Source organism: Emys orbicularis, chromosome 1 (genome assembly GCF_028017835.1).
Source record: "Emys orbicularis isolate rEmyOrb1 chromosome 1, rEmyOrb1.hap1, whole genome shotgun sequence".
Classification (NCBI taxonomy): Eukaryota; Metazoa; Chordata; order Testudines; family Emydidae; genus Emys; species Emys orbicularis.
The window spans coordinates 114,034,602-114,106,137 of record NC_088683.1 but is presented as its reverse complement, the minus strand read 5'-3'; the positions used below and the strand labels follow the sequence as shown (position 1 = coordinate 114,106,137).

At 49.3% G+C, this 71,536-nt stretch overlaps 1 protein-coding gene across 1 annotated transcript; it reads right to left on the bottom strand.

The window, feature by feature from the left end:
- Positions 1 to 29,057: 29,057 nt before the first annotated feature.
- IQSEC3 (IQ motif and Sec7 domain ArfGEF 3) lies at positions 29,058 to 54,947 on the bottom strand. The gene is made up of 12 exons (XM_065418077.1): positions 54,192 to 54,947; positions 53,860 to 54,119; positions 49,334 to 49,495; positions 38,673 to 38,795; positions 37,368 to 37,534; positions 36,177 to 36,316; positions 35,179 to 35,304; positions 33,491 to 33,590; positions 30,700 to 30,861; positions 29,903 to 29,995; positions 29,216 to 29,259; positions 29,058 to 29,132 (listed from the first exon to the last, which is right to left on the bottom strand). Exons 1-12 carry the CDS (start codon positions 54,945 to 54,947, stop codon positions 29,058 to 29,060), a joined length of 2,208 nt encoding a protein of 735 aa, XP_065274149.1.
- Positions 54,948 to 71,536: the final 16,589 nt, after the last annotated feature.

Below are 71,536 nucleotides of genomic sequence, written 5' to 3'. Positions count from 1 at the left end.
CAAATCTAGAACAGTAACTTTCCCCTAGTAACTTTCTCCACCTTCTGAAATAAAATATTGTCTCCAATACATTCCAAGAACCTGTTGGATAATCATGCCAAGGTCTGATGGAAGAGAAGCTCCTATGTCCTACAATATTTTTAGGCAGTAACCCCAACACTTGGTCCAGGGATCACCCCACATACACTTCATTCCTTTGTCAGGGCTTCCATCTTGTCCTACCTTTATGACACAGTTTGCAAGGTTGGTTTTTTTTTTTTTTTTGAGTCCCATTAATCTAAAACTTGCTTATGCTTGTGTGAAAATGACATCTGTGCAAAGGCCCGGCACTTGGACCTGTGCATCACTTAAGACCCACTTAAGCACTCAAAATATAGGCCAAGATTTTCAAGAGTTTCTAGTGATTTTGGGTACCTCAATTCTTGGGTGGCCAACTTAAGACCTTATTTTTCAGGAAGTGCTGAGCACCCAAGCTCTGGAAATCAGGCTACTTTAAGGTGCGTCAAGTCACAAATGGAGGCGCCCGACATCATTAATGATTCCCGAAAATCTTGGACAAAGGCCTTCCCTCATGGCCCTTTTCAACAGGAGTGAATGTCAGCATTTGTCATGAGAATTGCTTTTGACGGGTTGTAATTACAAATGTTGACCCTCTGGAGTCTGAGGTAGGGGGAGGAATTCAAAAGGACAAAAGTCCCTGAGAACTCAGGAAATGTGTAAGTCTCCACTTCTATTTGTCTGGTTCTGGTAACACAACCATGTTGTGACACTTCTCTGGTTTACAGTATTGCATGTGGAATGCACATAACATCATTCAAATGCAGCAGCACTGGACCAGCCAGTGAGTTTCTGCATACAGGCACTTAATAAAATATACTGAGTGAGAATTAATCACTTGTTCACTTCCCTTCTTTACTCCTTGTTTCTTCCTTCTCTTCTCTTTTACTCTAACCTTCTCTTCCTCTTCCTCATATTCTCTTCTCTCTCTTTCTCCTTCCTCCCTCTTTTGTGGCCTCATCACTGCAAAATCTGAACTCTCTCTTTCTCTTTCTTCTCTTGATTTCTCTCTCTCATTCTCCTCTCCTATTCTTTCACTTCCACTTCCCGCCATGTCCCGGAAATACCATTCATGTGCAGCTCTTGCCTTAGTCTTGGCACTTTCTGATCATTTACTTTTGCTTTCAAGCTTCTGGTGCCAGTGCAATAGGCATCTGTGGAGGTTAATTGCAGTTGTGATCATTCCACTTCTCCTCCCCCCACCCCTCCTCCCTTGTCTCCTTTCTTCCCACACTCTCTGTTAATTAGTGGCTCATCCAAGCTGAGGGTCCAATTCTGCAAGGGCACCGAGCACTTCTGACAGTTGCAGAGAAACCCTCAGCTCCCAGTGGAAGTTGCGTGTGCTCAGCACCCCTTTGGAATTGCTCAGCGTCTAACTCAGAAGTAACTCAAAAATAGCTTCTCCTCTTGCCTGCCCCAGAATGAGTTGCTCCAAGCAATCATTTTTGATGGTATAAAAAAAAATTATTTCTCCAAACCACGTTGCACCAGTTTCTCTTAGGGTTGTTGGAGTCACTCGCTATCACTGTTCTGGAAGCTTTGATTGCCCTTCCTGATCTTGCACCTTTCAGCATTTACCAGTACTGTTTTGCTCTGCAACCATGGTTGCTTTTGTAGTCTTACAAGCTGGAATTTATACCTTGTACAGGTCTGGTTTATAGATGGACTTCCTTATCCAGAATTTCCTTTTCAACAATCTATGTAGCCTTTTATACTATATATAGCGCTACTCCCAACCTCCCCCTAACGTAGGTTTCCTGTCTAGTTTAAAGCCAGGAGTTGTGACACCCCAATGATTACTCTTGTCCCGCTACATCTTGGTAATACCACTCATATGCTGCTCTTGTCCTAGTTTTGGCCCTTTTTGCTTTCAAGCTTCTGGTACCAGTGTAATAGGCATCTGAGGAGTTTGGTTGTAGTTGTGATCATCTTTAGGATCTGCTTTTGGCTGAAACGCTCTTCCCTTGATGGACTGTTCCTAGTGATCACGCCCCTCTGAACCTCTGAGCCACAGGAGAGGACACTTCTATGGTGAAGGTCGTGGGACCTCCTCCCTTATTCCCCAGAGCATGTAACACAAGCAGGCTGCACCGCCTCCCTAAGTGCTAGCTTTACCTACAAGCTAATGAGTTTTCTCTGATCTCAGTGCTCCCCAGCACCTGCCAGCTCCCCCCTGGCACTTAGTTGAAATAATCCTCCATGAAACCTCTTAATTCTAAGATGCTATTTAGAGAGGTGTGGGCAAAGCTTCTCTGAAATCCTATTTTTCCTGAGGACTGCAAACAAATAAAGAAAATTCCATTGCAGCCTGGCTCTCAGCAGCAGCATGCAGAGTTGGGGATGAGCAGACAGCTGCACAAGTACAGCTTTCTCCAAGAAATGGGCACAGCCCCCAAGGAGTGGAAAGGTCTCCCACAAGTCTGTTCTCATCTATTCATTCCAACAGATGGCACTGATTGTATAAAATGTATGTAACATTTACAAGGTACAAAAGCTGTATGGCGTGAACCTAGACACTGTAGGCTTCGGCTAGACTATTGCAGGATTGTGATGTAGTCTGTAGTACTTGAAATCTGTATTAAAAGATGTGTTTGGAAAGGTCTCACCGTGCATCGTGTGTGTGTTGTGAAATCATAGCCATGCATATTGTGTATGCCAGAGGTATTTCATATCAATGTACGAGGTATTCGGACAAATTATATTTGTAGCAAGAGAGAGAATTACTGTATATGGTTCCTCCAGGCCTCCATGTGAGAAAGAGTTTGAGGAGCCATCTCTGAGATGGTGTGAGTTTGGACAACATCCACAGCACTGCAGAATTCATTCCTTACTCCTTGGCACTGGATCCTACACTACGGAGCGGCAGGAGTAGGGTGACCAGACGTCCTGATAAAATCGGGACTGTCCCGATATTTAGGTGTTTGTCCTGATATTTCGCTCCGCCAGGTTTGTTTGTTTTTTGCTCCGCCGGCAGCACTCGGCCTTTTTTTTTTTTTTTGCTCCGCCGGCGGACCTCCCCCCGCCCCCAATGTGTCCCGATATTTTCTTCCTCTCATCTGGTCACCCTAGGCAGGAGTGTGAACTCTGTTGTTAGCCTACTGGTATGTGACACCTCTAGCACTCAGAGGCTGGGGATGTGAATCCGGGAATTGGGGCTCTAAGTAGACCTTATAGCACTGAGAGGCAGGGAGAATTATTCCTGGTGCTAGTGCACTTGTGTGTAGATCTTGCAGCCATCAGAGGCTTGAAGGATGAATTCTGGTCAGAAGTGGACTGGCTCCAGTTGTCTGGGTGCTGAACGCATCCTGGTTTGTCTGCTAAACGGCCTATATCTTCGTCTGTCCCTGGGAGCCAAGGGCCATTTGAAATTATGATCCCTCATGAACCAATAGGAACATAAAGTAATGAATGCATTGGAAAGCTAGTATTCCAATTTCATATAGCCTTGGTGATTAACAAACTACTGGACCTCAAAAATCACATCAGCCAGATTCCCTTCTTGCCTTTCCCCTACTCTCCAGTTCCAATCAGATTTAAATGGCTGCTATTTTGAGACCAGGCCTTGAGGCCCAAAAGCACCAGTCACCAGCATGTCATACTGGCAGTTAAGGAGGGTGGCTCTCTGCACTGTGAAGGAGGCCTGTCTATTGTGGCCTGTGCTTGTACCATAGCATCCTGGCCTGTCTGCCTTCGTTATGGTGTTGGTACCGTGGGTGCTGCTGTTATTTCGCTCAGCTGGTAGGAGTGTTAATCTTAGTCCTAGTTCTGTGGTAGCAAATGCTGGGGCTGGAGGCCAGATCCAGCCTACTTGCCATGGGTGTCCTGCCCTCCAGACAGATTTTAAAATTATATCCACGTGGAGCTGTGTGTCTGATCTGTGCTCGTACTTACTGACATTGCATATGGCAACTAGTAACGGCACACCACCATGGGTCAAATGAGCAGTGGGCAGAATAAGCAGTGATGCTCCCAAGTGACTCCTTTCCCTCTGAATGATGTGCAATGGAAGAGCAACTTGACTGATTCAGAGGCACACTACGTGCTCAGTTATACAGGGATTGCTCCTTGCTAGTGTTGCCAAGGGCACAAGTCAATTCCAAAGGGGGAGGGCCATGGCCCACCTTCTTTTGCTGGCCAGCCACTCACAGGAGCATACACTGCACCTTCCCAAGGGGTGGGCAATGATGGCTCTCCTCCCCAGGAGGTATAGGAAGCACTGTACTCCTCCATTGGGCCAGGGTGGCTCTGCAGCACCTCCATCACAGCCTTGTGTTGAGGAGGCACAATCATCCCCAGAAGCCCTGCTGGGCTGCTCACCCCCATACTCACACAATACTGTGGGCAAGTAGTACAAAGAACGTGGTGAATTGAGTCAGACCAGCCCTTTTGGTGATGCTGGCACTGAGCCAGAGATCTGATGTCAGTCTCAGAACCAACGTGTGGGTGCTGCAGGAATGCGGAATGAGGTGGCAATTGAACCCTGCTCCCAAGCTGATTTAGACTGCACTTGGCTGACACACCTGCATTATGGGGATGGTGCAGCACCCTCAAGACAGTGATATGCCCCTCCCCCTAAATCCAGAGCCTGCCACCACCACCAGCACCCAACAGCAGTGGGAGGCAGAGCATGTGCCTCGGTGCGGGGGGGGATGATACTGTAATGTCTGAGTGTTCCGACTGCTGGGTTTTGGAGGCACATTTGTGTGGCTTACACACCTCTGCTTCCCCAGGTTCTGTGTAGGTGTGGGGAATGATCCGGGCCCTGAAGAGAACATATGTCCCACCTCTGTCTGTGAGGCCAAAAGAGCAGTTCTGGTTGCGATGGGAGACTTAAGATGTTTTCCTAAGAGGGACTGGAATTGTTATTGTGGTAATTCACGAAGGGGAGCTATTTGTAAGCCCTATGGCCAGAAGCTCCCAAGGGGAAAGAGCTCTCTACTCCCCCTGTTGGTGAAAAGGAAAAAGTGCTGCCATAGAGAGCATCATTTGCATATGCTACCTTCCCACAATCCTCTGGTGACACTTGGAGAGTCACCATAACTGTATATGAACTTGGATTCCTGGGGGATATTGGGCTCCCAGACCCTTTTCAAAGATCAAAAGGGTTCTTACCTGGTGTCAAAGAGCTTGTGTCTCAGGTAGCAGAATTCTACTTAAGGAATCTACATGCTCTTGGTTCATCCCCCAGGGTAATGTGAGAAGTGGTGCAGAAAAGCTGTATGGATTTTGGTGAGGCCTCACCTTCCCAACACTTTAATAAAGCTGAATCACTGAAGCTGGGTTTGGGGGTAGCATCTCCAAGCAGGACCAAGCAAGCATATCCCTTGGGATGGGTGATAGATCTGCAAAGAGGCACTTGGAGTACTGCTATTTGCTGACCTAAATGGTGAGTGGTGTTTTGTGGTTGGTGCAGTCAAGGAACATTGAATGTGGAATATTCTCACTGGTGGATGGGAAGGGAATTAGGTAGACTACTGCCAAAGTTACTTTGAAGGTGGTGGCAGGGTGTGTGTTTTACTCTTTATTTGCATATCTATTATGTTGCTGTGTTTTCCCCAAGTTTGATTGTGTTCCCTTTCCCAAAATAAAGATTCCCTTGTTTGTGCACAATCTTGGAGGGCTTGTGAGTGGGGAAGTTTTACCTGCTAAGGGCACCCAGGGAGGATGTGTTTAATTTTCCCAGGCTTCTGGGTGGGGACTTGAGCTAGTTTAATTATTTAGCAAGAATGACCCTAGATATTTTGAACCTGGCCCTTTTTGCTGCCATTAACCACCTGGCAGAAGAGTTACGTATTAAGTAACCTCACTTGAGGGGAAACTGACTTGAGCCAAAAAGGATTTATAAAAACATCCCAGACAGATGGGTCCTGCCCAGTGATTTACAAAGGCCAGAGACCAGCAGGGCCACCCAGAGGATTCAGGGGGCCTGGGGTCTTCGGCAGCGGGGGGCCCCGCCACCGAATTGCCGCCGAAGACCCGACACTTCGGCGGCAGGTTCCGGGGAGGAAGGACCCCCCGCCACCGAATTGCCGCCGAAGACCCAGAGCGGAAGAAGCTCTGGGGGCCCGGGCCCCACGAGAGTTTTCCGGGGGCCCCGGAGCGAGTGAAGGACCCCGCTCCAGGGGCCCTGAAAAACTCTCTTGGGGGCCCCTGCGGGGCCCGGGGCCTGGGGCAAATTGCCCCACTTGCCCCCCTCTCTGGGCGGCCCTGGAGACCAGATTTCCCTGGTGCACAGATCTGTGTAGATAAGCACATGACCATATCTGCCATGATGACCTGTTCATAGTCAGTAGCTGATGGCCTGTAGCAGAAGAGCTGAACCTGGTCACAAGAGTCAAGATGGAACTAGAACTGAAGAAGGAAGCCAAGAGTTCTGCTAAGCACCCACCTGTCCATCCATCATCCATGGTATCCTGCCAGCCAAGAACTGCCCATGTCTGGAGAGTCCCCAGTTGAGTTTAGTACATGCTGTGTAGCTATCTGACAGCTGTGACATCAACGTAAATGGGTCTTGACAATCCCACTACATATCATGACTCCTCATGTAAGCAGGGGCTGAATGAGCTCTCCCCGGACAGCTAATTGGAAGCAAAACTGTTCAAAATTCTTGGCGAAGCGAAACACAAATTCAGTTTGGTTTGAACTGAACATTTTGTTCTGCCTGAAATGAGATGCTTTGTTTTGCTTTTGTGCTTTTTTAAAATGATTTTACTTCTGAAAATAAAATTAAAGGTGATTTCTTACCAATGTCATTTTGAATCAAAAATTCAAAATGTTTCATTGTGATTCTTTTTTTTTTTTTTTTAACTGAAAAGACCGGGTGAAATCGACACAAAGTCGCAAAATGTTTGTGTTGCCGAGTCTGCATTTTTAGCAGAAAAAAGTTTTGGTCAAAATACGTTGCCTAGCTCTAGTGAAGAGCATTGGCAGGACAGGCCGGGCAGTAACTGTCCCTCCGCCTAGGGCCACAGCAGCAATTCCTCCTCTCCATGACACTTTGTTCTCTGTCCTTACTCAGGTTCCTGGACTCAGAAGACCAGGCCTGGGAGGGAGTGTGCTTTCTCCTCCATAGCGCTCTCCTGCACTTCACAGTCAGCATTTAGCACAACCTGGGCTCGGTGCCAGCAGAGCCCTTCCAAACTGCTGCTGCCGCTTTCATTTGTGCCTCCCTCTTGCTGCACACGCAAAAGCTGACATGCCTTTAAAAATAACTCGGACGCATTTGCAGCTCGAAGGAGCTGGAGATTCTCACAGAGGCTGAACTAAAGCCCGCTCCAACTCCAGCGCAAGGAGAAGAAAAGCCCTGCAGATACATATGCTTACGCACACAGAGCGCTGTTGTTGTGCACCCTGTCTCCTCCCACACACACAGTGTGCCAGTGCACGAATGGCATCTCCTTCTCCATGGCTTGGCCGAGGGGTGGCAGCAGCAGCTTTTTCATCTCTGGTTTCCACACCATGAATATTTATTTCAGCAGCAGCATCTCAGTGTGTGTGAGAGGAGGCAAGGGGAGTGATGGGGGGCCAGGAGCAGAGTGGCTCCTGACGGCGGGAGATGCCTCTGAGAGTTTATCAGGCAGTCACATTGCATGGCCATACAAATCGCTGCTTCTGCCTCGCATTCAGTTTTAGTGACAGAGGATGCTGGCAGGAGAATTGAGGGAGCTTTCCAGCTTCAAATCGTTCGGTTTAACTGGCTCCTGCCTGAACTGGGTGGCTATGGGTAAAGGCCCAGCCCTGCCTGGCCTGAGATCAGAGGGGTCAAAGTCCCCAGAAGAGCTGATGGCTGTAATGTAGCCATTAGCACAACCACCTCACATGGGAAAAGGCCTCTGGTGGCCAGAACCTGTTTGGTCCTAGGCCTTGGAAAGGGAAGACAGAGAGAAGATTTGCAAAAATATCTCCGCATTGCTACCATCAGTTACACTCCAGCACTGAGGAATTGAAAAGGTGTCTAAGTCGATCTGCGACTGCTAGAAGCAAATATCTCCAACGGCTGGTAATGGGACACTAGATGCGGAGGGCTCTGAGTTACTACACAGAATTCCTTCCCAGATGTCTGCCTGGTAGGTCTTGCCCACATGCTCAAGGTCAAAGTGAGCACCATATTTGGGGTTGGGAAGGAATTTTCCCCAGGTCAGATTGGCAGAGACCCTTGGGGGGTTTCACCTTCCTCTGCAGCTTGGGGCACGGGTCACTTGCAGGTTTAAACTAGTGTAAATGGTAGATTCTCTGTAACATGAAGTCTTTAAACCATGATTTGAGGACGCCAGTAACTCAGCCAGAGGTTAGGGGTTTGATACAGGAGTGGGTGGGTGAGGTTCTGTGGCCTGCACTGTGCAGGAGGTCAGACTAGAAGATTGTGATGGTCCTTTCTGGCCTTAAAATCGATGAGTCTATTAAAAACTACCTTTGGCATCCCCCACATCGAGCTGGGGCTAAGTGCAGCTTAGCTGGACCCAGGAATCGGGGTGTACAGAGTTTGATTTAGCGACAATTCAGATTGGACACAATAACAATCTGCAAACCAGTGAAGAGGGTTTTACCCTATGCGGGATGGGAATTCTTTAGGTTGGTGCAAAAGCTATGGCAAGAATCAATGGGATGGAGGTGGGAAAGGAGACGTTTGCTGACAGAGAGTGCTGTTAGGCTGGGGAGCAGTTTCCCAAGGGAAGTGGTTGAAGCCCCATTACTTATTTAAAACTAAATTGGACACTTTACAAACACACGTGAGGACTAATCCTCTCCCCCCGGCGGCCGGGGGCAGGGCGCCGGAGGGGAGGGCGGCCGGAGCCCTGGGAGGAGGGCGGCGAGCCCCGGCGGGGGCTCGGCTCTCCCCCCGGCGGCCAGAGTGCCGGGGGCAGGGCGGCGAGAGGGCGGCGAGCCCCGGCTGGGGCTCGGCTCTCCCCCCGGCTGGGGCTCGGCTCTCCCCCCGGCGGCGAGAGCGCAGGGCGGCGAGCCCCAGCAGGGGCTCGCCGCTCTCCCCCCGGCTGCCGGGGGGAGGGCGCGGGGGGGGGAGGGCGGCCAGTGCGCTGGGGGGAGGGCGGCGAGCCCGGCTGTGGTCCCGCTCTCCCCGGCGGCCCGAGCGCCGCACCGCCCCCCTCCAGGTGCCGCCCCAAGCACCAGCTTGGTTGCCTGGTGCCTGGAGCCGGCCCTGCTCGTGGAATAGGGGACAAGGTCTCCATGTATGTCCCTGGCCTGTACTCAGGGGTTAATCTCTGCCTGTAGTGCGGGGTTGGGAGGGAATCCTCTCTCTGTCTATTGAGGTGTTTCTATGGCCCCCATCACCTGGGTATTTGAGCACCTCCCGAGCATTCAACAACAGAAACAGCAATAACAGCTGCTCTGGGTTGCTTCCTTCCCAGCCTGTAGGGGAAATAGCTTGGTTTGTTTTAGAAATGTATTTGTGTATGCGTGTGACAGACAGACACACAGAGAGAAGCCATGTCTGTCACCATATCTGTGCCCTGCCTGCACCTCCGCGAGGAGATTAGGGTTGATAATCTGAGATTTGTATTTTAAAACAAAGCTGCTTTTGAGCTCTGCCTAGAAAACCTCTGTGCTCCCTGGCACGCCGTGCCTTTCTAGCAGTGCCAGAGATGTTCTAACAGCTACAACCATGTTCCATCATTGCTGCCCAAGCAGGGATGGCGGTGGATTAGCAAAGATGGCCTGGCAGTGGCAGACTGGCAGTGACGGAGGCAGCAGAGCAGGGATGTTCCATCTGCAAAATTCCCACAGCAGTGAAGCTGCTCAAACGATAACGTTCCTGCTTTGACCAGCCCAGCCCAGCCAGCACAGTGATACCCCAGTAGAGAGACACCATCAGCAGTGTGGTAGCAGCCACTTTACAACAGTGACAATGATGTTCTCGCAGTGCAAGCAGCTTCTTAGGAGCAGCCGCACCAGTCACAGGCTGTACCCCACCACCTGTACATGCGATGTTCACAGCCAAACAGCTCTGGATATGTAGTTTTGCTCAGACCCTAACCACTCTGTATGTGCCCTTCATGACTTGCACCCTCAGAGCTGCGTATGTGCTCTTTGCAGCATACCTTAACTATGATATGTAGAGTTCACAGCTCACACCCCAACATTTGGGTACCTGGGATTCACCTGGGAAGGTGGATACGTGAGGTTCGCAATTCACGCCCTAACAGACAGGTGGGTGGTATGTAGCACACCCCTAAGAGCTGTATGTGGGTAGCCACCACAGATCACACCCAACCAGCTGATATATGGACTCTGATTCTGCTGGGATAGTTCATTAAGAATAAAACCCCAAGTACCTCTCTATTTTAGTGCATTATGAGCATAGTTTGGACTGAATGGGCCCTTCAGCCTCTTGAGAGGTGAGACACATTCATTCTCTTCCCCTCTTTTCACAGTGATGCTAACCATTGAAAAATGAAACAAAAACAAAAGACACAAAAACAAACTTTCAAGTAATGTTAAGGGCTTTGCTGAAGCTGACAGGCTAGACAGGAATGTCACTCCCACAGCCAGTACCTCTAGTGTGGTATCACTGATGTTCTACTGGGGTCTTCCATTACCCACAATGGAACTTCATTAGTTTGGGACAACATTGTAGGGTTTGGACTGTGTTATCTCCTATGTTACTGGGAGCCCTTAAATCAAGGCACTGAGACTTGACAATGAGGTACCTAACTAAGCGCTTTTTCTTTCATCATGTCTGCGCTGCCTGTGTACCTGGGTTCAGTGTGAAACTTGTGATGGATTCCCTCGGGCAAATCATTTCTTTTTTGTTTGTTCCAAAGTCCTGGTTCGGAAGGAAGAGGGAGGGACCTTACAGAAAGGTTAGGCAAAAATAGACTATCGCGAGTTGAGACTATTGCTGCTTGCCTCAAACATCTTCATTATTGCTGGAATGTTGCTGATGGAATGTCACTGCTACCCTACCACAGCTGGAACATCAGTGCTACACTGCCTCCGTCGCTGCCACACCACCTCCATCACTGCCAGAATGTTACTGCTACACTGCCTCCATCGCTGCCACACCACCTCCATCACTGCCAGAACGTTACTGCTACACCGCCTCCGTCGCTGCCACACCACCTCCATCACTGCCAGAACGTTACTGCTACACCGCCTCCGTCGCTGCCACACAACCTCCATCACTGCCAGAACGTTACTGCTACACCGCCTCCATCGCTGCCACACCACCTCCATCACTGCCAGAACGTTACTGCTACACCGCCTCCGTCGCTGCCACACCACCTCCATCACTTCCAGAACGTTACTGCTACACTGCCTCCGTCGCTGCCACACCACCTCCATCACTGCCACACCACCTCCATCACTGCCAGAACGTTACTGCTACACCGCCTCCATCGCTGCCACACCACCTCCATCACTGCCCGAACGTTACTGCTACACCACCTCCGTCGCTGCCACACCACCTCCATCACCGCCAGAACGTTACTGCTACATCGCCTCCATCATTACTACGCTGCCTGGGTCACTGCTGGTATGTCGCTGCCACACTGCCTCTGTCGCTGCCACACCACCTCCATCACTGCGAGAACGTTACTGCTACATCCCCTCTGTCGTTGCTACACTGCCTGGGCCACTGCCGGAATGTCACTGCCACCCTGCCTCCGTCATTGCTACACCATCTCCGTCACTGCCAGAACGTCACTGCTAGGACACCAGTGACGGAATACTGTTGTAGCTATTACAACATCTCTGTCGCTGCTAGAAAGTCATTGCTGTCCTGTGAGAACATCAGCATTGAGGTTTTCTGTGCAGAGCTCGAAAGCAGCTTTGTTTTTAAAAGCTGAATATTGGTTATAACTCTTATTTTTCTCATATATACTATCCTCTCACCAGCAACTGACTTGTCCAAACCCACCTCTGCTGTCTTTGGTTGGCCAGATCTGCAGCCCTGTGCAACCTAGCACGTTTTAAGCTTTACCACTGGGCCTGGCTATAGCAGGGGATGGAGGTCTCTGAGCAATGAGTGATATGACAAGACGTGACTGTGTCAAGTGCTTTTTGAAAAGGAAGTAATGCCACTTCAGCATTCACAGGGCCTGCTGCTCCTCTCCATTTACACTGGTTTTATAGACATGTGTCACCATTGATCATGATGGAGTTAATCCTGATTTGCACTGCTACCAATGAGATCAGAATCAGGCCCATTGTCTCAACCTTCTGCTGATCCACGCCTAAGCACAAAATGTGGTGCTATCAGTGCTCCACGAGGCAGGAATTGCTCCTGAGATACTAAGAGCCAAATTCTACCCACCTCAAAATACTCCTGCAGTGTCACCGACATTACAAGCTCTCATGGGTTTCAGTGCTGGCAGAATTTGCCCAGGAGAGATAATTCTATCCTCTTGTGTTCAGAATTTTTCACCGTGTACATAACAAACCGGTACAAAAAGTAAAAACTGCTATTTTTAACTGGCATCTCTTCTATATTTCCCTCTGCTAATTATTATGCCAGCAGTTGTTACTCGGGCAAGTTGACAGATGGCCTGGGTTTTCTCTCTGAACAATCTATTTATTAAGGGCTCTTGGCCCTGCCTTGTTTCGCTTGCACGTTTCCTTCCTGGCCACATGTCTCAAGCTGCTGGGTGCGTTGTTCTTTTCCCTGTGCCTGCCAGAGAACGGGTTTCTGTGTGCAGAGTCAGGTGGGTGAGTTTCAGATCCAGGCTTGTCTCCTTATGGAAGGGAATATCGTTTTTTCAGAATCATGTGGCCCTTAGTAGGGCAAAACCAAAAAACGGGGATGAAGCAGCAGCAGCAATGTTTGAGATGAAAAGAACTTTGCCAAATGCAGGACCCAATGGGCCAGATCCTCAGCTCTTGTAAATCTGACATAGCTCCATTAAAGTCACAGCTAAGCTCGTTTACACTACCTGAGGATCTGGCCCTCAGAAGTTTACTGACACCGTGCACATAGTTCTGAGCTTGTTTACAATGGGATAAATTAGACGTCTCAATGGAAATCAGTGGAGTGACACCAATGTACATGAAAGGAGACAAATCCAGTATATTTATTAAGTTTGATTCTCCTCTTCCTGACACAGGTGTAAACCATCAGCAACTCCACTGGAGTCTATGAAGTTACACTGGTGTAAAATCATGTAAGTAAGAGGAGATTGAAGCCCATTAAATGTAAAAAATCCCTCCTGTTTCAATGCACTGTATTAATGATTCAGGACCTGTAAAAGGTTAAGGCACCAAAAGGTATATTCACTCAGCTGTGTTGCACATTGGAGATGTTTTACTGTACGCAATTGACAAGCTACTGACCAGGTCCCCAGCTGGTGTGAATTTGTTGTTGTTCTATTGAGGTCAATGAAGCTGAAAAACAAGAACAGCAAATTCTACATTGAGTGACCAGATCCTCAGCCAATGTGAATTGGCCCAGCTGTATTGACTCTATTAACTGAGGATTCAGTCCCCTAAGTACAGCTTGGCCAGATCACCACTGGGTATGGAACCTTGCACTTCCTGACTCTTTCTACTCGTTATTTTTAACATCATGTTAACACTCTGCTTTGGATTTTGTTTCCTAGGGTGCGTTTTTAGTTGTTTGTTTATAAGATACAAATTCCTTGGATTTCATCCTGTTGGCACTGAACTGGTCCTAACTAGGCTGTGATGTTCCTAACCAAGTGTAAGTACTGGACCGAGGCTGGGAACAAATTCCCATCTTGGCTAGTGCTGTTATTTGGCTGGAGTTAGTTTTCTGCAAGCCAAGGTTAACAGGGCAGCCGCAGCCCTGCTTTCATTGTGATGGCTCTGTCTTCAGAAAGGAACCTTTTGAAAATGAAGAGTTTAGAATGTGCAGAATAATGTAGAATGCAGCAAAAATCGCGGAGAGCCCCTAAAATGGCAGGATCTGTGGTATTGTTGTTTTCCACACGCTTGTGCTTTCCTTCTTGCCTGAATATTGGACAATTTTTTTGGAGGACTCTGTCGTGTGTCTTTCACTCACATGTTTACAATCTACTGTCCCAACTGTCCCAACAGCAGTTCCTATCCTGCCAGAGCCTTTTGGCCTGGCCAGAAAAGAGAGGCACAAAATTACAGAATGGTCAGAACTTGATTAGGCTCTTTAAAAATCTTAGCAGATGCCCACTGAGCATGCTCAGCAGTCCGTTTTTCACTTGTTTATCATTATTTGTTACTCCACTTCCATTCACCCCCCCGCTCCAGGTGCTGGGCCTCATTGAGTATTATGCCCCTGTCATATTTCAAGTTTCAGTTTTTGGCTTTATATTAAATTACTATTATTTTTTATTTTTTTTATTTCATTTATTATTAATGTACATTGGGGAAATATTTTCCCACTTTCCTATCATTCAAAACAATTTTGCTCAAACTTAAAAAAAAAATTAACTTTGAAGAAGCGTCCGAGTTTGGTCATTTTTCATGCCATTCCAAAAGGGAATCTGTCAGGCTTGGTCTACACTAACCCCCCAAGTCGAACTAAGGTACGCAAATTCAGCTACGTGAATAACGTAGCTGAATTCGACATACCTTAGTTCGAACTTACCGCGGTTCAGACGCGGTCCACACGCGGCAGGCAGGCTCCCCGTCGACTCTGCGGTACTCCTCTCGCTGAGCTGGAGTACCGCAGTCGACGGCGAGCACTTCCTGGTTCGACTTATCGCGTCCAGACCAGACGCGATAAGTCGAACCCAGAACTTCGATCCCCAGCCGCCAAACTAGCGGCTGGGTGTAGACCAGCCCTCAGAAAGTTACAAAGATAAGAATATAGGAGTATCAGGGAAACTGTTTTGTGTTCCTGCATATTTCAGAACCCAGCCGTGGGCTAAATGCATTTTTTTCAACATCATTTGAACACATCAGGGCCCTACGGTGTGCTGAAAAGAATAAGGCGAAAAGCCCAGCATTCTCAAACCAACAAGCAGCACATACCAGCCCAAGCTACGTGCATAGGTAGACACACCCAGGCAGCGTGCAAGAATACAAACATCCCATTGGTGTGGATATAGGGAGAGCCACCCAGGCAGTGTGAATATTCACTACAAGCCAAATCCTGAGGGGTGCTGAGCACATACTGCGCCATTGCTACTCCCACTTGATGTCAACAAGTGGAGGCTTAAGGACCCATATCTCCCATTGAAGCCAATGGTGTTTGAGAAATCTTTGTGCGGTGCCTTGTAGGCAGTGCTCATCATCTTGCTTAATAGCTCTCAGGACGACTTGGCCCAGGAAGTGAGTTTATGGTTTGTCCTATTGTTGAGAAGCATTATTGCTTTAATAAACAGTTCAACGTATGTTTTCACTGGGTGGCTCCTGAGTTCCATCATGTGGTTGAACAAGGTATGTGTACACTGAGAGCCTTCATCAACCAACTGGACTCTTCCTCTCCAAAGCAGCTCTTGCACCTTATGTATTAGTGTGGTGCCTGGTGTACTGTACTGCTATAGAAAGAGTTGTCACACACGGCACTTGAAATATCTTAAAAGAATTCCGGTTCTCTTCTAAAGGCCCCACTTTGGGGCCTGCTCCACAACTCATTAAAGTCGATGGAAAAACACCCAGTGACTTAAATGGGCTTTGGAACAGGCCCGAGAGAAGAAATGCCTAGAAAACCAAATGAATACTAATCCGTTGTGAAATGAAGTGATACAAATATTAAAGTCACAGTTGGTGTCCATGTTCCTTGCTGATGCCAGGGTGTAATGAAAACAATTTACTATCCCCAGCCTGCAGACTGTTTGGATCCCAGGATGTATGTGTGACATGTATACACAGGTCACATTTCCCATCACCAGAAAACTTGGAGGAAAATACATCCTCATGTCATGCAGTCAAGCTTAGTTTATTCTCAATATTTACAGGTAGGTAGATCTACAGATTAGACTGCCTATATAAATCTGTGCATCCATATACACACATAGACGCTTCGTACAGTGTAAGATAAGCCCTTATACATAGACATGGACACAGCATTGTCCAGGGATCAGAGGACCTGGGTTCTAGTCTAGGCTCTACCCAGACATAGGACGAGTCATTTAACTCCTCTGTGACTCAGTTAGCCTATTTGTAAAATGGGGATAGTGATACTTTTTCTTCATTTACGAAGTGCTTTGGACAAAAATGCTATGTCACTTTCACATGTTATTAAACACACTCATTTCTAAGCTGCCATATTGGCTGCCCTCTGTGATAATGCTTCCTTCCAGGGGTGAGGAAACAAAGAGGGTCACCAGAGGCACTGCAGCTGCCAATCAATTTTGTCTGTCCTCGTGAATGAAATCTGGAAATGTCCTAGCAGAGATCAGCCAGCACAAATCACCATCTACCACACCTGCCAACTCTGGAGGAGCTTACAGGTTTTAAGACCTTACCATGGGTCTACAGGGAGAGCCCATTAGTCTGTGGGTAAAGCCTCCCTCTGATTGGTTGCCCTTCCCCATCCTCCCACCTCCTCAGAAGGGGCAGCCAATCAGAGCTTTATCGCTCCCCGCAGGAGCAGCAGAAGTTTTTGAGTAGGGAAGGTGAGAGGACCGGACACCATTTTCACCAGAGGGGAGGGGTGGGGAGGAGGAGAGAGCAGAAAGAACCCAACCCCTCAGGGCAGGAACCAACCTGCTCACGCCTCTCCTCTTATGAATAATATGTCCACTTCTCTCTGCTCCTCCCTCCCCATCTACAGTAGTTATGGGCCTCATTGCTGTGGTACTTGAGCACCTTCTTCTTCGGTGCTTAGCCGAATGGTCAGCCATAGTGATCGTTCGCCATTTGAGCTGCTCCTGTGCAGCCGCAAGGGATTGACGGCCCGAGAGTCCAGCATTGGAGCAGACTTGATGGACACAAGAGCGAACGATTGGCCCAAAGAATACCTTGTCCTACTGGCAGGAGATGGAGGCGCAGTAACGCAAACCTTTTCCTGGATCTGCCCGTACTGGCTTCACGCTATGCGGCCCGAGCCACTGAGTCTTTCTCAGTGACTTCCTTCACCTCGGGTAGGTAGGTGCTGCTGCTGCCCTGCATCTTTGCCGCTTGAGCACCACCCCTCATTAATATATTTATTCTCCCAGCCTCCCTGTGAAGAAGGGAAGGGCTAACATCCCCATTTTACAGACCCTCAAAGGGATTTAGGCTCCTGAAATCAATGGAAGCTAGGAGCTTAAATACCTTTGAGGCTCTGGGCCAGCAAGGCTAAGCAACTTGCCTGAGGTAACACAGGAAGTCTGTAGTAGAGCAGGAAATTGAACCCAGGTCTTCCTAATCAGTGGACCATCCTCCCTCTCCTCCTCTTTATTCCCGTACTCCCAGGTCTGGGTGGTGAGAGACCAAGAAGTCTCTGGTGGAGCTTCAGCCTGGGCTTGGAACTGGGGTGATGAAGAAGAGCCCCCCAGGGTGCAGGAGGGGCAGAGGTGTGCTCGGGAACAAGGGGTAGATATGGGGATGAGGGATGCAAAATTAACTGATATGGGGCTGGAGGCGCATGCAGAATTAATTAATTGGTGCTGGATGCCCCTGAACAATCATGAAGCTCCTTATGCAGCTAGGTGTGATTTTATCACCAGATTTTGGCAGCTATGATCTATCCAATGCCCACCATTCTTCACTCATCGTCCATGACTTCAGTAACTCAGACAGAGGTTGTGGGTCTACTGCAGGAGTGGATGGGTGAGGTTCTATGGCCTGCAATGTGCAGGAGATCAGACTAGATGATCACGATGGTCCCTTCTGACCTTAAAGTCTCTGAGGCCTGCTGGACTGACGCTACTTATCCAAGAGAGCTATTGAGAAAGCAAAGGACTGGAACTATGGGGAATGGAATATTTTAAATCCTGTTACATTTTTCACAGCAAGTGGCAGGTGAGTGCTTGTGTTATCCATGAAATAATTATGTTAAGAGCCCACCCAGCCAAGTGGCACATAGAAACTTCTGTAGTGTGAATGCACAGAAGTATGTATGGGAAGCCCTTTGGGCGCTAATGAATTCCCAAGGGGATGAGAGTTATTCCTGTCTCTGGTGCTGGGTGGGTCTTGGGTTGTCAGAATGTCTTTGGCTACTGAGTTTGAAGCTTTGTCAGCGGAAGATTGGAGATGAAGAGGTGAAAGATACTGAGAAAAAAAGACCAGCATAACACCAGAGGGTAGAAAAGTGTGAATTGTATATCAATATGGGTCTGTCCTATATCTATCCATCTATCTATCCATCTATCATATCACTTATAGAATGCCCAACCACTGTCATAGCTACAGTCCAAATGTGTGTGTTTTTTTTAATTTTTTTTTTTTTAACAGGAGCTCAGTGTTACTCATTGGCTTTCCCCCCTGCAGAGCTAGAGGTTTAAAAGGTCAGGACTGATTGTGCAGGAACATGTCAGAACTGAATGACTGAAGCGTGTTTGCAGCCATAGCCGTGTGCGATACTGTCAGGCTGTAACGCTATATTACAGTGTTGCTTGAAATAATCTCACTTGTGGAACTTTAGCACCAATATTTTCAAAGAGCTGCATACAAATTTAGCCTCACTATTGTCCTGAATGACTCACATTGGTTGGAATGATTTGCTGATTTGAATGGGAGTAACAGTCTGTACCTAAATCCTGCAAGCTGAATGAAAATTAAAAGGTAGATGGTTAACCGAAAAGAAAACCAAAAAAGAAAGAAAGTGGAAAGGGGGCTTACTGAGAGACAGGAAGTGCTACCACTATGATCTGTGCTAAGCAACAATAGGATATACCCAGCCTGTTCCTATTCTCAGGCTCTATTTCTGGCCGGGGGGAGAGGGGGAGGTGGGGAGGGGCATTTCTGTAAACCTGATCATTTGTGTTGTCACTAGACCCCTTGAGGGAGATACAGTCGTACACCGTACAGGTATGTGGGTGTGCAGATTTATACAGACAGTGCAGACACTAGGCCAGATGCTGATCTCAGTTACACCAGTTGCTCTGTTGACCGCAGTAGAGTTGCTCTGGATTTACACCAGTGTAACTGAGATCAGAGTCCAGCCCACAAATAAACCTGCAGCCCTTACTCGCTGGGTAATTCTCACTCATGAGCAGTCCACTTGACTTCAGTGAGTCTTACTGGCATTACTAAAGGATCTGGGCCATGAACTGCCATTGTGACTTTTGATGAGACTCTATTCCGGGGCAGTTTGAAAGGGTGTCATACTTGAATCTCCAAGACAACACACCGCCTGCTTCTAGTCTCACTTGCACCAGGGTAATTCAGTGGATTTTCAGCAGAGTAACTCTGGATTAACACTGATGTTACTATTAAGTGAGAGGAGAATTGGGCCCACAGGAGCCTTCTAGGGAGACCACTCCTGCAACCTCATGGACAGTTGTTTCACAGACAGATTGTTTAGTCGGTATCTGCCTGATGAAGTTAATTGACAATAGAATGGGACATGATAGCTTTTGTTCCTTGGGACCCCCCCATTAATGGAGTGAGAGCTGCACAGCTGTGTAGCTCTCCTGGGACCCAGATGTTAGCCCTCTCTGGGCTGGTCTGCAGTGGGAAATTACATCGGCATTGCTACATCTCTCAGAGGTGCGAACAATCCACACACCGAGAGATGTAGCTATGCTGACCTAGCCCGACAGAATAATTCTTCCAGTGCCCTAGCTACCGCCTCTCAGAGAGGTGGGTTACCTATGCTAACAGGAGAACCTATTGGCGTAGGCAGGGTCTACACTGAAGCACTACAGCTCCCTCATTTGTTTTGGTCTTTGGATGAAAGCTTGTCTCCAGAAACACCATGAATGGAGGGGGGTGGGGGTTAACCAGTTTCGGAGTTCAGAGGAGCCGTCCCTGTCTCATTCATTGGGGTCTGTGCTACAGCCCCAGTTCAGCAAAGCACATCAGCGCTTGCTTAACTTTAAGCACTTTCTCAAAGTTTCTAAATTAATTAACGTGTTTCAAAATTTCCTGTGAAAATGAATTGGCATTTTTCGACCTGTTCTAATGAGAGCATTATATAATATATATCCCCAGGGCTTAAATTCAGGTAAATATTTTCAAACCCACGAGGCAGAAGCCCTGAGCCCTGGCGTACCCTGAGGGGCTGAAGCCCTGAGCTCTAGTGCCTCCCATGGGGGGGTGTTCTGGGAAATACTTTCTGAGAATGTAAGCCCTGTATATCCATAGATAGCAGGGGGGGATGTGTCTTTTAGCGTGTTAGTGCTTCAGGCAGGGATTGATTCTGTGTGGGTACAGTGCCCTGCACGATGCGGCCAGCCTTTGGGCTCTGCAGTAGTTAATAATAACGAATATCTGTGAGTCAGAGCAGGGTGGAAGTAGGGCATGAGCATATCGCATACAGAGAATCTTTTTTATTGCTTTCCTCTTTACAGCCATTTGTGTGATGTAAACATCAGGCAGAAAGGGCTTCTCCAGACAAGCGCCTGTTTAAGAACATCATCGAAAATGAATTAGCATGAGATGGGCTGATATTCATCATTAGCTCCAGGTAATACAGATATTGCGAACATGAATGTGACCCTCCAGGCCCTGGGAAATTCCCTGTCTTAAACTGAAAGGGGATTTTTATCTGCACAAGCCCTTTGCCAGGGGATGTGGGTGTCTGTGGAATGCATTGTAGTCAGTAAAGGATTTGCACCATGGTGCAATCAATACCTGCCCTGGACTGTCTTCCGTAAGGATATGGAGGTGCTACATGCATCCATCAGGGAGGAGATCTCACGCAGTGTGTACCTGTTTTTCTACATATATGAGGAGGTCTGTTCTCCCATGGCTGTGCAGAGTTTTACATAAGTCAGTTTCATTGACATTAGTGTTAACCTTTCATATAAATATGTGTGTATCTATGTTTGGAATGGGAAGAGCAGTTTTCCCTTATTATGTCTCCGATCCAAATATTAACCAACCCTGAGTCTGCTTAGCTTAAGACATGTGGTAAGCTCACATCCACAGATAGTATGGCTGCAATGTTTGGACATTGTATGACTGTATATGCAGTGTGTTTGTTTTTGTACCGTATATATTTGTATGTTCAGCACATGTGCAAATACATTAGCTGCACTGTGTCCTTGCAAGTACAGCCTGTTTGCATGTGCTGTGTTTATGTCCAGCATATGCATATGTCTATGTGTGTGAGTTTATCTGCAGCCTGCATGTACATGATACATGTGTATGTAAATGCAGCATGTGAACATGGTATTATCTGCTGTGTACACACATTTGCATGTGTGTGCAGGTCTCCTCCCCCAAAGGTGCATAAGTACATAAATGTGTAGATGAATTCCCACTGGCTGTGTGATGCTCCAGTGGAACGGGAGGGAGGCTTTGCATTCCTGTCCACTCTACCACACCGTGGGGGCAAACCTGCATTGAATTGGCTTCTCGCTGATGAGAACCATTTCTTCCCGGCTGCCTTTGGGCCTGATCCTCAGAGAGGCTGAGCACAGCCAGCTCCTATTGACATCAATGGGAGCTCAAGCTGCTCAACCCCTCCCATAATCAGGACCTTGGCACCTAGCCCATCCAGCCCACGCGCACAGAGGGGTCTAAGGACACAATGAATTAGCTGAGGCAAAGAAGACATTAGTGCACAAGTGACATATCTCAATATAATTTCTAAAACTCTATGAATCGGACAGATAAAATACTTCTGGTCTATTTTTGTTACAAAATATTAGCCATTTGGATTCTTTGCTAGGTGTGACCACACCGCTGTTCCCAAAGGAAGCTGCTCGGAAGGATATTTACAGCAGGAAACAGATACAGACAGACAGGTGCTCTCAAAAGCCTACACATAGGTAACATTTGTGTTTTAAAAAAGAAACATTCAGATGGAATGTGCCATGTGGCGAAGGTGTGAGACCCTGATGCCGTAAAAGCCGCTGTCCCAGGCGTGGCTGCTGAAAAGCAGTCGGGAGAAAATGGGCTAGAGCCTTTAGAGAATTACAAATAGATCCCAAGAAACATTTCTGGCAGCTCCAGGCTCCTGTCCTTAGCATGAGCTGCTAGAGCAGCGGGCGCAGCATAAGCTAAGTCAGCAAAGAAGTCTGATTTGCATTCCCCATTTCAAAGCAGAGATTCTCCCAAGTAGCAGCTTGTGGCAGCCAGGATTGAACTGTGTTTTAGAAGCCCCACAAACATATGACAATAATTCCAGATTGAGCCTTCTAAAAAATACTCAAGTATTATAGACCAATAGCCCCAAAATACTGCAGAACATGGTTGAGTTTTTGAAGAAGGGGATTTGGAGTCACTTAGATGCCACTTTACAACCAAACACATAAAGGGTAACAATGGATGCTGTGGAATTCCTTCTGGGATTTATGAAAATCCATATTAAAAAAATACTGTAGTATTGTACAGCCATGGCCCAAATACTCTTGTATCTGCTGGCCTGATTCTCCCCTCTCTCTCTTTCATCCCAGTGTTGCCCTGGGGTAACAGCCAAAGTTACTGATAATTTACACAGGTGTAAGAGAAGAATCAGGACCAGAGAGACATCTTCTGGGCTAATGTAAAGGGACAGAGTGCCTTCCACTTTGTTTTACCCCAGAGGAGGTTTTTGCTCCTTGTGTGCTGGACCATTACTGTACAATGCTGTGTTGTTTGTTTAATATGCAATGATCTGAATGTAGCAGCAAATCATCACTTCAGTTTGGCTTATCTAATTTCTGCAGCAGGCGCGCCTGCCTGATCTCACAATCCAAAATCTCCTGCCAGTCTCACAGTCAGAAAAACCATTGTGTGTGGGTTGGTGATTTTCTTTGGGCCACATTTCTCACAGCAAGAGGTGGATTGTTTCTTGCTTTTCCCCAGGCCTTTCGCTAAAATGTTTGTTCAATCTCTTTGTCTAACGGCACCCTGCCAGTGATCAGATTATGTGCAGTGGTGTCTACTTGCAGAATTATAAGTATACTGAGTGTGTGTATGTCTGTCCATCTGTGGATAGGGAGTAGTGGGGCTCAGGAGTACAATAGGCCAGATGGTGTATATACACATTTTAAAGTGCTTGTAACTCTCTTAGACGAACCCAAAGGAAAATCAGCAGAGGGTCTCTGGTCACAGTCCCAGAGGGCTCAACTACACAATGGATTTTAGAGCAACCCCTTCTACTAAAGGAATAAACCAAATAACCCTTGCCAATTAACCTTCACGGAAACAGGCTGCATGTCCAGCAGTGTAGAAGCCAACTAGAGGAGGTGGTATGGTATGTGATTGCTTCCCTGACCAAATCTCCATACCAGAAGCAGTCTTTGGTAGGTCAGGGAAGTGGAGCTCCCTCACCCTACTACACCCCTTCACCCCATGTATTGGTAAATCCTAGCACTACTGTTAGCTTGCTTCTGGATTCTCTGTAACTTGAAGCCTTTAAATCAAGATTTGAAGAGTTCTATAACTCAGCCTGAGGTTACAGGCCTAGTGCAGGAGTGGGTGGGTGAGGGTCTGTGGCCTGTGATGTGCAGGCCGGACTAGATGATCATGATGGTCCCTTCTGACCTTAAAGCCTATGAACTGAGGAGTCCTTTATCCAGTGTTAAGGGGGTGGGGGGAAGGACGCAGACTCAGGAAAGCTTCCTGCTTTTTATGTTGTCTTAACTTCGCCAATTAATTATTAATAATGCAAATCTCTCTTCTAGGAACTTCACATTGTTATGAATATTTTATCTAAAATAATTATTTTATCAAATACTTTAAGGTGTTTTGTTGTCACTTTGTGTTAAGTGTCAAATAAAATCCAATTTATTTAAACACACACAAACCTTCACTGGCTTAATGAACTCTGGGAAAAATCAGCCTTCCTTCAAGGCTGAGAGATAAGCCTGGAGAAGGACGAAAACTACCAGAGATGCTTAGACGCTGTCATCTCCACATCAGTAGTGGGTAAAAATAAAATGCTACCAACTGCTAGCTAGCAGCGAGATGGCAAATTCCACCTGTAGGATTTCCCAGTAAGCTAAGGCCCAGTCAAACGAAATCCTGCCTATAGCTAGTCTGGAAGGGCTCACCCACTCCTCACTACAAAGCCAGATGGCATGGGAGTCAGTCTGCATTTCAGAGCCCGCTGCAGGAGAGGGTAGCTGAAAGTCAGGCCATGTAACATTGGCCACAGTGAAAGCTCAGCACTGCAAAGAAGGGGGCCTTAAAACTGGTCCCACTAAAGGTGGGGGGGCAGTTTCTCAGGCGCAAGAGCTTCCTAATCTTGGGCCCTTACAGCTTCCAGGCCCCTGCCTTGCCCACAGACTGGGAGGGCTCATCATAAGCATCCTCTGCGTGGTGCCTGTTTGTTTCCCTTTAATCTGTATTTGGCATTAAGTATAAAAGCAGAGGCATTACATCCTGCTTCGGACAGAAAAACAAAGCCAAGAAAGCAGCATCTGCAGGTGTGTGTACACGGGACGCTCACTGAAACGGGGTGTATGTGTGTTCCAAATGTGGGGATAGAGCAGCAAGTGCTGGGCTTGTTACCAGGCTTTTTGCCAATACCTAGGCACTGTCCTGGGTGCCCCAGCGAAATACAGCGTGTCTCCCCCCCCAACCCTGCCTGGGAGTCAGGCTGACATCCCACAGCGCGTGGCTTTCATGACCCTGATCCAGAAACTTTTTCATCCTCATCCCGTTCAAACCCTGGCTGATCACAAGCCCTTCAAGCCGAGTGTCCTGGCAGAGCCCACTGACATGTGAAAGGATGTGGGACAGCCCGACATGCAGGGCCTGACAGATCACAGCCTTTGCTTCTGTGAATAGCCCCACTGAACTCAAGGGGATGGAGCCAACTGGGGTAAAAGCCCTCCTGTAACTGACTCAACCCTACGTTCCCTGATGAATCAAGCACTGTCCTCCACAATCCCCCACCTCCAGGTGACCGACAAGAAAACTGCGGTGTCACCAGCCAGCACCAGGCTCCCGTGTCTCAGCCGCACGTGGCAAGGAAAAATCGTCTCTCTCTCTCGCACGCTTTTTAAAAATCTAAAATAAGGACCTAAAACTTGTTCTGCCCTATTTTCAAATTCTAAAGTTGCTCTGCTTAAGCCGAGCGAGCGAGACCAAAGCCTTTAAGCTAATTAATACCTGCTCCTCCCCGCTGCGTGGGGAGATTTTTTTTCTAAAAATACAGCCCTAGCCCATTTTAATGCCGGCTTTCTGCATGTCAGTGTGACCGATAAGCGAAAGGAGCTGAGCTGTCATCTCCCTCTGGAGCGCTGAAAGTTGGCTTAGGGGGAGGGGGAGGGATCCCAGTGTGTGCAAAGGGTGGGAGTGTGAGGACAGGACCAAATTCCCATAAGGGAGCTTTAAGCGGGGGCAACAGACTAGCCAAGCAGGAGGCCGTGTTTAAAGCGTGAGTCCCCAAGGCTGTCAGGAAGGTTGGCTCCAAACATCCCCCTCCGTGCAACACTGAATGGAAAGGACCAAATGAAGGGATTTTCCATCCCAGAAGGTGAACTTAACATTTGGCTTTTTCTCAAGAGCACAAATTCCAGTGAGAAGGAGACACAAAATCAGCTGGGAGAGGACATGGGTGCGGTTGGGGCTGAGGGAGTCCTCCAGGTGTGGGAGCATACTCCTTTGTGCCAGAAAAGACCACCCTGTGTGTGTGTCTGTGCGCGAGCACCCTGGATCCAGACAGTGCTAGCTCTTTGAGAGAGCAGCCACCCCAGAAAGCTAATCTCTCCCTTCTGTGCCCCCAGAACAACTTGGTGTTTCCTTTCCTAAGCATGCGCCGAGCATACTCTACCACACAGGTGTATTTACATGTGATGAGTTCCGCTGGGTCTCAGCAAAGCTGTTGTGGTACAGTGGCCCAATTTAACAACAGAAAGCATTTTGGTGTTCAAAGTGAGGCCATCATTGGGTTCTACCGCAGCTTGGGACAGTCTCCCCTTCTCCTGCTCGCTCTCTCTCAGAACTGGCTGCTGTGAGAGGAGAAGATACCAAAGGGCTGTGAGGCGGAAGCATGTGATGAGTCTCACAAGTTCTCAGCTCCAGCTTAGCAGGCAGCAACGGTGGCAGCAGTGTTGGGGACAGTAGCTCCTCCCCCCACCCCACCCCACCCATGCTCTACCCAAAGTTGGTGCTCTGAAAGGTGAGTCTGTTCCCGTCAGAACCCGTCAAAGTTTCGTGTGATAAAATCTGTGGCAGGGGACAGGCGAGGTGGAGGAGAGGGGTGAGGAGGAGAAAGAGGGGCCGAAATAGCAAACAGAAGACACAGAGCAAACAAAGCAGAGAATCAACAAGCTCACTGGGAGCAGGGTGGCAAAGAACTATGGTGGGGTCCATGGAGTGAGTTGGCGTGAGCGGCTGGGCGGGAGGCTCAGGTGGAAGTGTGAGCTCCAGGACTGGCAGTTTCTATAAAGAGCTCTTCACAATTACCATCATCTCAGGGCAGATGGGGAGGAGTTAGGTCTGTTCAGGTTTGGTTTTTCTTCTCTTTTACTAAAAAATAAATCCCAAACTAGATCTCTTTGTAGACAGAAAGGGTCCTGGGGAAAATCTGTGCTGTTTGGTGGTGCTGGTGGTGTGGCTACACTAGACTGCGTGATCCACTGGAGTACCTACGCCTATGAAGCAGGGAGCTGGGGGGGAAGTACTGGTGTGGGTGGTTGTAGGGTGGTGGTGGAGGCGGAAGTGGGGGCTGATGGATGATTTTCACTGGGGTCCCTTGGAGCCCGCTGCCTGCACTGCGCAACGGGGTGGAGCTGCAGGAATCGGAGGAGACGTAGCGGGTCAGAGTCTGGTTGAGGGCCGGCTCCATACGAGCGAGGCACGGCTTGTCCAAGACAATGACTTTGACAATCTGCTGGCACTGTACAAGTGTCCCCGCCGAGGCGGGATAGGAGGGTACCAATGCTGTCTCCAGCCTCTCCCATGGCATGTTAGGACGCGTGCTGGCCTGCATTCCACTCTCGGGCCCCAGGACGGAGTTGTGCTGGTACGTTTGAAGCCTGTTGTGAATTGACACCTAGTTTAGAAACAGTCAAAGAAGCATTAAATGTTACAAGACATTTTCCCATCTGCTACTACTGGCTGCCCTGAGCCCCACAATCTCTCATTTGCATCAACCATAACCCACCCAAAGCATGATCCCCAGCCACAGCTCTATCTCCCCTCCCATGCCCCAGCTAGAACTAAGGTGCCCTCTTGTTGCCATCACATGAAAGGCAGGGTCAGCCTTTCCAAATGCAATGCAAACGTTGATTATCCAAACCTCCTGGGGCGTGTGAATGAGTTCTGATAGTGGGAGCCTCTGAGAATTCTCATTGTATTGAATTGACCTCGGGGGCTGTGCCCTGGCTCCAGGAAGCAGGGCAGGCGGGTTGGTGAGCAGGGTTTCAGATAATCAAGGTTGTACAGTTCTGCAAAATGACATTGGCTGAGGCTCAGCGCGAGACTCGTGCCTGTCCCGGCACCCCATCTCCCTGAGCAGGAAGGTGCACAACATGATTTGCTAAGCTGTTTACAAAGAGAAAAAAGCAGAAATCTGACATATTCCAGCAAACTGCGGCTCCCGCTGATCCATTTGATGGTTTGTAAGTGAAAGGAAATGAGTTAAAAGCAATTACCCATCTAGCTAGTACAATGATAAAAGAAACGTATGATGAAATGGCAGCAGATTAGATAATCTCAGAGAAAATGGAGATGCTCTTTTGCTGATGCGAATTACTGGGCGATCAGAAGGAAGAGGGGAAAGGAAGAGAGGCTTTAGGGGTCTCCATGGACCTGAAGAGAGTCCCCCATGTATGGGCACCCACTGATTCCAGAGTGAAAATGGGACGGGAGCTCAAATGTAATGGAACTCCCCCGGGGCACAGGGGTCGGCAGGGCAACAGGCCGGCTCCCAGAAGTGGGTGGCTGCAGGGCAATGAAGCAAGTGGGGCTCTCCTGGGAGGACTGGCTGATGGCAGAGCTCTCCCTGCCCATGGGTGTCTGCCAGGTGATGGAGATCCCCGGGGGGGGAGGGGGCAGGGGGTTGGCTGGCAGCAGGGAGGAAACAAGACTCCCTCATGGGGACTGGGTGATAGTACAGTTCCCCCCGCCAATGGATGGCTGCAGGTAGAGGCGCTCCCCATGGGGGGATGGGTAGCTGCTGGGCTTCCCCGGGGCACTGATTGGCTGTAAGGAAGTGAAGCTGCCTCCAGAACTGGATCACTTTTGGGGGGGGACAGAATTCTGACATGGGAAAAAGTGTCTGCAGGTTGCTGGTGCTTCCCCACAAGAGTAGGTGTGTGGAGGACGGTGGCAGAATGTACGTCTGCTGGCAGATGGCACGACCCACTGGGAACCGGTGTCTATGAGGAATGGAGCGCTCATGGGAAGCTGCAGGGTAACGGAGCTTCCCTCAGGAATGGGGATCTTTGAGGTGATGGAGCCTCCCCTAGGAAAGAGTGGCTGCAGGGCCTGAAGTGCTAGCAGCACCCCAACCCACTGAGGCAATGAGCTGCAGGGAAACATCAGTCCCAGTGGAAACTGGAAGCTGAGGACTGAAAGCACCTACCTCAGGAAATGGTTGTCTGCAGGGAAATGCAGCTTCCTCTTCCCTCAAAGGGGACTGAGAGCTGCAGAGGGATGGAGTGCACTATGGCAAGAGGCATCTGCCGGGGGATAGAACTGCCCTGAGAAAGGCCAAGTTGAGGGCAGCTAAGACACTTAGGGGAGATCTCCTCGGTGATACAGCTATGCTGGGAGAACGGGCAGCTGGAAGGCAACAGGGGTCTCTGCGTAGGAAAACGTATCTGCTAGGAATTGGCAGTCCCTGCAGAAATGTGTGCAAACCGGACAGTGGAGCTCCCTGCATAGGAAGGTGACTCTCTGGGGCAAGGTTTGCAGGGAAGGTTACTGCGGGTAAGTTCGCACTGGTGGCTGCATGGCGTTAGCAATGTCAGTGGCCTGTCCAGGCAAGTTTTTAGCTGGGTTCTCAGTCTTCCCTTAAGTAGCAGCGCGGGTTAGTCTATGGCATTTGGGAGCTCGGTCCATGAGGGATGTTGCAGTTATAGAGACGGATTGAAAATGCTTTGAAGTTTAGTTTGGATTTGAAAGTTGTATTACCCGTCCTAGCAGTAACTTTTAATTGTATCTCTGGAAATTGGTAAAATTGTCAGTCTGGCTGGGGAGGCATTGATTAAAACCTGAGAAAAGAAACAACAGAGAATGTGAGAAGAGCTGAAGTGAGAGAGAATTACTTACCTCAGCTGCTCTGTGCTCTACTTACCTCCACTGTGCTATCTGAGACCTTCTCCCCCAACTCCTTCTTGCCTTTGAAATAAAACAGACCTATCAGTGAGGAAACCTACATCTCATGACATCAGAAGGAGCATAGCATGAGGCTGTGGCAGCTCAGGGGACCGGGGAGGGGCTATGGAGCCTCTAGGTTCAACTCCAGCCCAGACTGATGGCAACTGATTGTTGTTTCATGTGATAACCACTTGGTGGGGTAGATGAAATGAGCTGCTGATCCCAACTCAGTTTCTTGTGGACTGGTACCCAAATCATCACTGTGTCTGGCCTTAATTGGCAGTCGTGGCAGAGAAGCCAAGCCAGGAATGAACATGAAGCCTGTGCTACCTAGACGTGGCAGGTCGGTAGGAAGGTGTGAGAAGAGCTTATAGTGCAATTGCCCATTCCTGGGATAAACAGAGGACTTTGGTCTGACGCCTTTCCCCTCCAATGGGTTCTCTGTGGCTATTCTGCAGTTGGGGTGGCCCTCAGAGAGGCTTCTAAAGAATTTTCTTAGGTACCTGCTGAGTACTTATGCCCAAGTCACTTCCACTATTTGCTGAGGGCTCAGCCCTTACTCAGAGTGCTGAGCACTCGCGCCCACTGAAGTCAACGCGAGTACTTGTGTGAGTGTCTGAGTAACAGCTGCACAGTCGGCCCCCAAAGGAGAGTGACCTCTAACCTGTCGGAGATGCTTGCTTGGACTGTGGTTCCATCTGAGCCCCGTTGGTCTTTAACGTAAGAGTCTTTGCCCCCTGCTGCTTCTCCAGCTCCCCTGAGAGTCAGAAGGATAACAGTGAATGGGGAGAGACCGGGACAAGAGTGAAGGTGAGACAAAGAAACAGAAGAGAGAGTCACCCAGAAGAGCAGATGTACAAACAAGAAGGGAGAGACCAAGAGGCAAAGGAAGACAGGAGAGAAATAGGAATTAGAGATGTTGTGTATGCACATGCCCGTAAACCCCCCCGGAGGGACAGACTCTGACACCCACATTCACGGGGAGTAGCACCTTACTCCATGAGTGATACAGTTGACTCCAATGGGAATACTCATCCATTCAGAGATATTAAGGCCAGCAGGAACCCTCCTGATCTAGCCTGACCTGCAGAGCACAGGCCATAGAATTTCACCTAGCAAAACACAGACTGTGCAGTGACTGGCCCAAGGTCACCAGCAAGCTGTGAACAGAACCCAAGTCTCCTAACTCCCAGTCCAGTACCCTGTCTACGGGGTCATGCTGCCTCTCGTGGAGTAAAATAATGCAACATGATGGTTATCAGCACCTGTGGCTTATACCAGTTCATACATACAGAACCTTCCCAGGTACTCACAGATCATTTCTGTGTATGAACATACATAGGGACAATCACATGCATATTCCAACATACACCCACATGGAAGGGATCTTCAACCCCCCAACACACATGGACATACATACAGGATGACTGCATGGAGTCTGGATCACGCTGGAAGCCTTACATTCAATTCGTATCTGTTCTAGCTCCATCACCTCTGCTATTGACTCTTTTAGATCTTCCACAAATTTCTGCATTTCCTCTGAACCCAGAGCACAGAAGTGTAGTACCTGTTTCTTGTCTGAGCCCGAAACTGGAGTCACCAGGGTGATGCCATGGGGGTAATCTGAGAACAACACATGAACAGAGATTGACAGAATGAAAAACCCAGACCTCACAGCACCAGCCCTTGCTTGAGATGTGGCTGTATCACTCCCACTACAGCACAACATTCAAGACTTTCTAGCACGGATGAAAAGATGCAGTGCATCCTCGTACTGTAGCACAGTGCAGCATCTGGGAACCTGCACTGTTCGGATCACAGATCCTACGCTGTCCTATAGCATAGGCGCTGTGACTGTACAGGGGATTGTCTCATAGTGCAGCACAGGACCTGTCTCCTGCAGCCCCGAGACACAACTGCCGCATCTCCCTTGCAGTCACTGACAGTACTATGTAACTGGTATTTGCCACCACCACCATGTGATTGCATTTCCTCTGTAGATTACAGCATGGCAAAAAAGGACTCTGCCCAATATGGTGCAAGCACAAATACTACAGTACAGTGCATAGGCCAGCAACCTCCCGCACTGACATAGCACTGCAATAACCCCACTAAATACCAGCTCAGCATGCAGGAAACTCCAGCACTCAGAATAATAACTGTAACGCTTCTGATATGTTCCATGTGTTCTGGGAACCTTCAGGACTGAGACATGACAGTACAGAGCATTTGATTTGAATAGGAGCAAAGGACTTACATTCAGGCAACAAATCTTTCTCTCACCCAGTAGGGGACAGAACAAATCTGGCACCACTGAAGTCAATTGCAAAACTCCCATTGATTCCGGTGGGGCCAGGAATTCACTCTAGGTCTCTGTCCTAGCCAGCAGGGGGCATGGCAGGGAAGGAGACATGGGTTTACAAGGGTCATAGCCTGCTCTCTGTCCCAGCCAGCAAGGGGCACCACCTATACTGGGAGGTGATCCCGCTGTGCAGAGAGAGGAAGTGGGGCACAGGGAGACATCACTCCATTCATCCAACTTTAAACCAGACAGGCCTATTTTTCAGTGGTTTGTCTTCCGTCCAGTACTGAGACAAAACTGGATGTGGACAGTATTGGACAAGGGATGCCATTTTGAAGAGCACACTCTGCCTCTGCTGGCGTGAACTTGCATGCATGGCGTGTGCGAGGTATTGCTGGCCAGGCTGGAGTCACACCACTCCTGTCCAGTATTCTGGGGATGCGTGAGTGGCCACCCTAACCCGGATAGACTCATTTCTTTCCCACTCAATGTAGGGAATGTGATGGGGAGATGCAAAGGGAGCAGAAAGAGCATAGAGAGATGAGGGCCAGTGTTCTGAGAACGAAAGTGGATGCAGGGAGGAACCAGCCAGAGACTCCAGTCTCCAGCCAGTAGGAGAGCTGCAGAAGCAGCCAAAGCAGGGACCTCCAGCCATCCAGAGAATTTTCTATAGTTTTGATTAGACTTTTTCTGCTCTGTGCTGAGTGGCTGTTTGCTCCACCCTGCCCCTCCCTTCCTTTTTCTTTCCATTTAGCTGATTCCCCTCCTAACGAAACCCACCCAAATAAACAAACAATTGTGGCACTAACATGCCCTTTGCCACCATCCCATTGTTCACTCGGCCTGTGTGTTCTACCCCTTTCTCCTCCCTGTGTCCGTCTTGTCTATTGAGATTGTAAGTTCTTTGGGGCAGGGACCATCTGCTCTGTGTTTGCCCAGGCTAGCACGATGGGGCCCCATTCGTGGTTGGTCCCTAGGCACTATGGTAACTAACATTAATAACAACAACACTCCTAAATTCTAACCCCCGCTCTGACAGTGACACCCCTCTGTGACCTTCGGCCACTTAACCTCTCAGCCTCAACCACCCTATGTGTACAAGGGGGATGCAAGTCATAGTGCCCGTACCAATCTCGCAGGGGTGCTGTGAGGGAGAAATAGCGTCTGCAAAGAGTACTGAGGATGGGCTAAGTATTATTATAATCTCCCTTCTCCATGGCATACTCCACACAGGTGCCCATCAGTATCAATTAGCAACAGCAGCAGCTTGTGCAAATGCTGCCATCTCCTCCCACTCTGAACCCGGCACCATCAGTTACGCCGAGTGTTTCTGGCACTCCTCCTCCACGGAACCAGTCTAAATAATGACAAATAATGGCTCCATTCCCAGACCATCAAGGTCAAGCCGATGAGGTTTGGCCTCATGCCACGCTTTTGTGGGTGCCGTTCCAGCAGCTGTTTTGTCTCTTGGCGCCTGTGGGTGGTGGGAGGAGGCACAGCACCTGAACACCAGTGGTGTGGAAGGCAGAGCCGGACACGTGATACCTGTGGGGGGGACAAGCTCTGCAGCCGCACTTGCTAAGAGTGCACTCCGTCTGATACAGTCTCCATCTGGTGCTGGCTATGTGTGTGGTCCTGGCCATACTGCCAGTCCAGCCAGCTGCACCCCCGTCTGCTGCAGAGTGAGCCATACCCCTCTTATGCTCAGGGGGAGCAAGCAGACACATTCTAGCTGCCTCCTGTGCAGATGCAATGAGAGGGACAGTGGGTAGGAGCAACTTCTCCCCAACCCACTGCCCCCATACAGCAATAATTCAGCCCCCAGTTTGGGCAGCATGCTCAAATCCCTGCTGATGGAAACCTTTCCAACTGGAGGTTCCAGATGCAGGGACCTTCCCTCCAGCTCCACCTGCCTATCCCCTCCAAGGAGCCAGCCCACAGCAGACTTACATTCATTCTCAAAAAGATGGAACTGCATCCCCAACAGGCCAACTGACTTGCAAAATGTGTAGGTTGAGGAGCTTTTCTTCTTGGGGCAAAGCTTGAGGATCTGTCAAAGGAGAAACATCAGCAGCTAAGGGCACTGGGAAAGAATGAGGCACGAACAATGCAAACTACTTCGAGTGCACTCCAGAAAAGCTCTGCTAACGCAGCATCAGAGTGATGAATGGTAACCCATAGGCTCTTTGTTTAGTGATTTCCCTGTCATGCCACTCTGCATGCTGTACTTACAGCAGTCCTTCAGAATGTCTACATACACAAAGCTCCGGATCCCACTGTCCTTGCTCCTTAGATGGCCTCTCTTTGACACTCTCCCATTCGCAACTTTGCAAGCAGATCCTTGTGGGCCAGAGCATGCCACTGAAGGCATGGGCTAGCATTGAGGGTATTACAGAGCCATCCACAACATGCCTTCCAGAGAGCCAGGGGTACAGGGTAAGTGTGCATGCTGCACTGCCCCTTAGAAGATGTAGCACATTCTCCCCTGCTCATCTGGCCATTGTCTTGCATCTCCTCTCTGCCCCCTTTCAGTTGGCTAGTGCCCCGGGGGACACTAGCAGGGAGCAGTCCCTACCCTCAAGCTCCTGTATGGGGAGTATAATAGGGGGTGAGCATACACGGAGCCTTCCCCCCCTTATGTGTATATGCAAGGGACAGGCACAGCCCGAGCCGATACTGGAACAACCATCTTCCCAATCCACCTTTAAATCACTCCCGAAAACTCATTTCTTACCATTAAGCTTCACTTTTCTCCCACCCTGTCTGCTCCCAGTCTTGCTCCTGATTGTTCAGTGTTTGCCTGGTGTTTGCTTAAATTAGACTGCAAGCTCTGGGGTAGGGAATGTGTTTTTAAAGTGCCATGGACATCTGTGTCTCTATGTGAATAATGAATAATCTACACTGAATGCGGCAGTGGCTTGGCAGTGTCCATCATGAAGGATTTAGACAGCAGGGGAGCTCTGCCTGCCTCGGCACTGACAGATAAAGAACCGAGCTTCACTGAGAGGAATGGAGTTACTGTGGAAAGTACTGACCTTGCTTTGTTAGCGTGACACAGAATCACCATGGGACATGGCTTATTGAAGGGTTGGAGATTCCTGTAGGTGCTATTGCCCCATTTTACCCTGGGGGATGCCATGGCATCTTCTTACAGTGGGAGGCGGGATTCTGTGGCCTCTTCTTATGATGTGAGGTTGGGGGCTGCCATGGCCTAGTTTTGCCAGCAGCCTGTGTCCCTTCCTGCTCTACCATTTTGACAGTGTGTCCCAAAGAATTCAGAAGCTCCTTTGACATAAGAACGGCCATGCTGGGTCAGACCAATGGTCTATCTAGCCCAGTATCCTTTCTCCCAATAGTGGCCAGTGCCAGATACTTCAAGAGGGAATAAACAGAACAGGACAATTATTGAGTGATCCATCCCCTGCTGTCCAGTCCCAGCTTCTGGCGATCAGAGGTTTAGGGACACCCAGAGCATGGGGTTGCGTCCCTGACCATCGTGGCTAATTGCCCTTGATGGGCCTATCATCCATCAACTTATCTAGTTCTTTTTTGAACCCAGTTATACTTTTGACTTTCACAACATCTCCAGCTCCTCCTTTGGCGCCACTCTCCTGCTTAACATCCCAGAGCACGCTCACCACCAGCAGGTCATTGAAGAGGAACACTTCCCTCTGATGAGCAGCCTGCTTCTGCATTTTATTCACATCCGTCACCTCGTAAAGGCGGCTGCAGCAGACCAGCCGGCGATGTGGCACAGACAGAACCTGCAAGGCCCAAGAGAGAAGTTAAGTGGGAAATGTTCTCACCATTCTCCCAACCCAAATGATTCAGTGTCACCTCTAGCTACTCAAACCTTCATGCAGTGGCACCAGCTCTGCCCACCTGCATCCTTCTCCTCATCATCACTTTCCCCGCATGCCACAGCAAGAACTGGCCCACACCCTTCGACTCTGAGGAACCCGAAGGAGTGGTGGGGCAGGCAGTCACTGGAAGCCCTCTTGTTATTGAATCAGATCACCACACGTCTGGCTTACAGGGATCGTGGGTGGCTGCTTACCCTCTTCAGCATCCTGCCATCACCCCAGCTGCGGGTTTGTAACTTTCTGACCCTCTGGAGATTATTTCACACAGTTCAGGTCAATGGTGTGTTTTTGCGTTACTCATTAGTCCCGGCCAAGGAAACCATTGGTGTTCTCTTAACCCTGGCACTCTTCAGGGAGCTCCTGGGAGAGCTGGCTGAGATCACTTTCTATCAGACTTTTCCTATGTCCTCACAAAACCTGAAAGAGAGTCTGAAGCACTGCAGTGTCTCTCCAAGGTGTCAGCAGGCAGGGCCCGTGATAAGACTCTTGGCTAGAGGATGAGTGAACCAGCTAAGACAAATTCTGGCTAAGGGAGCTCCAAAACCATTAAGAAAGAATGAGATTGCAAGAAAGAGGGGAGTCCAAGAAAAGGGAGCAAATGTTAAAGGACAGAAGGGAGTGGAAGGAGAGAAAGAAGGGACTATGGGAAAGAGTTGAATGGAGAAGGAAGGATGCAACTGCAACAGAAGGCGGGGTAGAGGAGGAGACGAGAGGAGATTACAGGAGCTAGGGAAGTAGAGGTGAGAAGAATAGAGCAGAGGTTAAGAACTCACTGTTTTCATCCCTACAATGGATTTCTCCACCTTGGTGACATAGGTTACATGATCCTCATTGGATTTGAGCTCTTTCTGTTGGATCCTCTCATAGATCCCCACTACCAGCTCCCGGGGAATGTCAGCGCCGTCGTCCACCCCTGGAAAGCACAGAGAATGTAGAGCAGGTGAGGCAGAGAGCAAGGAAAGAGCCGACAGTCCTCAGCATGCACCGACTGCCTCCTTTACACAGTGTGTCTAGGCAGTGTGGGGGAGATTGGGAGGAAGCAATAATCTCTCGGTATAATATACTGCCTTCTCTGCTGATATAATGATATAATCAGGAGAATGCAAAGGATTTCATTATTCCACCTCTTTGCATGCTGGCTTCTTTCCACGTGTTCCCTGCCGTTTTATAGTCACACTTTCATATTTATAGATCTTGGGCCACTCAGCAATAAAACCTGCATTGATTTCATATAACCATCGACTTTAGAGATGGAAGAGACCTATTAGGAGATCCAGCCCATTCCCCTGCCAATGCAGGATCGTGGCTCAATTGTACCTTTACTAGTTGCTTGGTCTGGTCTAGTTGTAAGTGTCCCCAGTAGCGGGACTTCAACCACTTCCCTTCAAGATTAAGAGATGATGTGTATGTGGATCATAGTTAGATGACAACTAAAGTGAGACCCAAGATAAGAGAAGGCAGGTGTGGCTAGCAAGGAGGAGAGGGCTGTGGATAGACAGTTAGAGGGAATAGCATGCAAGTAAGAAAGGGGAGATTTAGGCTATCAGGAAAGCTTGTCCCAATATTTGAAGTACCAAGATGGGAAAGGAGGTGTTCTGGGAGATCGAAGAGGATGTAACTAGGATGAAATCAAGCAAAGGAATATTTCAATATCAGAGAAAACTTCTGAACTGTGATATCTATTAAACTATGTAAATATCTCTCAAGAAAAGTGGTGGAAACCCCACCCTTTGAGTCTTTTAAAAGTGGGCTGGACATATTGCTAGAGAATATACTGTAGAGGACAATTCTGCACTGATCCACTGGGTGATGGACTAGCTAGGACCTAACAGGTCTTTTCCAACTCAAGATTCACAGAGAGCAGCAGCCCCGGTTACAGAGGCCTGAGTTTGTCTTTGGCTTCAGCCCTAGCACACAGAATCTGGAGCAGCAGGAGTTCTGCCTACTTGGGGCAGCATCCTCACCTCTCAGGTTCCGGATGAAGTCCTCCAGCATCATCTTCCTGTCGGGTTTGATGTTGGGGCTGTACATGTCCGTGTTGAGGAGGATGATCGCGAAGGCCAGGATGAAAATGGTGTCCGGATTATGGAACTGCTGGACCACGTCCGGGTTACACATACAGTACCGCTGGCTGTAGTGGGAGGGATGCCCAGACATACTATGGAGACCCCAGAGTGGAAAGCAAAGGCCAGTCTACCCCAGATGTGCACTTGGCAGGGCCCAGACTTCTCCTCCCTCAACTGGACCTCAGTACGAAGGAGCAAATCACTCCTTTACAACCACACTTGCCTTCATCTCACACAAACTGGGAGTATCTGGCTGTTCTCCCAAGGCACAACTTAAGCACCAAGGGCAAATTGTGCCATCTAAGCATCAGCTCTACTGCCCCACAGGGAGCTCAGGATGCAACTGTGTCCCAGAGGGACTCCACAGGCTGGTATACCCTGCTTCCCTAAGCGTGGCTGGTGCGGGGGTGGGGGTGAAGACCTGGGCCCACCTACTACTTCCCTGTTTCGGGGCACAGTACCCATAGGTATGTGCTGAAAGAGCAGCCCCAGTGCCATTATGGCTGCTCCTGGTGTGTGGGTCACACATGCAGGGGTGGGGAGGTTCCTTGTGTGCTCTCCCCGCTGCACAGCCCATCTCACTCTGGCCCCAGGATGCTGTGCAGTCCTAGAAACCTGTAACTGCCTCAGTCCTCCAAGAGATTTCCCACTCTGCACCATGAATACCACTGAGTTCCTGTGAGACAGACATCTGTGTGCCTGCAGGACAGATGGGATTTACCCGTTAGCCTGCCTCAGGAATTACCCTTCCTTCAAAGGGAGGTTTAGCTCTGTCACTCCCTCTCCTTTGTCCTACAGCTGCAGAAGTGTTAACCACCCACTTCACCTTGAATGGTCTCTTGCATCACGGGTTAACTCCTTATGCTAAACAATCTGTTCCACCTTGTATTTAGCTGTGTGTGACACGCTGCATACCTTTCCCAAGACCCGAAGAAGTGCTCTGTGTAGCTCAACAGCTTGTCTCTCTCACCAACAGAAGCTGGTCCAATAGAAGATATTACCTCACCCACCTTGTCTCGCTAGTATCCTGGGACCAGCACGGCTACAACAACACTGCAAACAACACTCTCGCTCCAGTCACTCTTTTACTCTGCCTGTTTCCTGCCACCCACATGTCCCAGCTCTTATTTTCCTCAGTGTAAACAGTCGGTGTCTCACAGCCAGCAGGGCTGTGCGGGCACACTGCAGCGACGGCTCTCCTACCTGAAGGCCTCAATTAGCCGTTCCACCTTCTGAGCCTCTCCCTGCACACGGATGTGGGCCTGGAATTTCCGCAAAGCTTCATCCAGCTCCATGCCCGAGAAGTCCATCTCGTCCACCACACAGCTAAGGGGAGAGGAACACAAACTCCTTGAGCACCAAGCCCACGATAACACTCTCTCTGAAGGGACATAGGGTGGGCTCATGAAGCAACCTACCAAGGCAGACAGTGACGCCAGCAGAGTTTCCTACGAATTCTGCAGCATGTGAGTAATTCCTATGAACAGCCATGTATTTATTTCTTCATCTATTTCCTGTCATCTGTCCATTGCTCACTCACTGACCCATGCAGTGACCCAATACATTCACTCACTGCCACTCCTCCTCCTACTCACCCCCTATAATCCATCCACAACCTGTCCACTCATCCATCCCTCTCTTATACACCAGCAATTCAGCCCGTTGTCTCTGCATGCACATCTATCACCAGTCATTCATATATCCATCCCCCTTAACATCCGTACTTCCTCACACCTCCTCACTCAGGCCCTGAGCGGGAGAAGTTTTCCTCTGGATAATCATTAGCAGGTTCATGGTAGCAGCCACTTCTGCAGATGTAACATTTAAAAATAAAAAGCTCTTCCAGTGCATTGTTTCCCTGCACTGAGCCCAGTGCTTATTTGTAATGAAAGAGGTGCTGGGGCTCAAGCAATTTTTTTACTTTCATAACTCACGCGGCAAGCCCAGAGGTGCTGGGGTTATCAACTGCCAAGCCCAGAGGTGCCAGGGCTATCAACTGCCAAGCCCAGAGATGCCGGGGCTCAGCCCTTGCACAAATTAAGCACTGACCGAGCGCCAATGATAACTCTTATTGCCAGAGTCTAGGACACTGTGGAAAGAAACACCCCTCTATGCCTAGTTCCTTTCTACTTTGGCTCCAAATTGGTGAAAGCTGAGCTCCCCTTCAGGCAAGTGAGACCAACTTCACCTCCCCCTCCCCCTGCCCCTTGCAACTCTGCTATGTTGGGGTTAAAGTCTGCACATCATAATTTGTACGTCTCCTGCTCCCTACTGGCTATTCCTTCACACCCCTTCTCCACACGCTTTGCAAAAGGCTGCTTTACACACTTCAGTCTTGCGTCTGATGAAGTGGGCATTCACCCACGAAAGCTTATGCTCCAATACTTCTGTTAGTCTTAAAGGTGCCACAGGACTCTCTGTTGCTTTTTACAGATTCAGACTAACACGGCTACCCCTCTGTTACTTCAGCATGTGACACTTCCTCTCCTTTCTTGCACTCACTTCTTGTTTTGAAGGTTTTCTTCACAGCTGTAACAGCTGCAGACTTGCTTTTTTCTCCATAAAATCAAAGCTAAGACCCTGGAGGGCAGCTGAGAGGCCTGTCTGTGCCACCCCCGTATAGTCCTTTGTCCCCCACCCAGAGGAGCATGCCCCACACTTTGGGAAATGTGGAGCTAGTAGAAATGGCAAAGGGGTGACAAAATCTGGTTTAGCCAGTTCCGCTGGACTTGACACTTCATTTGTCTGGCAGATTTCCTTAGGTTCCAGCAGCATTTTAAAGGTTCTCTACGGTCTTTATAAGGTACAAACTGTAGCATTTAGGTGCTTGTTCACTGACACTCAACTCTATAGTACTTCTCATGGGACTCCAGCAAGGAGAGTCATTTCTTTCCAAAAGAGGCAGGGATTGTGGAAGCTGAGCTTGGACTGCCTTGGCCAGTGGGTCAGTAGCCACCAGCTCTGCAAGAGTGACAGAATCTCCTCAACCTCCAGGGCCTTGGTGCAAAGGCAGCTCAGCCTCCAACTCGATGAAACTGCCCCTCCCCAGAGCTGGCTGCACTAACAGAAGTAAGACGGGGGTGAGGTTTTATGAGAGTGGGTTCCTGCATCCATGTCAAGGATCACACAGCTCTTCCATGTGCTATAACTTAAGAAGGCCTGCTCATTTTTCCATACAAGCACCACTGTGCCTCAGAGATGGTTTGGTATTTTGATTCAAGGCGCCCCCAACAACCTGGGACGTAAGAGAGCTCAAAACGCAGGCACCTGGCATCCCCTGGGGGTCAGAGTCCGGATGCCGAGCATTCCCTGGGGATGGGCTCCAGTGGGATCATTTTTCACTGTTATTACATTCCTAGCTGCTTCTCCTTGGGCCTCATGCCCACAGGTAGTATGCCCAGAGGCACGTCGCCCACTGATCCTAGCGAAACGTATGTAGCGGCATCATGCCAGTGATGATTGTGCCGTGAGGCATTTAGCAGAGGACTAATCGTGGCAATGGAGACTCATGGTGAACGAGTTCTGAGAAGGCAAGAAGCAGCTGTACCGTGTGGGGCTCGCATCAGCTCAGCCAAGCACAATGACCTATTTTCAAGCTTTTCCACTCAGGTGACAATGCAGCGGGAGCCGGGCTGCAACTAAAAGCGTCTGTAATGAACTCACAGCCCAGGCTCAGGGAGGGAGCTGAGGAGAGGCAGCCAGGTGGAAACTCTTAAAACCACAAGACTCAAAGATATTAATAAATAACATTCCTCTCCCCCCAAAAAGAAATAGAACTTCAGGGCAAACTGGAAGAGAAGAGCTCAACTCACATGAGGCCGGCTGCACTGCGCATGCCAGCGGCTCCACGCGGGAACATGGCAGTGCACGCACGGCTCTCCTTGCACAAGGGAGGCTGTGCCATGCACGCTAGTGCTCCCAGGGCTCAAATGGCTGCAGTGTGCATGCCAACTCACTTGGTAGGGAGACACTACCTCATACACACCAGCCCTCCTGGTATGAGAAGTGCATGGCACAGCCTGCCAGCTTTTCTACCTCACAGCCCATTTCCCACATGAGAAGCTGCACTGTGTATAAGTCCTTTTTGCACAGAACAGACTCCCCAGTGCAGACCGCTCTCCTCACACAAGAGGGGCTGCAAATACATGCCTGGCTCTGCTTACTTGAGGGGTGCTCTGCCAGGCCTATAGACCTTGTGACATGAGAGTGTCTGTGCCGCGTACAAGGTTCTTGCACAATCTTCCTATCCTGGGCGCCCTAGCAGGAGCAGAAGCTGGGCTGTGCACAAGTACCTGTCACATGCGATCTGCATTGTGTACATGTCTCCTCCCCCTCCCAAAAGTGTACTGCACACCTGGCTCTCCTTGCACTAGGGAGGCAGTGGCATGCACAGCTCCCTCCTGCATAACTCAGGTTTTACCAGGGATATTGCACACAGTTGGCAGCACTAGGCAAACGTCTCTCCCCATCCCCCCATTATCAATCTGTTGATGAACTAAATCCATGTTCTCACCTCTGGTGCAGAAGCTTTTGCACAGCCCCTGCTCAAATCCTCTTGTAATGCAAATCTCCTGGGGCCCCTCAACAGGGGACGCTAACTCCTTGGTGAGTGCGGTTGTTTTGGGGGTAGCCAGGAAGCCTCCTGTGCCAATCCAAGGACAGTTTAATGGGTGAAATAGCAAACTGGCTTCCTTCACTGAGAGCTGCCTCCTCGTGCTTCTGGCTGTGAATTTCCATCTCCCAAGAGGAGCTCCTCTCTGCCTCGCTGCCCATTAGAGAAAGGGAAGGCAACATGTGTCTGACAGTGAGGAGAGCAGCACGCCCGCAAGGAGAATGCGTCAGAACAAACCTAGCGCTCGCATTCTAACGGTGACCTGCCCCTATTCACCGCAACGTCTCCTACGTTCCTCCTTTGGAGACAAATGAATCAGGACAGCCACTCTGACCTTCCCAGGATCCTGTGACCCAGAGCGTGAGCAATCCAGCCCCAGCGGCACTGCCAGCTTCATTCATGGCACAGGTCAGAAGAACTGACTCATGAATGAACCAGGAACGTATGAAATTCCTGAGACAAAAACAGGGGGGATGGAAGAAAGAGGGCATGAAAGAATGAATGAAGCCAAGCAAAAAGACAGCATGAAAGGATGAATGTCAGCAAAGGCAAAGAGTGCGAGCATGAAAGAATGAATAAAGGAATGAGAACAAAAGCAAGCAAGCATCAAACTAAGAAAGCACAGAAGAAAGAATGGCTGGAGAAAGAGATGAAGGCAAGCATGAGAACATTGCTCAATACTGTGAATGCTGACATTTTTTACTGGGTCCCTTCCCACACAGCTATGTGATCTGTCTGATAGAGTGTGTGGAATATGTGATATGCAGACATCTTAAAAACCACTTTGAAATCAGATCAGTGGTCTAGTGGCCACAAAGGCTGGGGCTGTAGCTTTAGACCACGGGGAGGTAACCTATGGCACGCGTGCCGAAGGCGGCATGCGAGCTGATTTTCAGTGGCACTCACACTGCCCAGGTCCTGGCCACCGGTCCAGGGGGCTCTGCGTTTTAATTTAATTTTAAATGAAGCTTGTTAAACATTTTAAAACCCTTATTTATTTACATACAACAATAGTTTAGTTATATATTACAGACTTATAGAAAGAGACCTTGTAACAACGTTAAAATGTATTACTGGCACACGAAACCTTAAATTAGAGTGAATAAATGAAGACTCGGCACACCACTTCTGAAAGGTTGCCGACCCCTGCTTTAGACCATCATACTCTGGGCCGGCTCTGTGCAGTCCATGAGGGTGGCAGAGAATGGGTCACATCTGGCTGTCTACTAAGTCTGCTTGGCTGACTGCAGGAACAGTGGGAATAGGATCTAGTGGGAGATGTACTGGCGCTCTTCAGTCAGAGGGTGGGTTCTTGGACTGGAAGGTCTTATTGGGTGAACAGGGAATGAAGGAATCGGATGGGATTTTCAAAAGTGCACAAGATGCTGGTAAACTCCCCTGTATAGGCAAGCCCTTAGGAGCGCAGTCCTATTGACTTTCAAAGGAACTTGTGCTCTTCTGTCATTAGGCACTTTTGAAAATACAACCCATAATGTGTTCAAATACCACAGAGTGCCTAGCTACCATGCTGATGATTGTAGATTTCATTGGGTGAGATGAAATTAGATGAGAGAGAGAGAGGGAGGGGTAGGGGAAGGGAGAGTATTATTCAAGGGTTGTAGGGGCTTGGAAGTCCTGATTTGCGGGTAGTGGGGAATAATTTACCAAACTAGCCAAATCTTGTGCTAGTTAAAGATCTTTACATCCCTGGATATTTAACACGCATTGTGATCTACACAGAACATTCCTCTTGTTTGCATCCACATACACTCACTAAGCATGAATTTAAAAGGTCACATTTTTAAAGGACGGTGCAAAAATATTTGTGCAATTATTACCTCTGTTAAATGACAAAAGAAACAGATGGCAGGTCACTTGCCCATCTGACTGAGCGGAGGTCTTTAATAGCCCAAACTGTCCTTGGAAGCCAACAGGAGTCTCCTGAGTAAAGATACCAATGCTGAGCCAGTAGTTTGTGACCTGGGCCATTCAGCTCAGCAGTTGAGTGCATGAGGGAGGCTGGAGACTTTCACAGCTGTTTTAAAGGCTGTCCTATTATTTATTAATTTGGTTTGGTTAATTTAACCTGTCTGTGATAGGAAGAATGCTTACAGCTCACATTTCCAACACGAGTGTTTTGTTGCTTTTCATATTAAACTACAGCTAAATTAACACAGTAAATCTCATAAATAATTGAAATGACTTTGCAACAACAGAGGGCAGGATTCTCAGACTCACGTGTGTAATTTGTACCCCCGTGCTCTCAGTCGTGCTCACTGCATGGGTCTATCGCCCACCCAGATATGCTCTGTCAGGGGGACCCAGTGCTGCCACCCAAGCACTTGCGCTAATGTGGCTACTTGTGCAGCTGAGAGAAGGAGGGAGGGCACTAGTGCTGCTGGCAGCACTGTACATCACAGAAAGAGCATATCTGGGCAGGCTGTAGACATGAATCAATCAATGCACATAGGCTGATACAATAACATATGAGGACACTACTCTGCTGATGGGACCGGAGACACTGGTGCTCTGGTGTTGTGTTAATACACGAAGTGTGGATAGGGCATGGGACTAAGACATTGGAGATGGGGTCTGCCATAGATTCAGTGGGCCAATTCTTCGCTAATTCATGCCAATGTAACTATTAACTTGAAAGGAAATGCTTCCGATTTACACTGGTGAAAGGGCAATCAGGCCAACTGAGTGATCTTGGACAAGTGTGACGGGTTCCACTTGCCCCGAACTGGCCAAGAAGAGGCTAAACACACTCTGGGCAGAGGAAGCCCCGCCCCCTCACCCCTGCTGGACATACTCCAACTGGAGCACTAGTATAAAAGGGAGCAACTCAGCTCAGTCAGGGCTGACCACTGAGGCGGGAGGATGCACTTTGCAGGCTCCAGCCTGGGAGTTGCTGAAGCCCCAGACTGTGGAAGCCAGAGGTGCCGAGACCCAAACGGATACCTAGGTACCTAAGGATTCCTCAAAGAGGTTAGAACCGCACAGGCCGAGAAACCCAGAGACCCCGGAGACGCCGGGACCATGGTATCAGGGACAGGGTAGGAAGTAGCCCAGGGGGACTAGTTGTTGGAGGGGACATCAGCGTATTGCGGTTGGATCCCCGCTGACTCAGTGGTGAGAACATTTGCCACTGTCAGGGCACTGGGCTGGGACCCGGTAGAGCAGGAAGGGCTCAGGTTACCCTACCCCAGCCACCACTCACCCTTGGGTGGCGGCCCACTCCCCTGACCAGCCACTAGGCCACACAGCCCTGTGGAGGAGGGCAGCCATTGGGCCAGATCACCCTGAGGGAGAGGGAAGCCTCAGTGACTCTGGCCACTAGGTCACATGGCCCTGTGAAGAAGGGCAATCGTAGAGACTTTGGCCATTAGGCCTTACTGCCCTGAGGATAAGGGTAGCTGGGTGGACTTAACTGTGGGGCCACAATGCCCTTACTCCACCCCCAAAGGGGAACAGGATGCATTTGCCCCGTGATAGCAAGTCACAGAACTTCTCTGTCCATCTGTAAAATGGACCCAATGATTCTCCTTCACCTTTGTTAAATGCTTTGAGACCTATGGCTGAAAAGTTCTTTGGAGGTGCCATGCGTGATGAGGATGGTGCTCAGGTACATTAACACACCAGGACACACATGCACTCATAGCTCTACTGACATGCGCAGTAATAATGACATGGCATCTACATCGTATTTACACGGGGATGCATGGCACAGGCTCTGTTGTAGGAACCTTTCTCACTGAATCCTAGCACATCATTTGTTTACCCGCAAGACAGATAAGAACATTGTCAGTGGGGGCTGATGCACAATCTAGGGCTAGCAGGAATTATCCACCTACTCCTATCGCAACAACCCCTCTCTCTGCACTGAAGAAGGGCTTGGATTTAAAGAGGCTCTGTCTGGAGATGCAGCCCACACATTGCCTGATGGGGAAAAAGGCAACTACTTTTAATTGTGGCGCTCGGCATGAAATGATTTGAGAGACCATGTGTCTCAATTACGGCTGGATCAATACACACGCAGCATATGAGACAGAAAGGCAGGATACATGGCCAGGCACCTGTGGCAATAAAATAACCCTGATATATAGCATGGCAGTGATGGGCCTTGAAATTTGGACCCAAGTTTGGCTCCTGATTTGACATCTCTTCCTTCCCCACAGTTTTTGGGGGGAAGGGGGGGAGGGATTTGGGTTTCCAGTTCGGCTCTGTTCATCACAGGTCCTAATTGTGGAATTTGAGTGTCAACATTCAGGAGAATGGGGGAGGGGGCACATTCCAGGTTCAGGCCCGTCTCTGATTTATAACAAGATATTTAGTACAAACCTTCCATCCCTATGGAAAGAAAGATCTAACAGAGAGCTATGATACGTGCTGACGGATATATGGCTAAGGGCCCATGCTGAGCATCTCTGAAGAGTTAGCGCTGAGTAATCTTGTCTCCCACTGACTTCAGGGACGACCTCACAGGATCAGGCCCTGAGAGAGCAGAAAGGCAGAAGTTGCTTTTGTACTCCTGGAGGTGGCTGTTGCTGAGGAGCAGGGCTGAGCAGATACACTGGCTCAAACCCTTCCTGCTCTCACTGCCTTGATTTTCAGGAGAGTTTGGTGTGATAGTGCACTCTATATGATTTTATGAAAATATGCTAATGAGTTTAAATATAATGTAACTGGAATATGCTTCATGCAAAAGGTCTCTTGTAAGGTATCACTACAAAGCTTATAATCTACTGAGTGTGGTCATCCTATTTGTATAAATGTACCACTTTTGTATCTGAAACTAGAAATATCAAATATAACTCTGAGGGCCTATTGTAATTATGCAAAGTATGGGCCATTAATGGTGGTTTGAAATCTTGATGACTCCCATTAACCAGGACCATTGTCTGCAGATGGCTCTGTTTTACTTGTAAGTTTCCCTGTATACATGTGTGCTGATGTGTGCTGGCAAGTGGGTAATGAAGTCTTACAGTGATATGTGAACTGGAATCCAACTTTAACCTGGTGCTTTTCCATTGAGAAGGAGCGGGTGGGAACCCAGAGAGGGACAAAGGGTTCCCACCTTATGCAAAAGATATATAAATGGGTGGAACAGAACAAATGGGGCAGCCATCATGAGGAATCCCCTAGCTACCACCTGAGCTGGAACAAGGGCTGTACCAGGGGAAAGGACTGTGCCCAGACTAGGAAGGCATCCAGTCTGTGAAAGAGACTTTTTAAAACGTCTCTCAGGGTGAGATTTTATCTGTACTCAGTTGTATTACTGTATTAGGCTTAGATTTGCGTGTTTTATTTTATTTCACTTGGTAATTCACTTTGTTCTGTCTGTTACTACTTGGAACCACTTGGATCCTACTTTCTGTATTTAATAAAACTACTTTTTACTTATTAATTAACCCAGAGTATGTATTAATACCTGGGGGGGGAGCAAACAGCTGTGCATATCTCTCTATCAGTGTTATAGAGGGTGAACAATTTATGAGTTTACCCCATATAGGCTTTATACAGGGTAAAACGGATTTATTTGGGGTTTGAACCCCATTGGGAGTTGGACATCTGAGTGTTAAAGACAGGAACACTTCTGTAAGTTGCTTTCAGTTAAGCCTACAGCTTTTAGGGGACGTGGTTCAGTCCCTGGGTCTGGGTTTGCGGCAGGCTAGCGGGTCTGGCTCAAACCAGGCAGTGCATTGAAGTCCTAAGCTGCCAGGGCAGGAAAGCAGGGGCAGAAGTAGTCTTGGCACATCAGGTGGCTGTTCCCAAGGGGGTTCTGTGATCCAACCCGTCACATTTTGCTCTGACTCTGTCCCTGGCAGTGTTGTTTGTCATGGTCCAAGAGCGGTGCTGAGCCAGCACGCAAGCAGTGGGTGTTCCACTTCTTCTACTGGTGGAGAGTCCCCTACAGAGGGCCCTCCCCTACATGAGTGACCTGAAGGGGACTAGATCCTTCAGGGCTGGGCAGTAAAGGAAGCCCAGGGAGGGAGACAGCCTGAGACCCACAGAGAAGCCAGTCTTGGAGGAAAACCTGCCCTCTCAGACAGGGGCCAGAAGACCAGGTAAGACTCCTCCTGTCCCCATTCACCATCCCAAAGTCAGGAGGCAGCAGGTGAGTGATGGTCCTGCAGACCATGGTGGGGAGGAGGCCAGGACTGGCTGGAGGCAGGTGCTGGGAAGCACGTATGGGCCTCAAAAAGCCACTAGCAGTCTCCAGCCTGAAGTGCGGGGCTGATGGAAGGGGCTCTGACTTGCAGGACCAGGAGAGAACCAGGGTCAGCAAAGCCTAGTGGAATGACCCGCCAAGGGTAGCAACTGAACAGGAGCAGAAGGGAGCCTGAGATAGGCCGAGCAGGCTGGGGAACCCAACAGAAATGGCGCTGGAGGCAGCTGTGTGGCGAGAGAACCTCAGCTCATGGAAGCGGATGAAATGGCACTGTTGGCCAGCCCTCGGGGATTGCAAAGGTAATAACAATCCGTTACTTGAGTGTCTTCTAGCCAAAGCTCTCCGAGCACTTCACATACCCCCACAGCTTTGGCCCCCATATTTATTATCCCCATTTTACAGATGGACGCAGGTCAGTGACAGAGCTGGGAATGGAACCAACTCTCCTGACTCCCCAACCTGTCCCATAGCCACAAGGCAGTGCCTCTCCTCCCCTTGTTGCCCCGATCACCTTCCACAGTGTGCCACGGGATCTTTAACACCCGAGGAAGCTGTGGGGCCTGGGCTCCCTCTTGCTCACCCCAGTTTTACACGCCTATAAATCCAGTGACACTGGTGGCTCTGGCTGCTGATTCACACCAGTGTGATCTCTCAGTCAGGCCGGGGGCTGTTACGTTGATCCTAGCTGGCTGAAGGAGCTCTGGGGAAAGAGATGCTGAAAGGCCAGAACAGCGGCTGCAGCAGCACCAAAGAAAGCAGAGCCGCAGCAGCCCCTCACGATGCAGAAAAGTGTGTGTAGGGGGACAGGACAAGGAGAAGGTGGAGCACGCTCACCGGGAGGGGTGCAGCTGGGGGGGGGTGTGGGGAAGGGGAGGGGCAGGCATGCTCACTCAGAGTGTGGGGGGGCAGTGCAGGGGGCACATTCCCTCAGAGTGGGGGGGCAGGGGCACTCTCAGAAGGGGCAGGGGAGACGGAGTGGGGAGCACACGCACTTGCAAAGGGAGTTAGGAAGGGGGCAGGGCACACTCACTCAGAAGGGGAGGGCAGTTTGGGGGAGAGGGGAGGGGTCTCCGCACTTACTCCAGGACGTCCCTGTTGAACTGTTTCTTGCTGTTGCCCAGGAACTCCCCGATCATCTGGCGGCTGAGGCCCTTGCGCTGGAGCAGGAAATGTGCCACCCCAATGGGCGTGTCCGGGATGAAGCCCCGAGAGATCAGGAACTGGATCCCTTTGTCTGGATTTCTGGAAGAGAAGGACAGGGACGGTGAGCCGGACACTCCCTTCGGGGCACCATTGCCTCTGGAAGGAGTCCCCTTGGGGAGCCCTCTCCCACATTCCTCCCATTAATGTGCATGCTAGTGACTGGCCTAGGGGATCCATCCAGCCTGCAGGGGGGAAGCCTCACCTGGCCCCTGCCATGTCACAGGTTAAGGGGGTAAAAATGGTTCTGATTACAAGGACAGAAGCATCCATGGTCCCTGTCCAGCTGGTGTGTCACTCCGTGGGGCAGCCTTGACCACTCAGACAGGGGCCTCTACAGGGACTGCGAGTGCACTGAGAACCTAGTGATGAGGACACAGCCTAAGGAGGCCATAACCTTCCCCGCAGCCCCCACCCCGGAGCAGCTCTGTGTGTTGTGTCAGTATGTTTGTCCCTCTCTGTCTGCTTATGGAGCTCTCTGAGAGTTGCATGTGTGTGAGTCTGCAAGTGCGTGTGGTTCTGCAAGTGTCTGCGCCTGAGTGTGTGTTGTTTGTGTGCACCTCTGCATGTGTCTTCGTGTGCATGAGCATCTCTGAGATCATGTGTGTTTCTGTGCACAAATACACACGATGCGTGTGTCACCCATGTGTGTTTATGTGTGTGCCTCTGGGTGTAGGTATTTCTATGTGGCCCTGTGTGTGCGTGTGAGCATGTATGTGTGAGTGTGCATGTCTGTGTATGGCACACAGGGGCGTACTGAAGGTTTGCATGAATCTCTTTTGTCCCTATTCCCCTGCCCCTCCGGCAGGCTGTCACTTGTGATGCGCTCTAGCAGACAGCACTCTGGCTGTCAGTCAGATGCACAGGGGAATCGGCGAACGCTGAGATGATTTCCAAATTCCTCATGGTTCTCCAATCCAGGGTGGTTGGTGCTTCCTCGTGAGGGAGGCAGGAATGTCCCATTTCTGTCGTTAGCCCTGGCACTGGGGAATTTTGCAAAGGCTTAATGAATGAATTTGCACAAGCAGCTTCTTGGGGGAAACAGCACAGTACACAGTAGCACATGAGTGCTTGATTCCTCCGTGACTTCCACTGCTCAGATCTACTGGGTGATTAGGGACTATGCAAACAACTCATCCGTACCCAGGATGGAACAGCATGCCAGAAAGTGCATCGTCCCCTGTAGGAGAGCCCCATGGGGCAGACAAGAGTGCATGTACCAGAAATATACCCAATACCATGGAATTACATGAACAGAATGAACTGAAAATTGATGAAGTGATAATCCTAGTGGAAAAAGTGAACTCAGCCCATTCAGTATGCACATGGGAGTTCGGTCAAATACCCCAGTGAAAAACCCAGGCTCACGTAGCCCATTAAGCGCTACTTAACACATCATGTACATCGGGCAAAATGCACTTGCCGTGCTACCCCACGAGGCTCGTGTGTCACCTCTGAAGAGTCAGTGTAAAGAACACTACCAAACACAAGCATCACAAGGGGTTGTGTGTGTGTTGAATTCACATTCAGCAGTGAAAGGGTTTGGAAAGTGCACCTGCAAATGTACCTCTGGGGCATCTCAGCAGATGCCCAAATGTCAGGGGCTGATCTCAGCTACAGGTGCGAATCCAGAGTAATTCCACTGAAGCCAGTGGGTTTACTCTGGATTTACCCCAGTGTACCTAAGAGCTGAATGTGGCCTGCGAATGGAACTGCCCTACCATGGGCATGGATGTACGGGTTGGGGAAGGGGCGGGGAAGGATGGTGCAGGAAAAGTAACAAACAGGAAGATGTAAAATAAAGCAGCCCCCACCCCCCATCTCCCTTTAATTTACATTTCACCATTCCCACACTCCCTTGGCTGCAACTAGAAGATAACATGATGTACACACTCGAAACTCCCATTGACTAAAAAGGAGCTTTCCCTCTGCTTTTGCCAGGGGCAGAATTTGTTCTCCATAAAATACCAATAGGTGTGATGCATTCTCAAGTAGCAGAGTGACTGAATGCCACACAACTGAATACTGTGCTCTGTGCCAGTTACCTTCATTTATTTTATCCACGTTATGTATCTTACATCTCCACTTACATCACTTCTGAATTTGGCCCATGGCGTTCTCCTCTGTCCCTGAGACGCTAAGCCTGGCCAGTATGTGCTGCGGGATTCTTACAGTCCTGCTGGCTTTCCCTCCACCTACACAGCTAGCTGCCCACGCACAAACACAGTTATTAGAGCAACACTGCATCATAAGGAACTCTCCAGTCCAGGAATTCCACCCCCTCGCTGTGGAGTGTGGACTGGGTAAAGTGCCACAGCATAAATGCAATCACTATGTTCCCAGGAGCCAGGTCCAATCCAGAGTATCACTTGCTGAAAACTCAGATGGGGACTAAATAGCACAGTGAGATTGCTAATAGACAGTGGAGCCTTTCACTTTTCAGTCAGGCCAGTGGTGACTGTTTGATGGCCCTATATAAAATGGGTTTTCTGGGCTCAGTCTAGTTTCTAGTGGGCAGTATTCACATCACTATAAGTACCAATCGAGTAGCCTCTTTGCTGGAAGTCTCAGTAGGGAGGCTAAGGACTGCATGGGCTATATGGACTGAACTGCCTTCTCAGCCCCAGAGACAGTCCCCTTTGGGGCTCACTGGTGTGTCTCTGCAGAAGAAGCTTGTCCTACTGCTGCCCTTTCTGCCCAAGTGCATAAACAGAAGACTTCACTCTCCCGGACTGACAAGCTGGCACCTTCCCTCTTCCCAACTAAATGTCTTTCTGAAAAAACTGACTCTGACACGTGACAGGCACGAGACTGGTCACAACCGGGTGGAAGACATGGCCAGGAGAATGTGGTTCTGAGCAGTGCGTATTTGACATGACTCCAGTCACACAGAGACCTAAGAGATATGGTGAGCCTGGGTCAGCGAGTGGAAGAAGACCAAAGCAATCAACAAGCTGCTGATTCATCATGTGTGTATCTGCCAAAGTGACTGCAGGAGTCGCAGGGAAAAAACATTCACACCCCTGCTTTACCATCAGCTCAGTGCTCATGTCAGCTACATACACAATTCAAGCCAGACGAAGACAGATTTGTGCAGGCACAGTTGCCAGGCATGTCTGTGAATATATAAACATTTTAACTCGCAAAAAGCTGAGCACTGAGTCCATCTTCAATAAAACACCCATTCAGACCCAAACAAGCCTGAGGCCTGTCTCTGTAAAACAACTGGGCAGACCTGAGCCTGTCTCCTACGTAACCAGACCTGTGTGCCACAAACCCCCTCCGGTGTCCATCCTCTCTGTGCTCCAGTCTCCACACGACTGCCAGCCAGACCTGAGGACACCCCAAGCCTCTTTCTGATAGAACATGTTCAGACGTGTTCATGTTCCATTCCCGTCTCAGGTAAAATGTCCACCCACATCTCTGTGTGCCCCTAAATCTGTCTCAGGGTAAAACGTCCATCCAGAGCCAGGCCCAAACCTATCTGGTAAACACCCAAAAGATGTGGGTGTGCAAAATTTCCCCCTAGTATGCAGCCTGGGCTCTCCTCAGAAATCATTCTGCTAACGTCACCATCCAGGGACTGGAATGAATACCAAAGTGAAGAGTGATATGATCAGATTGTGAAAGGGCAAAGAACTATATTTCCCAGGGTTCATTGCAGTCAAGAGAGTCTCACCTACAGGCAATGAGCAAACCCAAAGTTCCTTATAGAGCCTCAGTCGCCTTCCGCAAATCCAAGGTACGTGACCTTCCACATTACCTCTTCTGACTCAAATCTCTAGGCTGCTCTGGCTTTGCTTTCACACCGACAGCTTTTTTCACAGGGCATCGTTCTGAGCTGTGCGATAGATTGTGATGACTAAATTGGATCTGTCAGGTGAAAAATTCTCCCCAAAATACTGAAGGAAAACAGCAGCTGGAGCACCCCCCGAGCTAGTTAAGCTCTCAGCACTCTAAACACAAGGCCTGGGCTCAGTTCTCATTCAGAAAAGCCCCACAGTGAGTAACCAGGGCTTGGGGACAACCCCAACCCAAGAGTGCCCTGTTGTCACTAATGAGAGGGGGCCTGTGTCCCATCCCCAGCTGGACAATCCCCTCATCTGGACAATGGTCGGGGTGCAATCTTCAGCACTCTGGACAGTAACCATGGGGTTTTAGGTTCACTCCCCAGCTATGGTGGAGTATCAGGACAGCGACCAGAGAACCTAAGTTCACTACTCATAGGGCAAAGCCCCTGCACTGTAGACTGGGGACCTGAGTTCAGTCCCCAGGAGGTTTCACCCTGGAACATAAATGAGTTACAACTAGGGATGAATCTAGCCCAATACCTTTTATAGCTTCTTATTGTCATCAATGGAGAAAGCCGTGTGAGATTAAAGGATTTAGTCCCATTGGCCACTTACATGTTAAAGAGGTTCAGCCCAATGCGGTAGAGCCGCTTCCTCATGGTGTCTGTGGAAAGCGTGGGAGATTTGCAGCTGGCTGGATTCTCACAGTGGTACCGTGGGAGGCTCAGAATCATGGCCTGCAGCGCTTCCTTAGAAGATACCTCAGATGCCGACTTGGCTGACGTGGAGGTGCTGCTGCTGCTCAGCTGCTCTGAGTTGTCTGCATTTTCAGACTCAGAGCCCTTGCCCTGCCCAGTCTCATTGTTTGAGTCAAACTGGAGTTTCTGCACCACCATTTGTCCTTGCTCCATCACCCCTCCCCCCAAACCGTTGGTGTTAACGTTCACCTCAGTGAAGGTGTGACTGTTCTGGAGGACCCTGGAGTCCGGCAGCCCTTCCAGGGCAGCCTGGGCCTTTTTGTCTTCCTTTTCCCCATCCCCTGGGCTTTCTTCAATTCTGGCAGCTTGAGAGAGCCCAGCCTGGGCACTGCTGCCAAGACAGTTCGCCATGGACACCGAGGTAGAAGATGAGACTGAGATATTCTTGTTGTCAATCTGGACCGTGACATCCCGGAAGGCCATCATGAGGGTGCTGCTGCTCTTGGGCAAAGTATCTGGCAGCAGTCCCTCCTCCTTCTCTTGCTCCCTCAGTTCAGCTTCCAAGTCCTGGTTCGGCTGCATTGAGCTGGCACTGAAGGTTTCTCTGATCTGGTATGAGCTGCCATCTTGAAGGGAACACATGGTCTTCAGGCTCCATGTACTGAGGGCATCATCAATAGACTTGGCCAGGGACTGAACCTGTTCCGTGAAAGAGTCCTCCAATTCAGTCAGGGCCCCGCTGATGGTGACTGGCAAAGATGGGGACCTCACCAAGGGGATGCCCACAAAGTTGTACCCTTCCATCAGGGCTTTATCAGCAGAGAAGCTTTCAGAGTTCTGGACCCGGACTTTTCTTAATGAGATTCGGCGGGGCATGCGGCTCTCCAGCAGGGAGTTCCGGATCTTCTCAAAGTTTTTGCTGAGTTGGTACTGGCGGAAGGCAGTCTGGATGGTGCAGGCTGCCCTGCGAGAGACCAGGTGCCCTCCGTATTTGTGCTCTAGCATTTCGATCTGAAACACACACACAAACAAGATTTTTAATTGACTTTTGAAGGCTGTCCATGACCCCAATTTATACACTGATTAGTTAGCAATGACACTCAGTGGGACCTCCAATACTCCATTAGCCTTTTTCCACACTGCGGTGCCCTGGGGATGTCTGCTGGGATTGCAACAGAAGGGGGTCCCTCACAGCAGTGCCCTGGCCATGCCTGCTGACAGTGTGGGCTTCCTCAAAGCTGTGCCTTGGGAATGCCAGCTGGGGTATCTGCAGTGTGAGCTTCCTCACCGCTGTGCCCTGGCAAAACACCAGCAGTGTGAGCTTCCTCGTGGCCGGGGCCTGGCAAAGCCAGCTGAGACACTGGCACTGTGAAATGTGTACAACAGGACACCAGCCTGTGAAATTCTTTGGAGTAGAGTCTTGTCAATGCAAGTACAGCACTCCCGCAGTGTGACCCTCCCAAAGCTCCCTCCCAAAGCTCCATTAACACTTCTACATCCCTCAGCTACCTCAGCAAAGTGCCTCTAGAGAAAGGGGAAATCACTGAGAAGAAGAAAAAAACTAAGGAATTTTAACTGTCAAACAAGGGCTCAGATTAAAAACTATGGACCCAATCCTGTGAACGAGTGTCCTCAACTTCCACGGAAGTCAGTGGGCGTTGAGGTTGCTCAGCATGTGACAAGAAGTGCTCGGCATCTCTCTGGGTCACACCCCTATCTAAACTCCACTCTTTGGCCCAGTGCACTTCTAGACTATGCAATATCTCCTGAGCTGCTAATCTCTCTCTCTCTCTCTCTCTCTCTCTCTCTCTCTCACACACACACACACACACACACACAGAGCTAGGAGACATAACAACTTTAGTCAGAGCAAACCAGCCAAAGGCCTACCCTGACCACTTCATTACAGTTGTTTCTGTGCCACAGTCTGGCCAGTTTCCCACATGAACCCAAATGCTGTTTCCTTTTCCCAGTCCTTCATTTTTGCTCTGCAAGTGAAGCCTAAGACATGTGCCAGAGGAGGATGCTGTCTGTCTGCTTCATACATCACCCCAGCCTCAGTCCCAATGAGTGATCAATAGAGAACAATGTGGGATGGATGAAGATGAGGGATGATGATGCTGAGGAAAGCAGAAAGGACAAACCCTCATTATCCCCATTGAGATGTGGCTAAACTGCTGAGCCTGGCAGGCCCCTCCAGTGTCTGATAAAGGACTTTATTCTCCACAGCGCATGTACAGAGTGGGGGGGTGAGAGAGAGTGAGAATGCCAGGTAGAAATGAGGCGCAGGACAGAGAGCACAAGCAGGCTCAATCCTGCATTAACAAGTGAGCTGTTGCATGACCAAGTTATTTCTGCTTATTAACAGGATCAAGGGCAAAGAGGGGAGCACATGGTTAATTGCCTTATATACAGAGGACAGGCTCATTCTCAGACACACCGTGTCCGCCTGCACTGCACGCCTTTTTGGTCCCAGGGTTTCAAGAGTGGGTGTGCAAAGACCTTGAGGTTTATTACATGCTCACTGCGGACAGGACCAGATTCAAGCATAGGCAGACTACGGCTGTATCTAGGGTCCCAGCTAGAATCTCAGCTTTCTTGTCTTTTCAGTAGGTTTCTGGACCTCATAGCTGCAAATCTAACCTTCAGAAAGTGAACCGAGTGCCTGCCTGCGTCTGCAGAGAGCCTGGAACAATAGCTTTAAGAATTGCCCCATGTGTCTCAGTAAGCTATTAACTACAAGATCCGCTGCTGTGGGAGTGAGAGGGGCTTTTGCAGATGACACCTCAGGAGATGACTGTGCGTGGTAGGTGAAGAATGCTATGGGCCCAGTCCTCCACCCCTACAGATACACCCCAGCTGCTGGGTTAAGTACGAAGGTACTGATTACTGCCACCCTCACCTCTCTAGGGGGGAGAAAGCATGTGGTCCCTACTGGACTCCAGGGGAGGGCCCTGTTGCTGTTCCTGGAGAGGAGAAGGGAGCCCATGCCACTCCAAATGGGAGGTGGGGGCTACAGTGCAGGGGCAGAGCCTGTATTGTAGTGTGCCTGGGGCCCTGGACTGTCTTACGCAGCCCTTAATGTAGAGAACGACGCCTAGTGCCCACCTATAGGGCCAGATTCTCCATTGCCTTGGACAGTCATTTATACCAGTGCAATGTGGGTACCAAATCCTGCCAGATCAGAATGGGAACCATTTGCACTTGCTTAGCACAGGTGTAAATAACGGCCCCAGCTAAAGTGCAGTGGCAGATCTAGCCCTGAGCCCTTGCTCAGACTTATCCCGGAACACACCAGCTTTGCCCATCCTTCTGCTCGCCATGTAAGTAAGTACCTGCCGAATCAAAGTCAAGTACCTTCAGACCATTTATCCCCATAAACAGATCGTGGAGCCAGCTGTAATGACAATAGGTCTTGTCAATAGTCTTAGCAGATGAACTAGGCCTCTGTTTGCCCCTGGGTATTTTGGGCTGGCCCCGGGGTGCAGGGGAAAGCAGAGGGTTGGGGGCAAGGAGGAGATGCTCTCCAAGACTTATCACACCCTGAGCTCGCCCCCCAGCCCCCACCAAACTTAAATTTCAACATACAATCAGGGCTTTCCCTTTCCACATCTTCAAAGCACGGGAAGGGGTGCGGGACAGTCTCCTCGTACAGTCCCCCCACCTCTGTGAGAAATTAGGACCTATCCCTTCCCCACCTTCCTCTTTACGCAAGGCTCATTTAAATATATGCCCATTAAACCCTAACTTGTGCAGGCACAACCCAACCAGCTGTGACTGGGAACTGACTGAGAGTCCTGGGTACCCCAGCCTGGCATAGCAACAAGGAGGCTAGTCCTGTTGGGGGGGAGGGTGTGGGGGAAGCAGCCATTTGAGAGAAGGGATAATAATAAGGTACAAAACCCAGCAGAACCAGGGGAAGCAGCAGCCTGGTAGTTTTCCAGGTGACAGCCATTCAGGAAGTGTAAATCTCATATGCTCCATTCTTTCAGAGGCCAGGATGAGATGTAATTGCTGATCTGAAATAAAAGGCAGATTCCTCCAAAGCAGAGGCCAGTTTCTGAACAGCAGAGTTTGATGGCATTGGTTCTCAGTGGGAGAGGTGGGAGCCATCTAAGAGTTCAAAAGAATGGGCCAAAGCCATTGGCACCCCTGTTACTGCAATGCCTGACACTCTATAAACCCCTACAAGCTATTAGGGAAATTAACACCAAAGGGTATTCCCAATCTACGCTGCTTCCTAAAGGCCCTGCTAAGAGCTCTCAAACGCAGGCCAAGCTGTCCAAATACTGGGCACTTTGACAGAACTTTCTACCCAAGGAGCCCAAAGAGCTTTACAAAGGAGGATCAGTATCATGAGCCCCAGTTTGCAGATGGGGAAATTGAGACATGGAGACTTGCACACGGGCATATGAGTTGCGTAGCAAAGCCAAGAATATACCCCAGGTCTCCTGACTCCCAGTTCTGCACCTTGCCCACTGGACCATGCTGCCACTCCACTTCAATTGGACTAAATCTCTTTCTCGCTCTCTCCCTTTCAGGAGCATGCAGCTCAGTGATTTCCTGAAGTCTGCGATATTCACATTTGCCACTGGACCGATTTAAGGATTTGACACAGCCACGGGCCCATCCCATTCCCCTCCTCTAGCAAGAGGGAAAGGGCATCCATTAGCACTCAGTGGCAGCAGGAGCTTATGGAGATGTATGTCTGGCTTGTTGCAGGAACCTTCTCTTTCCACTTGGGAGGTGAGAAAGGGCAGACATGATTGGCCTTCTCTCACTTCTTGTAAGCCCCGTGAATCGCAAATAATTGGCTACTTAGAACTATTCTTCTCTGGGGAGTGATCCTGCAGCCAGTGCCAAAGGAATTGAAAAGCAGGAGGGAGGAATTAAAAGAATAATTAGCTTAATACATTTTTGGCCCTCAAGGCAAGCACCCAGTCCTGTCGATTCAGGCTCTGTGGCTAAATCAGAAACAACTGGGAAATCTCTCTAGCTAGGAGGGATTGTGCAGAGATGTGAGTTTTTACAAGCCCAGCCCCAGGCAAACCCCAGTGCCCGGCCTGGATGACAATGTATTTGAGATACAATCCCTGCGGCAACGTTGCCTGCAGCATGTTCAGGCAAACACAAATACACCACTTCTCCAGAAGCAACGGGCCTGATGCTGATATCACTTATATCAGTTTTCCCCACTGGTGTCCAAGGAGTTACTCCCTATTTACAACAGTGGTAGTGAAAGGAGAATCAGGCCCAGTGACTGCATCTGAGCTGCCCAGGGCAGGCTAATATGTCTGATGTAAAAAAAAGAAAAGAAAGCTGAGAACGTCTAAAGTGCCTTTCTTACTAATGTTCTGCCTGCATCCCCCACTCCCAGACCCTTTTCTACTAAGCACCCGCAGCCCCTCACAATGAATGGAGCAACATTGAATTAAGGTTTATCTCTGTTGCTTACTGAATTAAGGGGCCCTGTGGTGATGCCACAGGGCATGCTCCGTCTCCCATCACCCAGTGTGGCATTAGAGGGGGTGATGTGCTAGTGGAGATGCTGCCCTTCATACTTCGGACATGCTTCATTTCCCAGCACAGTGCAAAGTCAGCTGATGACATACCGTGCTTCAGCACCTGAGCTAACTACATCATTGAATGTCACATTGTGGTCTTAAGGGGCTTGCTGCTGCCCCAAATAATCCAACATGCTCCATCTCGTGGTACAGAGAGCTGTGCCCTCGGAGGCAAGCAACCAGCCTTCATCTCTGGTCACGATCCATCCATCAACACATCAGCATGGTGTTAGGAGGCACGGTGCTGCAGCAGGTGCTCTCCTTTATATCCTGGACATGCACCACCTCCTACTTCTCCAACATGGGGTGTTTTCCTTTGTAACGTATACACACTCATCTCCAGAAAGCTAAATAGGGCTTGAGGCACTGTGAGGTGCCCTCCTCCATGATTTTGAAATAAATATTTTTAACAAAACTAAAGTAGAGCTTGAAGGTGCTATGATTAGGTGGATTGTTGTGGCAGTGAGAGAAAATCAAACTGAGGGCCCAGTTCTGCCACCTGTACTTGCACTGAGTAATACCTTACCGGACAGGAAGTCTCATTTAAATCAGTGGGATGACTCATGGAGTAAGGCACTACTCAGGGTGAGTGAGAGTGGCCAAATCCAGCCTGAATTCATATCTTCCTTATTCCAGGAAAGGCGCCTCCTCCTGGGCAGGTCTAGGGTCCATTATGGAAAGCCAAGAAGAGAATGAACATGGATACTGCAATCTCCCTCACCGTGGGAAAGGTGGCTCTGCCTATGGCAGGCTCAAGGTCCTTGGAAGGTCAGTGCTGAGAGGAACCAGAATTGAATGAACATGGTGATAGACTCTCCCTCTGTCTCAGATCCCTCCAGGGCTGGTTTGGGCTATGCTCGAAAAGCAGTGTTTGGGAGCCCATGGTTAAATGGATTTAGAATTAAGAGCTCATGAGCCAGATCCTCAACTGGTATAAATCAATGAAGTTTCATGACTTGAACAGGGATATGCCAATCTACAAGCGGAGGACCACCATAAGTATATGCCATGTTTGTTGGTGAAGCTTGTTAGTTATCATCTCTCTTTCCCTTGCCTGCTGTGAAACAAGATATCTGACCAGCTAGAGTTGTAATACAGCTCTCCATAAAGACTCAGAGACCCAAGTACTTTTTGCTGCTCAGTATTTGGGTGGGTCATTAATTGGAACTTTCTGCTTGGGGGTGCCAGAAGCATCTTGTGTGAATTGGAAGGAAGAACTCCCTGCAGCAGCTCCTTGGGTGTGAACCTGGTCAGATTCAACTTTCATTTTCTAAACGACTCCTGGGAGAAGAGGGAGAAAGGTCCCTCTGCAACAGCTTCTGAAGCCGAAATAATGCGCCCATCACTGCTTAAAAATCATCCTTCTACCACTGAGCATAATCCAGGCAGATTGTGTCACTGACGCTTGTTCAGTCTCCTGGTCTGCAGGGCCTGTGCACGAAGCAGCCTCCAGTAGAGCTGCATCCCACAAAAAGGACAGAAACGTTCCTCTTAGAGTGGGGCTTTTTTAATAGCAAATCTGCTGTGTTTTAATCAGCAGCGACACAGTGCATGTGAAGGGCGACATTTCTTCTCACCGGCTATGAGGTGGGACCCCAGAATCCCCTGCTGAGAGGAAGATGTGGAGATGCAGCTAGATGTGACTGGGCTGAACTCTGGAGCTAGGCTAGAGACATGGGTGTAGACAAAAAGGCTGCTGATTTGTGAGTCGTCTTCTCTCAGTCTGGTAAGTCTGCCTATCTCCAGAGCATTCATCACCATATTGCTGCTGCTATTAGAGATACACTGACAATGTGCTTGGCGCTGTACTGGAACAAATAAAGACAGTCCCTGCCCCAAAGAACTGACAGTCTAAAGGCTCTATGTGAAGGTGGAACAGAGCTGTGGAAGCTCCTCTGGATAAAAGGTACCCCCCTGCTCTCAGAACTCCCCAGGGCCAGCTTCTCCCCCTGAACAATGAGAGACCCTGCTCTTCTGGGATGCCTATAGCAGCATGTGCTCACAGCATTTCCTGGGGGGCTCTGCAGCCCTCCACTGCCTGCAAGCCCTCTCTAAAGCTAACGTCAGGTTTGAGTAGCTGGGTCCATTCTGAACTGGGGAGTGGGGAGGGGTGCAGCAGAGCCCAAGGAGTTTAGGTGAGGTGATGTCCTGGCCAGGCCAGAGGAAGCTAGATGAGGCCCTCACATGTTCCTTCCTCTATAGTCCCTGCACAATGTAGGGGCCAGGCGTGCTCTGTGGGGAGGGCACAGTATGGTTACGGAAACTAGGCTAGCACGTTCACAGAGAAATGGCCCCCCGTGGTGTGAATGTGGCCCCGCCCGCCCCATCCCCCTCTCCCGTAGCCTGAGGAGGAAGCCGCTGTACCTGTTTATTCTTTAAGTCAAGAGAGAGCTCATAATCGGAGGCAGCTGCATGGGAACACGTGGCCGTCCCTTTGCTGCGCTGCACTCTCACTGGGGAACCCGTGTGGTGGAGGCTGGGCTTCTGCACCAGAGGGGAGCACCCCGCTGCCTGCTCCTCCTGCCGCTCTGCATGCTGGGCTTTTAGCGTCAGGGTGTCGGACCTGCCTTCCTGGCCACTGTGTCTGCCGGCCTCCTTCGGATCCTCCGTTTCACACCCGGGTTTCTTGCTGGTGGAACCACAGGAATCGTCACTGTGAACAAAACGCAACGTTTCGCTTTTTTTATTTGGTTTTTGGATTCTCTACCCTCATTAACTGATCTTCATGTCAAATGTCCAGGGAGCCTGGGCTGCAGGGTGGGAGCAGAGAGTGGATCAAGACCGTACTTTGACCCAGTAAAAACACTGGCCCCTCCCACCCAGAGAGCCAGTAGGGTGCGACACACACCCCAGCCAAGCCAGAGTCATGTGACTCCCAGCTGCAGCTTGTCTGCCTCCCCAGATCATGCTGGGATATAACCTCAGGGACTGAGGAGATCGTCCTGGGAGAAGGATGCATCACCTCTTTCCTGGATCTTGTCCTAGCTACAGGTGGTTAGCCAACAGACATCACTTATGTGCCTACTGCTTACTAACTGACTGACTGCTACGTTTGGAGTCCCATTTGATTATGGAGACTGGATCCCAAGGATTCAAGGAACTTGCTTTAACTTCCCCCTGAAGTTTTTAAGGGCACAAGGAAATGAAACACGGGTGGCTGAATCTCATGGAGCAGCCATTGGCTTCACAGCCAGAGCCATAGACCATAAGGAGGCAGCAAGGCACTCTGGCAGCCCTGGGATCCAGAAACACTAAAATAAACCTATAGAACAAAACATTAGCAAGTGACCTCCAGGGCTTCCAAAAAGGAAACCGTCCCATCCTGGCCCTCAGAGCAGAATCCTGCACTGACGGTTCCCAATGGCGAGAGGATCACACCCTTCTTCCCTTACAGCTACATCTTCTGGGCAAATGGATAATGGTATAAAACTGGTGCCCATTAACAATGCATTCTAAGGCAGCTGAAAGGTGCTGTTGGACAGTATGGGGACTGTGTGGCTGGTCCTCTGGAGATGTTCAGTTGCTAACCGCGCTTGCTAAGTGTTTTCTGAAATCAAACAGAGACTTTCATCCTCAGGGGAACTTTCTGAATGACTGAATCTGATTCTCCTCTTCAGTACTACACCAGTGTCATTCCACTGACCACAATGGAGTTACTCATGATTTACATACCAACCGGATCACATTCTGATCTCTGTTGCACTGATGTAAATATGTTGTAACTCCATTGACAGCAATGGAATTATTCTGATTTAATTGAGATCAGAATCTGGTCCTGGAATGCCATTTTCTCAACTCTCAGAGATATGCATATGTAGTATATTCTATTATTTGACTTGATCCTTGAGTACCTCTGGTATTTGAATCCTCATATAGGTCCAGGGTAACTTTAATGTCAGACTTGTTATATCGTAACTTCTCTTCCCTTCTGGTGTATATTTTAATAATTTTATCAGCAGCCATGCACTATCCATTTTCTTTTGATCCAGCAGTGTAGCCTTTTTCACAGTACAATTCTAGGGATGACCAGGTGACCATCGGTTTAATTTCCCATTTACTTCAATGGGAGCAGGACCGGGTCCTACAAAGCTCACTTAGCTGTGCAACTAGGCACCGATTCAGCAGGACATTTAAGCACTTACCTAAGCGCTTTACTGAATCAAGGTCACTGAGGTTCAGACTTCCTCTACTGCAGATCAGAGCCTGGGCAGTTGACTAGAACACTGACTTCCCGGAGAGCATAGCTGGCCTCTGGGTGCCAGAAAATATTCATTATGGCCCTGATTCTGCAAACATTAAGCATGTGCTACACTTTACTACCATGAGCAGCCCCACTGATTTCAACAGGACTATCCATGGTAGTAAAGTTAAGCATGTGTGTAAGTGTTTGCAGGATCAGGACCCATTACTTTATGGGGTTATACTTAATCTGTAGTATGTTGCATAAATTTGGTTTACTGGGCACTTTTCAAATGAATGGCTCTCACGGTCTCTGTTTGTCTGGCAGAGTCTGGAATCTGTGTGAGAGAGCAACACACAGTGCTACCAAGATGCCACATTTGGCCGAGCTATTATTCGTTAGGGAGGTAGTTGAGGGAGTAGGACATTATAAATATTTTTTTAAAATCAAAATTGTCATGGAGAGACACTTGTTTGTATACATCTAAATTTAAAAAATTAACTATGTTACAAATGGGCAGAGTTAAGACCGTGTGTGTGACTTGACCTGACTTGGAGTGCTTACCCAAACAACTTGAACATTGTTGGTCTGGTAATGTAACTTATTTGTATGGAATTTCCTAGAGGTGTTTTTTGTTTGTTGGTTGGTTAAAAGACAATGAAGAGGGGGAAACAGAGGGAGCATCACTTTCCAGGCCTTTGCAGCTCTGCTGGCATGCTATTAATTGGCAACAGTGACTAGACACCAGAAGAACACCCTGTCCATCCCCCATAGGAGGGCCGGAGGAGAGAGTTCTCTCCTGGAGCTGCACAAGGGCTACAAAGGTTTGAGGCTCCCACTTGCCAAGCTTACAAAGGACCTGATCTGAAACTCAATGGAAGGATTCCCGCTGAGCAAGTGAGTGTTGGATCTGACCCAAAGTGTTCAGCAGCCCTCTTTAACATCATTATACTTTCGGTACACTTCTCACTGCATAATTAAGAGCCTGCGCCTGCAAAAACTCATGCACATGCTTAACTTGACGTATGTGAGAAGTACTATTGATTTCAATGGGTACTACACCTCTACCCCGATAAAACGCGACCCGATATAACACAAATTCGGATATAACGCGGTAAAGCAGTGCTCCACGGGGGCGGGGCTGCGCACTCCGGTGGATCAAAGCAAGTTCAATATAACGCGGTTTCACCTATAACGTGGTAAGATTTTTTGGCTCCCGAGGACAGCGTTATATCGAGGTAGAGGTGTACTTACTATGTGTAAAGTTAAGCACATGCTATGTCTTTGCAGGATCAGGGCCTCACCTAGCCACACCTGCCCATACAATGTTGCCTTTAGTGGCACACTTTCTGAGCTCAGTGAAAACTCCCATACAAGATGTAAAGTGCATGTGCAGCATGAAATTTTCTAAGGGTCGTAACTCGGTCAAATCAAAACCAAATTTCAATGGAGCACTCAAAGGCATTTCTCAGTGAGAGCTATTTCCATGCTAAATATAAACGTTGCAACCCCCTACTGTGCTGGCTGTCGAGCTGTTCAGAAAATGGTTGCAAACATTCCTTCTACAGCGGGAGTCGTGTCTTTTTCTACTTTCCTTTTATGGGGGAAAGGCTGAACTGTTTTTGCTCAGATGTAAAAAACAAACCAAAAAACATACTCCACCTTTAGGCAAGAGACCAAGGCTGGGGAATTTCTGCTCATTGTGTCAGCTTCAGAGAGGTAGGAGCAATAGAAAATGGGGCTGGAATGGTGCTTGTTATGCAACCTCACCTGCAGCATTTCAGTCGCAGCTGCTCCTGCTACAATGTTCTTTTCTTTCAGTTTGATCCCATGTAAGAGTCCCTTGTAAAGTAATTACAGGAGGGGGGGGGGCTATTCCCAGTCCTTCCTCGGTGGAAACAGATTAAGTCCCCATATGGCAAACCTAACTTCTTACGATTCAAACAGATATTGAAATCAAAAATAAACTAACGCCTTCTATGTTGTTCCTGATCCTTAGCCCCTATCCTGGAGATCTGGCTGGGTACAGACTGGAGTTTCACCCAGAAAGTGTTTGAAGCCTGTGAAAAAGAAGAGTGCTTTCCAGAGAGTTTTAGGGTGGTCTCACCTACAGGCATGCTATTTCAAGGTATGATCTTCTATCTTCCTAAGCTAAACAGGGCTAGGGCCAGACAGTATGGAGACCTCTAGACCTGCTGCAGGAAGTGATCTTCTTATTAGTTGATTCAGTTGGTGGCGATGCTCCCAAAGTCAGTATGGAACCAATGCCTGTGGTGCTACAGGGGTACAGAGCTTTTGAATGTGCTGCTTCTTGGATGAGACAAAAATACAATTTTTCTAACTGCTTGTAATCATAAAAAATTCCATGTAGCGGCTAAGTGCGAACCCCAGTGCCCTGGCCAAATTCCAACTATGTTAATTACGTTCTGCATCTTGTAATCAGAATTTTTTACTTGCTGTTCTAAAGTGCTGGGTAAAATTGTTATGTACTATTAATGAGATCTGTATTTCACTCCGTGCTATTCTTGCATGATGGGCAGAGGGATTATATATGGTTTGTACAATCAACTAGGAAAACTTTGTAAAGTGCTTTGGGATCCATTTGATAGATGCATGATCACTTGCATCCAGGTATAAAACGGACTCAACCAATTCAGCTGTTTCATTCTTTCTGGATGCTCCTATGTGAGTTTTATGATCTAAAAACACTAGCTCTGTTGGTTACTACTAATAGAATTTGGTTGTTGTAGAGAAGACACCTGCTTAATGTTTCAGGTAGTTCCTGCCTGCTATTATGCTGCTAACCATGTATCCACCGTTGTAGACAGAAATCAGTTGCTAAAGTTGTTCTAAAATTAAGATTGCTGATGAAGTTGATGGATATAGAAAACAGGACTCTGGTCATTTAGATTAAATACTATTGCTGGTCTAGCATGACGCATGTTGCTAAGCAGGAATATCAGTGTTCTAGAATTGAATGTGGGTGTCTGCTTGGAGAGAGGAGGATGGTGCTACAACCTCATTTGGATCTACCCCTTTGATGCACTAATAAACTTTCCTGTCAGTGTGCTGCAAAAACAAATGAGATCTCCAGACTTTAGCTTCTGTATATGGAGAAATACCTGTGCTTTTCTGGGCATTTCCTTGAAGATTTTCTGAATTTCTGTGAAGGGGAAAATCAGAGGGAGGGCTGGAGGGAGGTGACAGAGGAAAAGGAGGATTGCTCGGGTATTTTTTTAATGCTTCCTTTTCTCTCTTGCTACTAACAGTCTACAAATTGCGAAATGATAAATGCAGGTTATTGACTCCCAAACCCCTGAAATGGACATGAATACCAGACACATCACAGGTGCTCTTGCCTTTCAGGTTTGTATGGAATTGCCATGCCAATGTTCTGGAGTGCACTGTGTCGTCTGTGTGCTGGAACAACCTCTATTTCTGTTTAGTTCTTGCATCGTCAAAATGGCACGCTGCCCCGGGGTCCTCTTGCACTCCACACTGATACTAGAGGCTCAAATAGCCATTGCTGATAGAAATATCTTCTTCCATTTGCAGCTAGGCACGAGACTGTGCCTAATACTGACAGCTATAGACCTGGCCATGGTGATCCATGTTTTCAGGACCACCAGATATGAGCACTGTGATGCCCTATTACTTGGGAAGGAACAGGCAAACCCTGAAATATATTCAAATGCAGATAAGCTACACCAGTAAGTGGGAGCAGATCACCTGGGCACTCCAGAAAACCAGATCCTGTTCAAGGTAATGGTGCTAATCTTCAAAGCTCTCAAAGAATTGATTATGAGGTACGTGGTGACCACCACTGCTCCAGGGCCAGGACTTTTCCATGAGACCTACCCAACTCTGGAACAAGGCAGCTCTCCACAAGACTAAGGCTTGTTAGAGTTGGCGACTAAGCTTCCTCAGCCACCATCCTATGGCTACATAACTAACTGCAGGTCAACGTGCAAGACCCATCTCTTTGCTTTAGCTTTCCTACAATAAATTATAGCAAACAAATGGCTAAGTCCAGAGAGCGTGATAGGGATACACACTACATAGTTGGGTGGGGAGGATGGAGTGCTGGAGAGAAACAGTTGGAACTCTTTTCTTTTTGTGGCTTCATGTCACCCCACTAATGACTCCGGATGGCTGTTTTGGATGTGTGACTCACAAACCTTCCCTCAAGGTATTAAAGCTCAGTAACTTAGATTTATGCTCTGTGCTCAGGCAAAGACTAGTCAAGATGACAAGGCTGCTTGAGTGACCGTGCTCCTCCTTGAACCTATCTCACAAAGCTGTTATGAGGATCGATTAGTTACTGTTTATACAAAGCTTTGAAATACTTGTAAGTATTCAGTATTATTATGTCTGAGGTGTGAGTAAGATTTCAAAGCCTTCAAAGGCTACAGAATCAAAACCCTTAGAAAGTGCCATATGCAGAACTCAAAAAAATGTTGCTAGCAAGAGCCAGGAGCAGGGAACATGGACCCTATGTCTGCAAGAATCTATCTTCCCTCTCAAGACACGTCAGCACTTTTCCCTGTCTCCTCTTTCCTCCCTGAAAACAACTGCTGAGTTGAGCATGGTCCAAAATGCTTTTTCAGTTTCTTCCATCTCAGTCTTCCCTAAGGACATCCCTGGCATATGGTGAATGTGTTGATCAAAATTCAGTGAAAAATGGCTCAGGCAGGATTGGCGACATATTATGAGATTTTTTTTCAGGGTCCAGGGACTCCTGATGTGCTGAGATGGAGTATTGGGTGTCTGAGCTCAGCAGAATTACTGCTAAGGAGTTTGTAAGCTGGGGCTCGGGGGTGACTCTGCAGCACACTTCTCCCAGAGCATATTGACAATGATGTAGGACAAAACGCCAGCTAGTTAGGCAAGGATTCCTCCTCTTGGCAGGTTAGTATTATTTCCCATGCCAACAGATTTTTAGCTTTCTTAGATATTATCCTCCAACAGAGACAAAAATAGAAGCCAAATTCTGATCTCATTTACATCTACATAACCCTCTTCAAGTCAACGGAGTCTGATTCTCTTCTCACACTAGTTTTACACCAGCGGTATCACTCCTGGTTTACAGTAAGGTAACTGAGATCAGAACCTCTCCTTATTTGTTTATATGTTTTACAAAAATCTATAGCACATACCTGTAAAATATATTTAACAATACAGCAAATATATTTGAAATTAATTACATTTCACATCCTTTCCAATAGATTGAACGGGACAGCATCACTTAAACATTATCAGAAGGGGTCTTTGTGATACAGCTAGAGAATATCATAACATTATGTGGTGCCTCTCATCCCATGGGATCCCTGTTTGCCCAAGTTAGGGCACTCAGGTTCCATAGTTTGGTATTGAAATTGGTCTTAAACAGGGCACTATGTACTATGGGACTCTGAAGCTGTCGCATAATCCATCCCATTGCCATGGAACGGTGCTCCAGAATCTAAGCTTTTATTATTTTTTAAAGCAAGTTTCTAGTCCTTATGGTTGCAAAGATAATCTTCCAAATGTGAACCTATGCTAATTGCCTGACTGAGCACCCAGATGCTAAATTAGATACCCTTCCTTATATGCTTCAGTGCTAACACCAGGATCTCCATACAGTATGTCAGAATCACTTGTCAATCCAAAATACAGCCACCAGTGAGGTGGAACACAGCCGCTGCCACTCTGCATTGGGAACATTAGACAGCAGTTTTTAGTAGAGGCTCCAGACCTAATTCTCTATTGCCCTGCACCTCGTGCAGGGATTTGCACCATTTCAAAGTAGGTGTAAAATGCTCATTGGTCAGAATGGTAATGATTCACACCCATTTTTCACTAGTGTAAATGACATGAAAGGCAGTGGAGAATCAGGCCTCCAAGCAACAACATTTGTATATGGATCCGATTTCAAGCATAGGGTGACTGTAGTGAGCCGGTGTGGCGCCCCTCCGTCCCGGAGGGGGCCGAACTTCCCCTAACCCCAACGTGGGCGGAGCCACCGGGTCCGGCGCCTGCCCCTCCGAGGTCACGGCCCCGACCCGGAAGTATAAAAGCCCGCCGGCAGAGCTCAGTGAAGCCCAAGCCGGCAGAGAGAGCAGACGTCCTGGGCCGAGCTCCCGCTTGGGAGACAGCCGCAGGCCGCGAGCCGCCTGCCACCCCACCGCGCCGGTCGAGCCTCCCTCTCGCCAGGTACCCCGAGGAGGACTGGCCAAGCCTGCCCCGGACCCGCTACCCCGAGGAGGACTGGCCAAGCCTGCCCCGGACCCGCTACCCCGAGGAGGACTGGCCAAGCCTGCCCCGGACCCGCTACCCCGAGGAGGACTGGCCAAGCCTGCCCCGGACCCGCTACCCCGAGGAGGACTGGCCAAGCCTGCCCCGGACCCGCTACCCCGAGGAGGACTGGCCAAGCCTGCCCCGGACCCGCTACCCCGAGGAGGACTGGCCAAGCCTGCCCCGGACCCGCTACCCCGAGGAGGACTGGCCAAGCCTGCCCCGGACCCGCTACCCCGAGGAGGACTGGCCAAGCCTGCCCCGGACCCGCTACCCCGAGGAGGACTGGCCAAGCCTGCCCCGGACCCGCTACCCCGAGGAGGAGCCGAGCCTGCCCCGGGCCTGCTACCCCGAGGAGGAGCCAAGCCTGCCCCGGGCCAGCTACCCTGGTGGAGAGCTGCCGGACCGGCCCCCAAGCCCCGCACCCGAGGAACCGATGCTCCTGGACTGGCCCGAACCCGGTGTCACCAATGAGGTAGGCCCCGAGGGGGAACACGGAAGTAGCCCGGGGGTAGCCGACCCCGGTCAGGCTGCAGAGACCTGTGAGCCGATGTCAGTGTGTTTCGGTCAGGATACCCCACTGACCAGCAGCGGCAGTAACCGCTGCTAGGGCCCCGGGCTGGAACGCAGTGGAGTGGGTGGGCCTGCGTTCCCCCCTGCCACCCCCGCTCACGGGTGACAGGCTTCCCCCTCACTCAACGCTCAGGTGTAGGAGCCTGGGCTTACCGTAACTGCTTGCTCGCTCAGCCCTGCATCCAAGGGCCTGAGCTGTAACTGTTTGTGCCCCACCCTGATCCAGGGCCTGGGCTCTCCAACTGATTGGCACTCCGCCCTGCCCCAAAGGGCCTGAGCTACCTAACTGTTGCTTGTCTGCTCAGCCCCCTGTATCTAAGGGTCTGAGCTGTGACTGTTTGTGCCCCGCCCTGATCCAGGGCCTGGGCCTCCCCAACTATTATATTATTGCTCAAACCCCTGCCCCAAAGGGCTTGAGCTGTGACTGTTTATGCCCCGCCCTGATCCAGGGCCTGGGCCTGCTTTAAACTGTTAACTGTTACTCAGCCCCTGTACAAAAGGGCCTGAGCTAGCTGAGTGTTTACTCAGCCCTGCCTGAGGGCTTGAACTCCCTGGACTGTGGGTCGCCCAGCCCCTGCGTAAACGGGCCTGAACTTTGACTGTCTGCGTTATAGTGAGCCGGTGTGGCGCCCCTCCGTCCCGGAAGGTAGAGCCCCGGCGCAACCCTACTACAGTGACCCTATGTCCCGTTTTGGCCAAGACAGACCCCTTTTTAAACCCTGTTCCGGATGTCCCAACTTTTTTGGCAAAACCGGGCATTTGTCCCATTTGCTCTTGCCAACTGATCATCAGTTGGCAAGAGCAAATGCAACAAATGCCCAGTTTTGCCAAAACAGTGGGGTGTGCCCCCCCTAGGGGCAGTGGTGCTGGAGCAGTTTGTATAGTGGGGGTGCTGAGAGTCATTGAACCAAACTCTAAACCCTGTATATGATGGAAACCAGTTCAAGCCAGGGGGTGTGGCAGCACCCTGGTTCCAGTACCTATGCCTAGGGGGGCACAGAGGA

What these genes read in the sequence shown, in the direction of transcription:
- IQSEC3 (XM_065418077.1), bottom strand. Translation starts at nt 54,947, where the DNA reads ATGCTAGAGCACAAATACGGAGGGCACCTGGTCTCTCGCAGGGCAGCC. An exon ending in GGGCTGAACCTCTTTAACAT is followed by an intron (nt 49,496 to 53,859) that starts GTAAGTGGCCAA and finishes CTTCTCTTCCAG; the next exon opens with AAATCCAGACAAAGGGATCC. An exon ending in CAAGCAAGCATCTCCGACAG is followed by an intron (nt 29,260 to 29,902) that starts GTTAGAGGTCAC and finishes TTTATTTCAAAG; the next exon opens with GCAAGAAGGAGTTGGGGGAG.